At 39.5% G+C, this 65,381-nt stretch overlaps 2 protein-coding genes across 2 annotated transcripts; both read right to left on the reverse strand.

The window, feature by feature from the left end:
* Positions 1 to 1,037: 1,037 nt before the first annotated feature.
* On the reverse strand, positions 1,038 to 21,156 carry LOC132852019 (cytosolic phospholipase A2 zeta-like). The gene is made up of 21 exons (XM_060879024.1): positions 21,028 to 21,156; positions 20,357 to 20,533; positions 19,203 to 19,275; positions 18,703 to 18,839; positions 18,231 to 18,359; positions 16,546 to 16,586; positions 14,866 to 14,908; positions 13,961 to 14,012; positions 13,680 to 13,819; positions 13,179 to 13,271; positions 11,302 to 11,336; positions 11,059 to 11,197; positions 9,013 to 9,149; positions 8,531 to 8,753; positions 7,918 to 8,032; positions 7,655 to 7,792; positions 7,457 to 7,564; positions 6,802 to 6,972; positions 4,331 to 4,500; positions 2,078 to 2,261; positions 1,038 to 1,855 (listed from the first exon to the last, which is right to left on the reverse strand). The coding sequence occupies exons 2-21, from the start codon at positions 20,360 to 20,362 to the stop codon at positions 1,638 to 1,640; spliced, it is 2,352 nt and encodes a 783-aa protein (XP_060735007.1). The 5' UTR covers positions 20,363 to 20,533; positions 21,028 to 21,156; the 3' UTR covers positions 1,038 to 1,637.
* An 11,976-nt stretch (positions 21,157 to 33,132) lies between these two features.
* On the reverse strand, positions 33,133 to 60,371 carry LOC132852018 (cytosolic phospholipase A2 delta-like). Its single transcript, XM_060879023.1, has 20 exons — positions 60,248 to 60,371; positions 56,087 to 56,159; positions 53,532 to 53,668; positions 52,558 to 52,686; positions 49,079 to 49,119; positions 48,409 to 48,451; positions 46,985 to 47,036; positions 46,726 to 46,865; positions 46,501 to 46,581; positions 44,986 to 45,020; positions 42,841 to 42,979; positions 39,434 to 39,570; positions 39,126 to 39,348; positions 38,924 to 39,038; positions 38,701 to 38,838; positions 38,479 to 38,586; positions 37,441 to 37,611; positions 35,653 to 35,822; positions 34,306 to 34,492; positions 33,133 to 34,022 (listed from the first exon to the last, which is right to left on the reverse strand). The coding sequence occupies exons 1-20, from the start codon at positions 60,251 to 60,253 to the stop codon at positions 33,775 to 33,777; spliced, it is 2,373 nt and encodes a 790-aa protein (XP_060735006.1). The 5' UTR covers positions 60,254 to 60,371; the 3' UTR covers positions 33,133 to 33,774.
* Between the last annotated feature and the right edge of the window lie 5,010 nt (positions 60,372 to 65,381).

Raw genomic sequence — 65,381 nt, forward strand, 5'->3', positions numbered from 1 at the left:
TTGCCAACATGTATTCCATTATTCATTTAGAGGCAGACAGGCAGGTAGACAGGAAGACAGACAGACAGACAGACAGACATGCAGACAGGCAGGCAGACAGGCAGGCAGACATGCAGACATGCAGGCAGGTAGGCAGACATGCAGGCAGGCAGGCAGGCAGACATGCAGACATGCAGGCAGGTAGGCAGACATGCAGGCAGGCAGGCAGACATGCAGGCAGGCAGGCAGACATGCAGGCAGGCAGGCAGACATGCAGGCAGGCAGACAGGCAGGCAGGCAGACATGCAGACAGACAGGCAGGCAGACAGGCAGGTAGGCAGACATGCAGACAGGCAGGCAGGTAGGCAGTCATGCAGACAGACAGACAGACAGGCAGGCAGACAGACAGACAGGCAGGCAGACAGACAGACGGGCAGGTAGGCAGACAGACAGGCAGGCAGACAGGTAGGCAGACATGCAGGCAGACAAGCAGATATGCAGACAGGCAGACAAGTAGGCAGACAGACAGACAGGCAGACAAGTAGGCAGACAGGACAGGCGGATGGATAGATAGATAGATGGATAGATGGATGGTTGGATGGACAGATGGACAGACAGCCAGGGTCTCATTAGGTACAATTTGCTATTGAAGTGTGACAGGTCACATGTTCTGGTTGAGATGAGAGCAGGACTGTGGCATTGTGGGTCAAACTAACATGGATGCAGAGAAACGATATACAGCATGTATGAGAAAATGTGATGTTATTAATGCTGTCATTGGATTGGATTTGTCATGCATGTTCACTTGCATATTTTACATGAGAGACTTAAAAGGACACAATGTAAAGACACAAAGGAAACATGAGAAATGTTTATTTGTATCTTATGCCTTTATTTTTTTTTTTAGTTTGCATGCTGAAAAGAGAGAGAAAAATAAACAGTGAAAATACATCTGTATGAAGCGTGGCCATTATTTCATTAGACCAGTTTATATATATATATATATATATATATATATAAAAAAATATAAAACTAATATTAAGCATCACCTTCTGATCGATCAGACTCGGGAATTTCGCCTGGCGTGAAGCAGATGTTTAAATCCAAACAAAGCGAATCGAATCTCAAATACAATACAATACAGCTTAATATAATAGACATGGAATTGAACACAGGATTAAACAAACATGCTTTAAGATCATTTGGTGTTAATTGGAGTTGCAGCTATAGGACTAAAAATCCCATACAGATGCTTTACTTAACTAAGTTCATTTTGGTTATAAAAGTGATGTCATTTCTCACAGAAGGAGACTGAAATGTGTTGGAGAGCTCTTTCTGCACTTCCTTATCAAGCCGTCTGGGTCACATTTCCAGTGTAATTTGATTACAACAGGATAACACACTGAGTGATGTAAAAGACTACAGTAAAAGACTTCTCTTATTATTATCTTATTGAGAGTTTACGTTGAGCTTAGCTACATTTCCGGATCATTCATTTATCCTCCAGTCAATTCCTTAACCGTAAGAGCTCAAGTTGCTGCTACAATTATTATGCTTTGAATATAACATTATGTATCACTGCTATCCTTGATTATTAGCGTTAGAAGGTATAAAATGACGTAACATGCTGAAGTGTTTTTACGGGGGTAAATGTGCTTTTACTTTTCTTTGCCTGCGAGCTCTTTTCTGTTCAGGGCTCTCTCTAGAGCACACACAATGCTCTCTAGATTGTTGGAGACATTATAACAGGTGAGGTCCACCAATCTCTGGAAGTCCTCGGAATTGTATGTGAGGTTTGATGTGGTGTATGGAGAAGATCCAGAGCTCACGTCGACATTTCCGGCTTTTAGTTCCTCCCTTCCCTGTCTTTTCACTCCTGCAGAGGAAACACAGTACACATCAGTATCAGTATCAGTATTATCCAAGTTTATTATCCAAGTTTACTTCATACTGTCCTTGTGTCCAGGAATTTCCCATCGATTAGCATTTCGGAATTTATTCATAGCAAAACATTGTGATTTTTATCCATCTATAGTTACATTTAATGCCAACATTTCTGTAACAAATTGCCTAAATAAATTAATTATTTTATAATTACCAGGTGCTTTAAACTCTTTAAAGGTGATATTGACCAATGGGAAGTGGACCACTATCGGAGCGTCGGGATTCTCGTCCTCAAACACGTACACTTCCTTCGGGGGCTCACCATCAAACTTGCTGAAGTCTATGTTTGGGAAAGGCAGCTCTTGGACGGCACAGTATTGCTGAGTCTTCTTAAGGATCTGTCGCATATGAAAGTGAATACAAAATATGTAGAGGAGACACACAGCACATGCAAAAATACTTCTTTTACTCATGACTTTATAAGTGTTACCTGGTTGAAAGTACCGGAATTGAACGAAAGGAAGGCACAGCGTGTTTATTAATTCAACTCAAAACTATAACTAAAACTTCAGTAACACCTTTATCCAGGAACACTGGTGCGAAAAAGAAATTCACCCTGTAGGATGTTGGTACATCCCAGAACCTTAAACACTCAATCACACATTTACACAGAGTGACAATTTAGAGCCACCAATATTTTTGAATGAAACTCAGAACCACAAGGACCCGAGAAAGCTTGTTACACTTGAAATCATCAGATATTCCGGCTAAACAGAATCCTGGGTTATCTTGTTTGAGGTTTCACACTGCTCTTACTTCACCCGGGATTAACATTTAATCCTGGATCTTCATAATCTGACAATTCACATTGTACTTTGTGAAATCTGGGTTAATGTTCTTATTTGCATATTTGCACCATCAGCAACCATGATTAGATAAATACAGTGTGCGACTGCTATAAATAACGTTTTGTCTCGCAACTTCACATCAGTAAGGAAAAATGCTCGAAGGCAAGTAAACTAATAGCGTAAAACATTCCTCTAACTACTGCATGGTTAAAGATGGGTTTAGAATAATGATAACTCGGCCTTAAGAGCAGTATGAAAAGCACTAGAATTAAACCCTTAAAGGGGGGGTCTCCGATTTTTGAGAAATGCTTCAGAAAACTGAGTCGGGCCGAATACTAAACTAAAATCAAAACAAACGTGTAGCCAATGAGCAGAAAGGGGCGTGTCTTGTCAATATGGGCGGACAGAGTGTCCAGTGCGCATGTGTGACATTAGCAGAAAGCGGTTTTAACATTGACATGGAGGATAAAAACAAAGAAAGAAAGAGAAGAAAGGTTTACGATAAGGTAAGAAGTAGGACGTGTTAATATAGGATCAGCTTTCCAGCGCTGGAGAGAACTGAAGGAGCAGGAAGTTGGTGCATATTCACAGATTGGAGTTTCCCGAGTCAATAACTCCTGAGCTAAACGCTGTTACTACACAAATAACACCTCTTTTCTATCGTAGTTTTGTGTAGTAACAGTGTTTAACTCAGGAGTTATTGACTCAGGAAACTCCAATCTGTGAATATGTGACCAACTTTACTTAAGACGCCGAGGCGCTTTTTTCCTTCTCGATAGGTGAGTAACGTTGGTTTTGCTTTGTTACACAGAACTAATATATGCCTTTGTCCTTTACATGATTATACTTGTGTGTCATTTTTGCTTGTTTGTTTATCTACAATCGTATTGTTCTTCCCTTCAGCTATGATAAAGACACGTTTCTTTCCATTAGTTGCCTGGGTTACGTATGTATGTGTGGGCGGAGCTATCAATACAGGGGGGGGACCCATTTGGGTTAGGGGCGTGTTTGTTTTGGTGATTTTATATGTCAACATTGGCTTTCAAACAACGGAGACCCCACCTTTAAGCTTGAACTTGTGGGGCAGCAGCTCCAGTAAGTGTAGCACTAAAATAATTACTATACGCTATGTTTTAGCTCTGTTATTGCTTTCCCCCCCTTTTTTTCCCCCTAATCTGAAACGTGTGAATGTGAAAAAGTCATAGATATATTTAAATAAAATGAATAAAATGCTCTCTGTATAATATCTATATCATTCTATATCATTTTCTATAATGGTTAAATAATAGAATAAAACGAATAAAAATAAACATTCTATTTAATCTAATATCTACAATCCACTGATTACTGTTTGTATATTTTAATCAACCTTTATGTATATTGTAAATTATGCATAGTTTCATCCACCTCTGTTCAATATACAATGTTTCTGGTATCGCTTTAAACCGGAGACGAATGCATCGTTTACTCAGCCGTTCTCAGAAAATTTGATCTGGTGCAAATGGTGGAAATAAAATGTTACTGTTAAAGCGAAAGACATGTAAATGCTACTATTTATTATAGTGTCCAATAATATATGACTGAATACAAGCATACGAGTTCTGCTCCTTTTTTCTCACATTTAGATGATCCTCATCCCAGGAGAAGCTGAGAGACAGGACGACGTTGACGTTTCGGTGTGGCCTCAGCACAGGAGGGAAGGCGGAGTTGAATTCAAATCCAGCATCTACCAAGTCAAGGGTGCGGTCCATGGGGGTCAGCCTGTTCGGAAACGCGTCCAGGTGTGTCTCTGCAAACAGTACACAATCAGAGCAGACATGATATAATCGTTTGGTGAGAAAAAGTACAATTCAACATCTTACATCCACAAACATGATGCTTTTTCAGACAGGAAATGCTCCTTGTTCCACACACACACCTACACACACACACAAATCATCTGTGTATTTTGCAGTGGAACAAAAATGGCATTAAGCTGATTGCTAGCTCATCGAAAGAGCAAATGTTTACACAATGGCTGCCCACTGCTCCGGGTGTGTGTTCACGGTGTGTGTGTTCACTGCTGTGTGTGTGCACTTTGGATGGGTTAAATGCAGAGAACAAATTCTGAGTATGGGTCATTATACTTAGCCGTATGTCACGTCACTATAGACATAAGGAAAAGTGAAACACAAAGCTGAAGCCCAGTCTTTTCAAAGCCCTGGTTAATTCATTTAGTTTATATATTTATTATTTTGTATAACGATAACTGATGCTCATAATCATGTTCAGTTTTCATAGCAGTTATACCACCTGAGCTTTTATCACGTTTCATTAAGGTTTATAATCACTTTTAGGCCTGATTTTGTTCCCATGTTCAGTACTACATGTCTTTGTCATGCTACACTCCACAGTAATTGTTAGTAGACACTCTGGGCTTTAAGACCGTGTAGGTTTTTTTTATAAGGATTTCTGTTTTTGTCTAGACTATTAGAGGAAATATATTCATTCATTCATTCATTCATTCATTCGTTCATTCATTCATTTTCTACCGCTTATCCGAACTACCTCGGGTCACGGGGAGCCTGTGCCTACTGTATCTCAGGCGTCATCGGGCATCAAGGCAGGATACACCCTGGACGGAGTGCCAACCCATCACAGGGCACACACACACTCTCATTCACTCACGCAATCACACACTACGGACAATTTTCCAGAGATGCCAATCAACCTACCATGCATGTCTTTGGACCGGGGGAGGAAACCGGAGTACCCGGAGGAAACCCCTGAGGCACGGGGAGAACATGCAAACTCCACACACACACACACAAGGTGGAGTCGGGAATCGAACCCCCAACCCTGGAGGTGTGAGGCGAACGTGCTAACCACTAAGCCACCGTGCCCCCCTATATATTCATAGAAGAGTAAAATTATTTTCTTAATGCAATTAAAATTTTTTTAATGCAAATGTTTATTGTCAAAGTTAATGTTGATATCAGACAAATTTCTGCTCTGTGATGCCCCAAGTGCTTGTACATAAGCATCTAAAATTTGAAGGTGTTCTCTTCAACCACTAAAATTCTGTTTAAGGTTATATTAGATTTTTATTTGAGATCAGACTCGCAGTCTGAAAATCATACATTTATTTATACTGCTTAAAAATGACCCATAAGTTGATTAAGTTGAAGAAAAAAAAAAAACATTATAAAGATTATTTCAGGAGCACAAACTAATATGCTAACTAATTCAGCATCTTCCTCCAGAATGAAAATGCCGAAATGACGATGTCTGTCACAAATAACAATGTGCTAAAATGTATGATGTTGAATAACTGACTATCAGCAAATATTCTGCAAAGCAAATCTAATGAATGAATAGACAAAATTTTATGTCTACACTTTTTAGTCTTCGGCCTTCTGTTGAAACCAGTTGAAGCGGCACACTGAAGCCTAACGTTCAGACTGCCCTGTGTTGAGACGTAGGAGAACTAATGCTGTTAAGTCGGGCGTGATCACAATAATCAAACCTAATCATCAATTTCCTATGTTAGGAAATGGTTTACAAGGCAATGGTCATTCAAGGGAACAAAAACCATTTTACTCTGAAAAATGGGATGTTCAAACAAAACAAGGAAAAGAAAACCAAGAACAAAGTACAAAATATATATCATTCATTCATCTTCTACCGCTTATCCGAACTACCTCAGGTCACGGGGAGCCTGTGCCTCTCTCAGGCGTCATCGGGCATCAAGGCAGGATACACTCTGGACGGAGTGCCAACCCATCACAGGGCACACACACACACTCTCATTCACTCACACACTACGGACAATTTTCCAGAGATGCCAATCAACCTACCATGCATGTCTTTGGACCGGGGGAGGAAACCGGAGTACCCGGAGGAAACCCCCGAGGCACGGGGAGAACATGCAAACTCCACACACACAAGGAGGAGGCGGGAATTGAACCCCCAACCCTGGAGGTGTGAGGAGAACGTGCTAACCACTAAGCCACCGTGCCCCCTCAAAATATATATATGACTATTAATAAATTCGTAAATGACCACAAGGATAGGAATATACAGTACATGCTAATAACATGAACATTCTGACCTTTCGTGGTGTTAAAGGTGGAGTGTTCGCTGTACTTGTTGTGTAGGAAGAACCCTCGCAGGAAGTTGTACACTTTGCAGATCATGGGACGCCCGTGCATGAAGTTGCTCATTGTCGAAGCCTGTGAACCGAGCACCACGGTATCCAGGGTTGATTTATCATCATCTGTCTCTACATGCCAGAACACACATCACTAAGGATTAGTTACTCTTTACTTTGCACTTAATACAAAGAGGATGTGATGTGGTAGCCTAGTGCTTAAGGTGTTAGACTATTGATTAGAAGAAGGTCATGAGTTTGAATCCCAGGTCCACCAAGGTACCACTGCTGGGCCCCTGAGTAAGGCCCTTAACCCTCTGAATGAATTGAAATAAAAATGTAAGTCAGTCTGGATAACGGTGTCTGCTGAGTGCCAGAAATGCAAGATGTTATGTCCTGAAGTATGGTGTCATATTCAACTTCTGTATAAATACATTTATTCTGTTGGCTTAAACAGTTATCTGTTATTTGTATAACTGTAAATTACTGTAAATGAGTTATACATGTTGAGCAAAGAAAAAAAAATTATCTTCTCTTCTGTGCAATGTTGCACAGGAAGCACAGGAAGTTGAACAGACTGTGTGCGAGACCTGAGCTCAGCGCTTCTGCTGCTTACCGATGCTAGACGCATCTTCCCCCAGCCATGAAGTCCAGGACGGCATCGATCCAGTCACGTGTTTCCAGAGCAGCATCAGGCTCGCGGAGAAGACACTGCTCCAAGTGCCTGCTTTGTTAAATTAGTATTAGTTAGACACGATGACGCATAATAAGTTAATGAAAATTTACGACGTGTAATGATACAAAAGTGTTTGACCCAAAAGGAACGAGACTCGTATCTCCGGTAGTTTCTTAACCAGATGACCGAGGTAATACTCGCTCCCGAAATGTTCTGAAGGCACAAAGCCTCCGTATTTGGGGAATCCCACCTCATATGGTGTAAATTCACACCACTCTGTAAAAAAAAAAAAGAAAGGAGTTAAAACTATCTAAACTTTATGTACTGTACATGCCTCTGAGGCCAAAACTTTACTCTACTTCAGCCAACTGTAAGTCTCAGGTGTAACTTGTGGTCTTTACCAGACATTAGGGAGCCTCCAGCATCCCTTTTCATGTTGACAGCTGTGTAGATTGGCAGAGGGTTCTGCCCCCCAGAGACCGCCCCCTGCTGGTCAGACAGTGTAGCTGTGTTTTTCTAAAACAAGAACAGGAAATATGGCATTTTGTTATTTAAATAAACTGATAACTCATTACAATAACAGAACATAAATAATCATGCACTAACACCTGAACTAATGCTTACATAAAATATGAACAAATCATGAACTAACCTTAACTAGCGTATACGTAAATCTTATAAATTGATGTGTGATAACCACTACTGTACCTTGATGACATGATAGAATATGTTTGCTAGTTAATGTTTATTAACATGTGGAAATAAACAAACATGGGAAAAAACAAACTTGCTTTATAAGACAATATAACTTAAGCGTGAATATAATATTATTTGCCCTATGACTGAAAAAAAAAAAATTCTAGAAATAGATGAACTAGTTTGGAATCAGTACAACCGTGTTTGTGGGACTGAGGGATGTGTAGTGCATTTGAGACTATTGTGTGTCAAAACTAACAATGCCTATACAATCCAAAAAGAAAGATTGATCACAATTTGATGAACGGAGAACCAGACCTTTCCGTAAATAGCGTTTTCTATGATAAGGCCCCACATGTCGATGGGAGAGATATTATGACCTTCCTTCTGTTTCTGCCGCAGCTCGGAGTAGTAATAGCGCAGACGGGTGGGTCCAAACAGAGTTTTGGTACCCTTAGAGAGTTCCTTCTTCACAGAATTAATTGCCTCATCCAGTTCTTTCTCTGACCAGTGTGGGTCATTGTATAGATACGCATTAGTCCTGAAGCAGAGAAAGAGATGGTTTAGATTCATACACTTGTTTCTATGGCAAACTGGATGTAGACTCAAAACACCACAAAAAAAAAAGAGGAATAACTGTCCGAACATGTGCTACTTAGATTGTTCACATTTTATTCAGCTCCTTTGCTTCACTTTGCATCAATGTCTCCTACTGTGTATTGGTCCTGCACATCTCCTGTATCAAACAGCAAGGTAAATATATAATGTGTATAAGTTACTGTGCTCTATTTAGTACCCACCAGGTGGAGCCAGACAAAGAGGTGATGTAGCTGATGGCATCCAGCAAACCAAGACTCTGCAGTCCTTTCAGAGAGCCAAACATGCCTGTCATGGCCCTGGAGCCACCTCCTGTACACACCACAGCCACTGTTGGCACCTAAACATACACAATCCCACATCCACGGTCATTAAACATCCCTGTACAGAAGAGTACAGTTATTTTATTACGTAGCATTTCTGCCTCATAGCTCCAGGCTCTCACGTTCAGTCCTGAGCTTGGGTTACTGGCTGTGTTTCACATATTCTGCGCATGTCAGCGTAAGTTGTTTTATGGGTTCTCTGGTTTACTTCCATCTCCTAGAAAACATGCTGGTGGGTGAACTGGTTATGTTAAATTGTTTTAGGTCAGACTGGTGTCTAGGTGGATTCCTGTCAAAGATCCCAAGGATTCTGGACCCAATGGTACAATGACCAGGATTAATAGTTTACTAAATATGAACGAATGAATGAATGATTGGATGGGTGGATGGATGGATGGATGCATGGATAAGTGAATGAATATAGTATGGTTTCTGTGCGTGTTTGCACACGTTTCTGTGCGTGTTTGCACACGTTTCTGTGCGTGTTTGCACACGTTTCTGTGCGTGTTTGCACAAGTGAAAGGTGAAAGGATTATTTCTCTATTTCTCTTTTTTCAGACAGATCATGATTTTACTTGAAGAGGTTTAAAACTTTTAAAACTAATAATGTCCAACTTTTGGCAAAGTATGAGCACTTTTTTTAATCTGTTCACGGTTTATTACTTTTAAAGCAAATTAAATTTCCTAATGACTCATTTTGTCAGCATGTTAAAAGTAATTGTATTGATGCTATGACCCGTTTGGATTAATGCTAATCACAGGTGCTAGCAATGTTTTACAAACAGCCTATAAAGCTAACATACTGTATAAACGATCATCAAACTTAAAATATTTGCGCTATAATATCAGTTAAGGCTAAAATTTGCTCTTATGTCAGTAGAATCAATGACATTTAGATAAAAATCATTTATATTTTGCTAAATCCTAAGATGAACTTTCTCTCATGACTATAGCATGTTTTCATTTAACAATATTAGCCTATATTACTGATTCGGTAATATTAATACAGCATGCAGGTTAATAAATAGATGTGCATTTTAAAATTGCATTAGTGTTTGTTTTTTTTAATAAATCGACTAGTGGAAACTTGACTAGTTTTTAAGTGACTCAAAATTCTATTAATAATTGATAAGTTGATCGCTAACGAATCAATTCCTTGAGTCGGTTCTTTGAACCTGCCCTTTTAGTTGAACGTTGAGAGCAGACTCAGATATATGAACATTTTTGGTTACCGTAGCACTTAAGCAGAATTTACTCTGTTCTTTTTGTGTTGGACTCTAATATTTTTGTATACAGCATAAACGCAAGCAGAATCCTCACATTACACTGCTACATTTTTTAAAAATCTGCAATGAGTCATTTAGGAGCAGCTTATTCTGCAATAGAAATAGAAATATTATGATCTGACATTCATTCATTCATTCATTTTATACCGCTTATCCAAACTACCTCGGGTCACAGGGAGCCTGTGCCTATCTCAGGTGTCATCGGGCATCAAGGCAGGTTACACCCTGGACGGAGTGCCAACCCATCGCAGGGCACACACACACACTCATTCATTCACTCACCCAATCACACACTACGGACAATTTTCCAGAGATGCCAATCAACCTACCATGCATGTCTTTGGACCGGGGGCACGGGGAGAACATGCAAACTCCACACACACACACACACAAGGTGGAGGCGGGAATCGAACCCCGACCCTGGAGGTGTGAGGCGAACATGCTAACCACTAAGCCACCGTGCCCCCATGATCTGACATTCTGGCCACAAATTAACTTTATACATATGATTTATTTAACATGTTAAGTAGGCTGTATATTTTCCCCACATGTGTAAATTCGGCTTAAATTCTTCTTTTTAGATTTGCTTGTGCTTATTTCATAATTTGTTCCAATCTCTTTGTGTTTTAAATTGTATTACCTTACTGGGATGGAGGGGAGATTTGAGGTTGAGGATTTTCTGCAGTGCACGAGACACCACCTCTCTCCTCTTCTCCAGAAAGGCCTTCTCCTCTGCAGGTATATCAAAATCCAGACGCACCTTCATGTCCTCCTCGGAGCTACACACATAGGCATGTTATTACATCTAACATTTTATCAAGGAAATCATTACTATATAAACTAATAACTGTTAACACACTAAAATGGTATAAATAATATGTACCTCTCTACTGTGTTCACCTGCAAATTGACTGTATCCTGTAGAGTAAAACAAACAGATTCACCCGGGGATCAAAATGACTGCTTACAAGGAGATTTGAGGGGAAATGTAATGACCTAAAATTATATTACATTTACATTGACACCCCCTTATCCAGAGCGACGTAGAAAAGTGCTTAAGTCTCTTTCATTGGACACATTAGACATGTAACTGGTTCACTAGGTTACATAAGATACCATGAGTCTAAAACACATAAATAATATATATATATATATATATATATATATATATATATATATATATAAATTATAAATATATATATATATATAAATATATATAAATATATATATATATATATATATATATATATATATATATATATATATATATATATATATATATATATATATATATATATATATATAAATTATAAATATATATATAAATTATAAATATATTTATACACATATATATAAATATATAAATAATATATATATATATATATTCATTCTGCTAAAATAGAAATATATATATATATATATATATATATATATATATATATATTCAGCTAAAATATATATTGTGATTAATTTTTTCTTCACTAAGTTATCAAAACAGTGTAGAAATAACTTCGCAATCGAACTCTTCCTGAAAAAAAATTATGTTATGTAAAAATAAAGCTTTATATAAGGATCTTGGATAGTAAGCTGTTCCTTATCGCATACCTGTCTGATGTTCCCATAATTAGATGTCCTATAGATGTCTGGTCTATTGTCATTATCGTTGTTAACCTTCGTGTTATCGTTGTTAGTGGTCATGTTTATGTTGTAGATTTCCAAGTAATGTTATTGCTATGCCAAGCTATGTCTAGATTTCCTGTTTATAGTAAATTTGTATTAGTCTTGTGTTTTGTTTAAATAAAAGGTGTTTGCACTGGAATCCCTGTGTTTGGGTCTAATTGCTGATAGTATAAGTTACAATGACATTTTAAATAATATTAATTGTACGTTGTTTTAGCATTCTAAAGCACAATACAGCATGCTGTCATTTTGGTAAATCTTTATATGTAATGCTAGTATACTGATGAAAAGTAGTTGAGTTGCATGGAGAAAGATAGTCGTGACAGTCGTGATCATTATAAATACAGCTGTTTATACCTTTTAACATGTGTTTTTGTTTTTTTATTTGTTTTTTTTTTTTAAATGGCCATACTCGACATCATATGCTCGTTGCTGATTGGCTACAGCATGCGTCAGTCTTACAGAAAGCTAAAATAAATCGGATTTATTTGTAATTATTTTTAAGGGCATTCGTGTGGTGATGTAAATATGCTGTCACTAAAGATGCAAATTCTGAAACTTCACCTAAATAAAGCCAGGTTATTCATTCATTCACTTTCATTCATTTTCTACTGCTTATCTGAACTACCTCGGGTCACGGGGAGCCTGTGCCTATCTCAGTCGTTATCGGGCATCAAGGCATGGTACACCCTGGACGGAGTGCCAACCCATTGCAGGGCACACACACACACACTCTCATTCACTCACACAATCACACACTACGGACAATTTTCCAGAGATGCCAATCAACCTACCATGCATGTCTTTGGACCGGGGGAGGAAACCAGAGTACCCGGAGGAAACCCCCGAGGCACAGGGAGAACATGCAAACTCCACACACACACACACACACACACACACACAAGGTGGAGGTGGGAATCGAACCCCCAACCCTGGAGGTGTGAGGCGAACGTGCTAACCACTAAGTCACCATGCCCCCCCCACCCCAGGTTATTCAGATGAAAGAATTACCAATTATAATTAGTAAAATCACTTTGATAACAGTTTCCTTTGCTAGAGTGTGTTGATGTCAGTCATTACCTTAACTTTGGGAAACGAGAAGGTGAACTCTGATGCGGAATCAGCGGACAGCGGGGACACCGGGGGTGAAGTGGAACTTGCCTCCTTCCCATCCTATTCCGAAACAAATCACACAATTATAAACGGGCATAAAGTAAATATAAAAATCATCTAGATCTAAGCATGTTTTGTCACTGAAATCAAATAAATGTTATTTCTGTAGGTCTTTTAGGTACAAAGCAGCTTGACAGAAATCCAGAAGCAGGTTTATTAGATGCAGAAGTGATAGTGGCAAGAAAAAAACTTCCCGAGATCTCATGTAATTTCACTAGCAGTGGACTCAGAAATGACTTATAACCCTGTACAATATTTAGGTGTAGAAGACCAGCATTACTTCTAGAAAGGTTCAGAGGTAAAGATCCCACAATGTTGCATTCAGAAACGTCTGCTGCTTTGTTCTACCCTGAAAAGAAATCCATTGTTTAGTATAATTAAGGAGCAAATGTAAGGAAAATCATCTACCGCTTGAAGTTCAATCTTGGGCTCCAGGTCTTTGCTGATGTAGTAACGAAGAGTCTGCATGAGGTTGCTTTTCTCAGCAGTTGAGATGATTTGATCTTCGTTATACGCCCCTCGTAATGTTAACATCATGTTCTTCCCGACTAAAATCCACACAGACACACATTAAAGATGTCAGTGCATCGCTGCCACACACCCTCTACGTCACGTGAGTTTTCACTTGAGCTGTGATGTCAGCGATTAGACTTTATTTTATTATGGACAGACAGTTTTAATCTTCTTACCCTCAGGTGGTAGTTTGTCAATCTTCACCTCCACGATGGAAAGCGGAGCCGCCTAAAATCACAGTAAGAAGATTCTGATGCATCGAAATGTTAGAAATGTCTTTGTCAGTGTCTGTCTGTCTGCCTGCCTGCCTCTCTCTGCCTGCCTGCCTCTCTCTGCCTGCCTGCCTCTCTCTGCCTGCCTGCCTCTCTCTGCCTGCCTGCCTCTCTCTGCCTGCCTGCCTCTCTCTGCCTGCCTGCCTCTCTCTGCCTGCCTGCCTCTCTCTGCCTGCCTGCCTCTCTCTGCCTGCCTGCCTCTCTCTGTCTGCCTGCCTCTCTCTGTCTGCCTGCCTCTCTCTGTCTGCCTGCCTCTCTCTGTCTGCCTGCCTCTCTCTGTGGATCTGTGCTGTATGCAGTGTTTGTCATGACATATTTTTAGGTTAAAAAATCTAAAAAGACAGAAGGTTAAAAGAATAAATGAAAGTAGCTGCTGAACCACATGGAAAGATTGACGTGACGTGTTCTGGTTACCGATTTCTCAATTTAACTCAAAAAGGTGTTTTTTGACTGTTACATGATGACGGATGTCACATCACAGTGTAGCTTATCATACTCAGAGGAAAATGCTATCCACCCTCTTATACATACACAACCCCTTGCGATTGACTGTTGTCCACACTCTATGTTTAAAAGAGACCCAGACAGTATGTTTCTAGATAAAAATGATCTGCGTAATTGTGTGATCAGAACGATAAGCGTGTAGTATACAGTAGGTTGCAGTAAGGATTGGACCTTCTCCCTATCCTCTACGTTTCATTTGTATGGTTGTATGTTGAAATGTGTTTTAAATAATCATTAATAAGAATGTGGAATGTGTGTTGTGTTTTGCATGTTCTTTGCATGGCTTTAATCAAAACTGCACTTACCACAAGAACTCCATTGGAGAGATATTCTCGAGATGCTTCAGGGCTGTAAAACAAGCATAAAAAAAAAAGGTTGTTTATTTACTGGTATTGCAGAGGGTATCATTCCCATCCAGAGTCTGATTACAGAGCTTGTGTTACTCTCTCTGTGGAGGTTATGTTTATGTTTGTCTGTTTCCTCGGGTTTCCTTCCATCTCCCAAAAAATGTACCAGTAAGTATTTGTATTTTGTTGCATTACTCATAGATATGAATGATTGTGTGTTTCTACACTGTAAAAGGTGTGAATGTGATTGTGTGTGTATTCCTACTCTGTAAAAAGTGAGAATGTGATTGTGTGTGTATTCCTACACTGTAAATGGTGTGTGTTCCTACACTGTAAAACACTTCAAGATGGCTAAATGAACATTCACCTGCTGCTTAAAAATATAAAGGCAACTCAACATGAAGATACGCTTTGTTGCAGCTCACAAGAAGCCAAAACAATAACTGACTTTAGGCTTTATCTTTCAAAACTTAACCTGAGTTTCTCAAAGAAAAAAGTTAACATGAATTGATCAGGCTCTCATGGTTTACACGGCGATTCAGGGATAGGTTTCTGATCGACTGCTGTCTCATTATAAAATAAATCTCTCATTCTCACTCATTTTCTACCGCTTATCCGAACTACCTCGGGTCACGGGGAGCCTGTGCCTATCTCAGGCGTCATCGGGCATCAAGGCAGGATACACCCTGGACGGAGTGCCAACCCATCGCAGGGCACACTCACACACTCTCATTCACCGAAATAAATCTATTACTGAAAATGAATGGCTGGATATTTCTGTACTGCAGATCTTCCTGAACTATAGCAACATTTCTTATATCTCTGGTATTCAGAATTTCTTTTTCTTTAATTCACTACATTTACACAATTAAGACTCAATGTTAATGCTTGGTTTTAATTATTTCACTTGACAATAAAAGATTTTTAAATATTTCTCATGCGGTTAATTAACGAATTCTAATTAAGGGAAAGCGTATAATTAAGCTGAAATAAATTCTGCTTAATTACGTGAAACAAATATGTGGAATTCAGCCTCAGATCTGCCTCCTGACCTCAAGACAAGACTATTCATTATATTCCACCTGGTAATTAACATTCTTCTAATGTGTTCAATACGGTTATTGTGAGTGCAGTATTACCAATTAAGTCCAACACAATAAAGTTGGCACCTACAGGACTTTTATTTTATGACATTTTCATTCTGAGATTTATTTTCTTGCCAGTAAAAGTCTTTCAGTTGTGGTTTGTACAACATGATTCTAGTTCATGTGGATAATTAAGTGGTATTCAGCCTCAGGTCTACCCTTTTCTCTCTGACCTTGGACACCATAAAGGTAACATTTATTAATTTTTACGTCTCTCTATCAGTACAGTTTAGTGATTGTATTTGCTAAAAAAAAAATAACTAAGCAAATTAATGTTGAGGTCCTTTATCCCTAAAAGTCTACTCTGAAGCTTGAAAGAAATTGTGAGGAAACTTCTAGGATTTATACCATCTTTAAAAATTATAATAGCTGTAGATGCACAGAGTACAGACACTTAGGAGGAAATAGATTTTTGAGTTTTAAACATGGAGCGAATTTGATTTAAAGTCGTTTTTGGTTAGAAATGTGTCAAAGTGATTCATCTGTCACTTACCACTCTGTGATCTCGAAATCCACCCACAGCTCATCCTTTTTCTGCAAACACAAGCAGAACAGCAGCTTGTTAACAGCTGAGCGCTACAAAAACATCCGTACGGGTCACAGTAGATCGTATTTCACCACATTTCAGACGTAAAAAAAACTCCATTAATTGATTAGTTTGGATTATATTGTCCCTTTATTATAGATTTATTATAGATGATATAATCTGGTGCCTCAGACGGTGAAGGTACTGGGTTGTTGATTGGAGGATTAGGGTTTCGAGCCCCAGTACTGCCACTGTTGGGGCCCTTGAGCAAGGCCCTTATCCCTTTCTGCTCCAGGGGCGCTGCATCACGTCTGACCCTGTGTTCCGTCCCCAACTTCCAAAGTTGGGATATGTGACGAATGAATTTCATTGTGCTGTAATGTTTGTGACAAAAATGAAGGCTTCTGTTCTCACTCACTCATCTTCTACCGCTTATCTGAACTACCTCGGGTCACGGGGAGCCTGTGCCTATCTCAGGCGTCATCGGGCATCAAGGCAGGATACACCCTGGACGGAGTGCCAACCCATCGCAGGGCACACACACACTCATTCACTCACACACTAAGGACAATTTTTCCAGAGATGCCAATCAACCTACCATGCATGTCTTTGGACCGGGGAGGAAACCCCCGAGGCACGGGGAGAACATGCGAACTCCACACACACACAAGGCGGAGGCGGGAATCGAACCCCCAACCCTGGAGGTGTGAGGCGAACTTGCTAACCACTAAGCCACCAGAAGGTGGTGATTAATGTTCCTCTAACAGCAGCTCAGACAGTAAGGTAAATCACTGGTTTATATTAAAGGTGGGGTGCACGATGTTTGAAAAATGCTTCAAAAAACAAACAAAACAAACATGTAGCCAATGAGCAGAAAGGGGCGTGTCTCGTCAATATGCAGCATGTGGTCAGTGCGCATGTGTTACATTAGCATAAAGCGATTGAAACATTGACATGGCGGAAACCTGCCGTTACCTCTGCTTCGGGTTCTAGGTGTTGAATGTCGTCTTCCGTGTGAAGCGGAGCTAAACCTTTCACGGTACAACACAGTACTACAAATACACATTTGTATTACCATAGTATTACTCATTGTGTTCATTTATTGATAATAAAGCAGGTTCTGGCATAATAGTTACCTGGGTTACGTATGTATGAGTGGGGCGGAGCTATCAAAACAGGGGTGACACCCATTTGGCTTAGGAGCGTGTTTGTTTTGGTGATTTCTACTGTCAACATTGGCTTTCAGAGATCGTGCACCCCACCTTTAATATGCTAATTCTAATGATTCTAATAAAGACTTTTAAAAAATGATCTGTGTTACAGAAATCTTGAAGAGAGGGCTTTATTTTCTAAAAAAATGGAAGAAGCTGACTGGTGAGAGAATATACAGTATATTTTGTTGTTTTATGGACGTTAAACAACATTAAATGTTTAAAATGATTAAGTTTTACGTTAATTTCATTCTGAATTGTTATCTTCATGTAAAGCTGAGAGCTTTAGCACTTTTAACACTGGACATTGCAGCTTTAAAGGAATATAACTATTCAGAAAAAAATTATTTGAATTGAAGAATTGATTTGAATAAAAACGTGAGACGTGTCATTTAATAAATGAAAAACGATCTTGTTGGCTAATCAATGTCCTATACTGACCTTTTCATCAGTGATGAAGACCTTGGTCTCCTTCTTTCCCAGTGTGAGGTTGCTGATGTCGAAGAAGAGCCTAACGCAGAGGTCGTCTTTCCTGAGATCCTCATCATATACGTCTAGCTCCAGAATGTTCTAGAGAAAGACATAACAGAAATTTATTTTTTTTTTAGTAAATGATCTTAAAGTTTGTGTTTTACAAATGCAATTAGATATATGATGTAATCCATGATGCTGTCGAGAACCACCTTTGTGAAACCTAGATAAAGAGAAAAGTCTACAACTTTGTGTAGAACTTCAAGGACTCAGAAAGCGTTTTATTTTGTTGTGTGTGTGTGTGTGTCTGTCATGGAGTACATAAAGATAAAGAGCATAACACACTTGAGCTAATTAGAAGTAGCGTATAGAACCGTATCTGAAATATTGTTGTAAGTTTTATTTGATGACATGAGATGATCTCCTCTCCCAGGCGTCTCACCTTGACGTGGCTGTTCACACGGAAGTGGAAGGTCTCGTTCCACTCAGGTGAATTGGAGTTTGGAATGCTTTTAGTTCTCACAGTAGCGACCGAGGCCGTGGGCATTCTCAAGATCACGTAGAGGTCAGACTGAGAAACTGCATTGAGTAGAAAAACATCGTGTAAGCACCTTAGAAAACAACAAAGCTGGATGTTAGGCCTGTTAGTCACATGGTTTCACTCTGTACCCTGTAAAAGTAAAAGCACCCTGTAAAGTTTATGTTGGACAGAAATGGAGAGACTCAATGGTAGCAGCAGGTAAGCTATCAAAATCCTCACACTTCTCTGTATATATAACTACAGTATCTACAGATTTTCTTTATCTACAGTATTGGTGAAAAGCCATCACATGCTGCCTGATGATAGTTTTGGGTAGTTTTTCACATGTTCCTATCATCTCTGATAAACCTTCCTGATACAGGTTTAAAATGTGTGTGCTGTGCACTGAATGACACACATACAGTAGTCAAGCGAAGAGCTGAACTTCGCTCGCAGCACTGTGACCGCGAGGTCCCAACATGGTGCCACTTCTTTCTGTCGGAAAAAAGTGAAAACAAGAAGAAATTTAATACACAAAACTTTAAACATTTCAATGAAACATATTGAACATCTCTGTCTGTCCATCTGTCTGTGAATCTACAGACAAGCAGACAGTCAAGCTGGATTAGTGCTGTCCCTCTCTCTTATGGACAGATATAAAAGAGAAGACTGTCTTGTCTGTCTGTCTGTCTCTCTCTCTGTCTACCTCTTTTTCTCTCTCTGTCTATATATGTAAAGACATACACCATGAAGAAGACCGTCTGTCTGTCTGTCTGTCTGTCTCTCTCTCTGTCTATATATGTTTTCTGAAGTAATGTAAAGATATAAATTATGAAGAAGACTGTCTGTCTGTCTCTTTGTCTCTCTCTATAGGACTACTCAAACTATGTACAAACATGATAGAGAAGATTGACTGTCTGTCTGTTTGTCTCCCTCTTGGACCAGTTCCCTCTTATCACAAAGCCCTTATCACTCCTCATACTGCACCTCACACCCTCAGATCTAGCAGCACTAGGAGAACCCACAGACGAGGAGTTTGACAATATTTTTCTGTGATACATTATTTTTAAATAAATTAGAATAATGTATTTGTGTGTTTTCTCTGCACTATGACTGACTGCCATTAACTGCAGGATTTACAACATACAGCTGAAGTAAGAAGTAGTTTATTCCAGAATCTCATTACAGACACACAGTACCTATTTCCAAATCTTAAATAATTTAAATCTCTTTATATTCTCTCTCTCTCTAGAGACAGGCAAGAGGGACAGATTGAATAGACTAGATGTCCGTCTGTCAATGGCTGCTTATTACACAAAAATACAGATAAAATGACAGATTATTTAGACAGCTTATAACTGATCTGCTTTCACATTGCTTTGTTGTCCAAATTACCAAGAACCCACTAAGGACTACTGTACATGTCGATTCCATAATTGTTAATAATATCAAAACATATCACACGTTTCTACTATTTCTTTTCATATCTTCCTAAATTTTATACCACAACATTCTCATTGCTCACCAAAGACTAGATAAAAAAAATTAAAAAAAAAAACTAGAAAGAAATTAGTACCTTCATTGCTAACAGAAGAATTTTCCTTGACCAAGGAGAAAGGAGAAGCTGTTCGTGTAGCTGATGAGGATCAGATACTCTCGAGCTGTTCGGGCTCTAATTTATATCTCGGAACGACGTGCCAGGGCAGGTAGTGATTGAGAAACGCCCATTTCTGATTGCCAAAGAGACTAAGTTCTGTATGTAAGATGATATTTTAAGAAAATATGATAAAACCTTTAAGATTCCACAAGAGAGCACCTGTAGTAACACTGACCACACTTTGTTTTCAAATATCTTAAACCAGGCATGATGTGTACACAAAATATGAATGGATTGTCAGGGCGGGATGGATGGATAAATAATATCAGCAACCAGAGGAGGGTGCTAGGGAGGAGAACCCAAACGCAGGCCAATTTCCAAAAAAAAAAGGTTTATTGGTATAACAAAATGTATATATATTATGTATATATCAAAATGCACAGGAGATGTAGCCGGGAAAAGTCTATCGCGATCAATCGCGAAACCGGAAGTTCGATACACGAAAAGTAATCCACATAGAAAAAAAAAGGAAGTAATCCAAGCATGGGCAAAAGTAATCCAAACAGAAAAATAAGTAATCCAAACGGCAAAAAGCCGGAGAGCAAAAACCGGAAAAACACCCGGCAGCAAAGAATGAAACAAAAACTCACAATGAAATTCCCAGGGGAAAAGAAATCCGAGCCGGGAAGTCCACACGGATATAAACGGCAACGAGGCGCAGAAACACACACGGACCGGAAGAAGACAGGAGCGACACACAAATCGCGACGTAATGACGAGAGATCATCTGGCGATAATCCAGCGTGAACGGCGCGCTTAAATAGCGCTGCCGAGTACAAGTCATGCGACAGGGGGATGACGTCACAAATGTGCGTCCCACGGCATCTGGAGCGCAGGAGCCGACGGACAGTAAACGCAGGGCCCCCATCAATGACCCGGGCGGGAGGAGGGGGTCTGGCGGAGGGAACCAGCGCACAGGCCTGGACAGGTTTCAGCCTGGAAACGTGAAAAGTGGGGTGGATGCGCAACACACTGGGCAGCTTGAGCCGGACCGCAGCCGGATTGATAACTTTAGATATCGGGAACGGGCCAACGAAACGGGGAGCCAGCTTCCTGCATGCCATCTTCAATGGGAGGTCTTTGGTGGAAAGCCACACCCGCTGCCCGACACGGTAAGGAGGAGCGGGGCGGCGTCTGCGGTTGGCCCAGCGAGCATAGCTCCGCGAAGATCTCAGCAAGGCGAGGCGGGCTCGTCTCCAGACACGACGACAACGTCTCACGAGGGCCAAGGCTGAGGGAACTGAGGCTTCTAGCTCCTGTGTGGAGAATAATGGGGGTTGATAGCCATAGGCAGCCTGAAAAGGGGACAGACCCGTGGCAGCAGAGGGCAGAGTTATGGGCATACTGGACCCAAACAAGGTTGGAGGACCAAGACGAATGATCCGCGGCACAGAGGAGGCGGAGACCCGTCTCCAGCTCTTGGTTGAGCCGTTCCGTCTGCCAATTGGACTGGGGGTGAAACCCAGAGGAGATGCTAATGGAGACGCCTAAGAGCTGGCAGAATTCCTTCCAAAAATTGGAGGTAAACTGGGGTCCTCTGTCAGAGACTATGTTCCGGGGAATACCGTGGAGCCGGAAGACGTGTTGGAGGAGGAGCAACGCTGTTTCCTTGGCCGAAGGGAGTTTGGTCAGGGGGACAAAATGGACGAGCTTAGAGAAGCGATCGACCACAGAGAGGATAGTGGAGTAGCCATCAGAAAGAGGGAGACAGGTAACGAAATCAAGTGAAATGTGAGACCAAGGTCTGTAAGGGATCGGCAGGGGACGCAGGAGGCCGGCTGGGCGAGTTCGGGAACTCTTGTGTTGCGCACATACTGGACAGGCCGTGACAAAGTCCCGTGCGTCACGTCTGAGTGAGGGCCACCAGAAACGTCGCTGGCTTCCCGTTCTTCGTTCCCGGCCGATAAGACAGCACAAAGTTAAACCTGCCAAAGAAGAGTGCCCAACGAGCATGTCTGGGTTTCAGTCTCTTGGCAGTCCGGAGATACTCAAGATTTTTATGGTCGGTCCAGACCAGAAACGGTTGTTCCGCACCCTCCAACCAGTGCCGCCATTCCTCCAGGGCGAGTTTGACTGCCAGTAACTCGCGTCCGCCGATAGTGTAGTTCCGTTCGGACGAGGAGAGACGGCGGGAAAAGAAAGCACACGGGTGAAGTTTATTGTCCTTGATGTCCCTTTGAGACAAAACGGCCCCAACACCGGTATCAGATGCATCAACTTCAACCACAAATTGTTGCGTGGAATCCGGCAAGGAGAGGATGGGGGCAGAGGTAAAAAGCTGCTTCAGCTTCTTGAAGGCTTGCTCGGCTTGAGGCCCCCAAGAGTAGGGTTGAAGGGGAGAAGTTAGCTGGTGCAAGGGTGCAGCGACCGAGCTGTAGCCCCGGATGAAGCGCCGATAGAAATTGGCAAATCCCAAGAACTGCTGGAGCTGCTTACGTGTTCCAGGGCAGGGCCAATTCCTAACAGCCTTGATTCTATCAGGATCCATCCGAACACTCCCTGCTGCCAGAATGAAGCCCAAGAAGGTGGTTTTCGTGACATGGAAATCACATTTCTCTGCCTTCACGTATAACTGGTTCTGCAAAAGCCTCTGGAGCACTGCACGGACGTGACGGGTGTGTTCCACAGGTGTGCGGGAGAAAATGAGGATGTCGTCCAGGTAAACAAACACGAATAGGTTTAACATGTCCCGTAAAACATCATTAACCAGAGCCTGGAACACTGCTGGGGCATTAGTGAGGCCGAACGGCATCACCAGGTACTCGTAATGACCATTGGGAGTGTTGAATGCGGTCTTCCATTCATCACCCTCCCGGATGTGGACTAGGTGATAGGCGTTCCGAAGGTCCAGCTTGGAGAAAATGGTGGCTCCCTGGAGGAGCTCAAAAGCGGAGGCCATGAGTTGCAAAGGGTAGCGATTCTTGATGGTGATGGCATTAAGGCCCCGATAGTCGATACAGGGCCGTAAAGTCCCATCCTTCTTCTCCACAAAGAAAAACCCTGCACCGGCTGGGGATGATGACGGGCGAATAATACCTGACTCCAAGGACTCCTGTATATACCGGGTCATGGCTTCCCTTTCAGGCTTGGATAGGTGGTACAGGCGCCCCCGGGGGGGGCAGTGCCCGGCAGGAGGTCGATAGCACAGTCATAAGGTCTATGCGGTGGCAGGGAAGTGGCACGAGCTCTACTGAACACTTGTCCCAGATCATGGTATTCAGCAGGCACCAGAGAGAGGTCGGATGGCAGGTCCTCCTTGACTGAATACGAGCGGGGTGTCAAGGTGGTCAGGCAATGAGCCTGGCAGTAGATCCCCCAACCAAGGACCCGGCCGCTGGACCAATCCAGGTGAGGGTTATGTTTCTGAAGCCAAGGTAATCCAAACATGACTGGGGTGTGGGGCGAAGGGATAACCAGGAAGGAGATCCACTCCATGTGTTCATTGGTGACAGACACCAGCAGGGGCTTGGTGCGGTAGCGAGCTCGGTGAAGGATATGGCCATTCAGGGCCTGTACCTGGAGGTTAGTGGGTAGAGGTTCAGTCTCGATCTCCAGCTGACGCACTAACTCCTCATCAGCTCCAGAGTCAACAAAGACCACTAGATCATGTTCTTGGCTCTTGATCTGGAAACGTGCTCGGAGAAGTGGCTTAGGGGAGGCTAGACACCAGAGGCTCGCCGCGGGCTCCTCCTTCAACGGCGAGCCCTGTCTTTTGCTGGGCACGCGAAGGCAAAGTGTCCTGCCTTGCCACAGTAAAGACAGAGGTCGTGGGCCCGGCGCCGCTCCTTCTCTGCAGAGGACAGGAGACGCCGTCCTATCTCCATGGGCTGGGGAGGTGGAGGCGAGTGCGATCTGTTAGATTCAGAGCGGGGCTTCACATATGGGTTTCGGGGAGGCAAGTATGATCTGCCTGGTTCGACATGAGGCTTGGCATACGGGGTTCTGGGAGGCCAGGAACGGGTTGGGCATCCCTCCTCTCTTCGTTCCTGGATACGGCGATCGATCCTGGTTGCCAGACAAACCAGGTCGTCAAGCTCGTCGGGGAGTTCTCGGGCCGCGAGTTCATCCTTTACCTGGGGGGCCAAGCCGCGGTAGAACTAGTCATAGAGCGCTGTGGGGTTCCACCCACTGTCCCCAGCTGCCATGCGGAAATCCACAGCATACTCCGCCACGGAGCGAGACCCCTGAGATGATTCGAACAGGGCTCGAGTGGCGTCCAGCTTGGGTAGCGTGGAGTCAAAAACCTTGCGCAGTTCTGCTGAAAAGGCATCAAATGAAGAACAGATGAAAGTCTGACGTTCCCACTCTGCTGTAGCCCAGATCTTGGCCTTGCCAGACAACAAGCAGATGACATACGCTACCTTAGACCGATCCGAAGGGAAGGAGGAGGGTTGGAGCTCAAAATCACTGAGCACTGCATCAGGAACGCGGCAAAGTCCCGCCTCTCCAGAGAAGCGCTCGGGGTGAGGCAGATGTGGCTCTCGCATGGGGTTTTGGTTTTGCTCCACCATGGGTAGGGGGGGCTGGGCCGGTGGCCTCAGAAATGGTGAGGAGGCCTGCGCTGTGGTGAGCATGCTCATGCGCCGAATGAGTTCATTAGTGGACGAGGCTATCTCCTTGAGTTGACGTTCATGAGCAGCGGAGGATTTGGACAAGGAGTCGAGCTGTGACTAACTCCTGAGATCCTGCTGGGTTCATTGTTGGCCAGATGATACTATCAGCAACCAGAGGAGGGTGCTAGGGAGGAGAACCCAAACGCAAGCCAATTTCCAAAAAAAGAGTTTATTGGTATAACAAAAGGTATATATATATATATATTATGTATATATCAAAATGCACAGGAGATGTAGCTGGGAATAGTCTATCGCGATCAATCGCGAAACCGGAAGTTCGATACATGAAAAGTAATCCACATAGAAAAAAAAGGAAGTAATCCAAGCATGGGCAAAAGTAATCCAAACAGAAAAATAAGTAATCCAAACGGCAAAAAGCCGGAGAGCAAAAACTGGAAAAACACCCGGCAGCAAAGAATGAAAACAAAACTCACAATGAAATTCCCAGGGGAAAAGAAATCCGAGCCGGGAAGTCCACACGGATATAAACGGCAACGAGGCGCAGAAACACACACGGACCGGAAGAAGGCAGGAGCGACACACAAATCGCGACGTAATGACGAGAGATCATCTGGCGATAATCCAGCGTGAACGGCGCGCTTAAATAGCGCTGCCGAGTATAAAAGTCATGCGACAGGGGGATGACGTCACAAATGTGCGCCGCGAAGGTGAGCTTCGGAGGAGTACGCTGACAAATAAATAAATAAGACTGGATGGATGGATGAATGTCAATGAATGGGACAGGCAGCATGGAGTGGTGGATGGATGGATGGATGGATGGATGGATAAATGGGACAGGCAGGATGTATAAGATAACTAGGTTGGATAGATGGACTGATAGATGAATGGGACAGGCTGGTTGGATGGATAGATGGATGGGATGGATATTATGGATGGATTGATAGATGGATGAAGATTTATTAATAGATTTATTCATTTATTGTGAATAATTATATACATATATCACACTAGGCATGTTTGCTGGTCATTGATGATATCGTCATCGGCTAAATCACACATCATTGATGATATCGTCATGACTAAATCACACATCATTGATGATATCGTCATGACTAAATCACACATCATTTATGATATCGTCATGACTAAAACACACATCATTGATGATATCGTCATGACTAAATCACACATCATTTATGATATCGTCATGACTAAAACACACATCATTGATGATATCGTCATGACTAAATCACACATCATTTATGATATCGTCATGACTAAAACACACATCATTGATGATATCGTCATGACTAAATCACACATCATTGATGATATCGTCATGACTAAATCACACATCATTTATGATATCGTCATGACTAAATCACACATCATCGATGATATCGTCATGACTAAATTACACATCATTGATGATATCGTCATGACTAAAACACACATCATTGATGATATCGTCATGACTAAATCACACATCATTTATGATATCGTCATGACTAAAACACACATCATTGATGATATCGTCATGACTAAATCACACATCATTGATGATATCGTCATGACTAAATCACACATCATTTATGATATCGTCATGACTAAAACACACATCATTGATGATATCGTCATGACTAAATCACACATCATTGATGATATCGTCATGACTAAATCACACATCATTGATGATATCATCATGAATAAAACACACAACATTGATGAACCCGGGTTCGAGCTGCGTTCGCCGAACTCACACCACCTTTTACAGGTTGTCTCCTGGTCTGTACGTATGCAGACATCCCGAGTCTCCCACATAGTGCTCCAAACCTTGTAGCGCACGCACGGCAGAGAGGGAGGGGGAGCGAGAGACCTTGCGTGTGTGTGCGTGTGACTCATTAAGCGCATGTAAGACAGAGAGCATCCTGATTGCCCTGTTTTGGTAAGTCAACCAATCAATTGTCAGTGTTGGCGGGCTTTTATCTCTTCTCCCGAACCGAATTAATCAGTGTATCTAGAAACAGGAGCGCCATCATGGCCCTTGGCAGAGGTAGAGAGCCCCAAAAAACCACAGTATAAGACACATTTTACACCATCATGGCCCTTGGCAGAGGGAGAGTGCCCCAAAAAACCACAGTATAAGACACATTTTACACCATCATGGCCCATGGCAGAGGCAGAGGGTCCCAAAAAAACCACAGTATAAGACACATTTTACACCATCATGGCCCATGGCAGAGGTAGAGAGCCCCAAAAAACCACAGTATAAGACACATTTTACACCATCATGGCCCATGGCAGAGGCAGAGGGTCCCCAAAAAAACACAGTATAAGACACATTTTACACCATCATGGCCCATGGCAGAGGTAGAGAGCCCCAAAAAAAACCACAGTATAAGACACATTTTACACCATCATGGCCCATGGCAGAGGTAGAGAGCCCCAAAAAAAACCACAGTATAAGACACATTTTACACCATCATGGCCCATGGCAGAGACACATTTTACGCCAGACTACACGACAGTGTCCCCCTGACTTATAAGCGTTAAACATAATGATGCACACTGTACAGTTTGTAACAGTGACTTCAGCATTGCCCATGGCGGGTTAAATGATTGTAAAACACGTGTTGACTTTTTGCAGGTTGGGATGTCTGTATATGACACCTTTAGACATAAAAGTAAGCAGAAATTGTAAGAAATTCAAAAATGTGCTAATGACTAGTAATTTCTGTTTCACTTCATTACAACAATTTTATGTCAGCTCAAGTCAACAAGCGACTCCGTGAAAGACAAAGCCAGATTTATTGGGTGCTTCAGAGTTCAGACCATCAAGATGTTTCAGCACTGTTGTTGTTGCATCCTGATGTCTAGACAAGAAATAATTAGAGTTCGTAATTCAAGAATCAAGGCTATTGGTGAACTTCTGTGCATTTAACCGCATTTGAACCGCTAGACAACGAAACTGTCCCGTCATGTATAAAATGGTGTCTGTGTAATTATATATTGGAATATTTACAATTACAAAACTATTTCTCTTTAGTAAATTAAATATATTAAGAAGTGTTTAGTCTCTCTTCTGACCCCATACAGAAGATCCCACTTAATTATATTTTACTCCTCGAAATGTTTTAAATGCAGTCATTATAATTAAATAAGACATAATCTGTGTATAATTAAGTGGTGTTTTCTCTCAGTCCTGCCTTTTAACCTCAGTGTAGTTTAGGTTTCTTTAACCATAATGAAGATGTTCTAAACAAATCTGTAATACACATCAGAGTAGCCTGACTTATACACTGCCTTCTAGAGTACCAGCATAAAACCATATCTCTGGTGGGGTTTGCAAAAAAATAAAAAATGCTCTATGTATGTTACAATTCTCATTATTACTAAATAAATGTGTTAGCAGAAAATTCTACAGGCTATTATAATAAAAAATATTCCATTTTCATTTCATTCATTCATTCATCTTCTACTGCTTATCCGAACTACCTCGGGTCACGGGGAGCCTGTGCCTATCTCAGGGCGTCATCGGGCATCAAGGCAGGATACACCCTGGACGGAGTGCCAACCCATCGCAGGGCACACACACACGCACACACGCACACACACTTTCATTCACTCACGCAATCACACACTACGGACAATTTTCCAGAGATGCCAATCAACCTACCATGCATGTCTTTGGACTGGGGGAGGAAACCGGAGTACCCGGAGGAAACCCCCGAGGCACAGGGAGAACATGCAAACTCCACACACACAAGGCGGAGGCGGGAATCGAACCCCCAACCCTGGAGGTGTGAGGCGAACGAGCTAACCACTAAGCCACCGTGCCCCCCGGATTTTGACCCGTTTGTTTATTTATTTATTTATTTATTTATTTATTTATTTATTTATTTATTTATCACCTATATATCCCCCTTGCATTTTACTGCCAAACATTGCATAGTGTTGCAATGGATTTCTGAGAAACTGCCAATAAGGACACAATGGATTAGACGTTTATTGACATTATGCTTTTAGTCACATTGGTTTGTTCCTCAATAACAAACCATTTCATTTTTAAAAACTTGGGAATCTTTGAGTTAGTCGCTGAAGGACAGATTGCAGGGCGTCACTCACACTGTTATTTTTGGGCATTTTTCCTTCACGTGATATGGCAAAATATTTAGATATCACAAGCTCATAATTTCATCCAAAATTCAAAATTTAATTTAGAGAACAATTAGAAAGAACAGAAGAAGATTATGACTAAAACATTGTGGTTTTTTCTGCTAGCAGAAATGAGTAGGAAGTGTACAGATGTCTCAGTTTTACACACTCTTGTGTGATCCTGGTCCACTCTTCTTCCAGTCTCTTCCACAGTTCAGTAACTATAGAAGGTTTCTTAGAGATCAGTTTATTGCCAGAGATTTTGAGTTGGTTTCGATTAGGACTCTTGGCTGGCCGTTTCATTATTTTAATTTTCTTCATTAAAATTCACCGAACCGCTTTACCCACTTTGCAGTATGACAGGACATTTACATCACGGCACTGAGCACACACTCTTATCCAGAGCGACATACATTTTTATCTAATTTTATACATAACTGAGCAATTGAGGGTTAAGGGCCTTGCTCAGGGACCTGAGTGATTTAAAGACTTTTAAGACTTTGGCAGGAAGGAATTAGTGTTAGGTCTGTGGTGAAGTCAGAGTTTGTGCTGACCTACTGTATTAGTTCCTCAGGATCTCTCGGTTACACAACTATAAACTGTTGTAGAAAGGACATTATCTACATTCACATTATTTCCTGTCCAGTGTCACACAAACGTGGATGAGGTTCACTTCTGAGTCTGGTTCCTCAAGGGGTTTCTCCTCACTACCGTCACCTCCGGCTTCTCATCAGTGATAGATGTTAGAGATATATACTGTAATAACTTAACTTTAAACTTTAAATGATTGTATTTATTTATATTCTTTTTTAAATTTATTTTTCTGTTTCTATACTGCTGTAAAGATGCTTTGTGTATTATTAAAAGCTATACAAATAAATATAATTGAATTAAACAGTGGCAGCTTGGTAGCCCTGGGATTCGACCTCACAACAGGAGGCATTGCCTTGCATGCTGGAATGGAACCACATGTTGCTAAAGGAGGCTCTGATAAACATTTACATTCACCCTGCATGCCCAACTCGTAAAGATGCCCAACTACTGCACACACACACACACACACACACACACACACACACACACACACACACACACACACACACACACACACACACACACACATCTGTATTTGTCTGCCCCAGTATAAAGGCACTAATATCAAACAGCTATATATAAGAGACGACAGGTTTTCAGTGTCTATGTTTATTGATTAGGATGTTCTCTAAACTCTAGTGAAAATCAGTTTGTGTCACTTTGCAGCCAAGATGTGTAACATAAAGCGAACTATTCTCTCAATCCTTGTTTTAAATAATATCTTACAAATCATCCTGGCTGGCAGTGGAGTTTTCCGTCTCCTCGCATGTGTTTATATCTAGTATTAACAAAGCATTTTCCACATTTAGTATAGTAAACACACAGCTGAGGTTTTGTGCCCTGGTCTATCATTCTGCTTTTTTTTTTTCATATTTTTATAACAGTATAAAGTAATGCTTGGCCTTTCTGTGCTGTATTGTGTGTTAATCACGAGCTCCAATTCACTTGAATAAAAATGTAAGATTTATAGAAAAAGAAAAGAAAGAAAAACGTCTATAACGTCCTTCATTGCAAGGATTTGAAAAACATCTAAATATGGTTTGTTGTCTGCTGCTAACCATGCTAACCCATTTAGCTATTAATGCTCATTAACGAAAAATTACCCAATTAAGTCGATTCAGCAGAAAAACCACCGAAAGTACCTGGCATTTGAGAAGCCTGAGGATTGAAATCTTCATGAAGAGAAAAGTGTGAAATGATCCACTCGATTGAGTTGAACAAGATTCTACTGGAGCAGAAATGACCTCAGCGTTTAAAAAAGAGATTAAAGATGGGAGAGAAATGATTAAATATGACCAGGAGCTTGGTGATCTGTAGTTTAGGCTCTGACTTGTTGACTGGAAGGTCAGGCTTCAAACCCCAGCACCACCAAACTGCCATTGCTAGGTTCTTGACCAATGTTACCTTTCTCTGTTATCAATCTTATCTTTCTCTGCTCATCATAACTGCCCCCTGTGCTCTGACCCCAACTTTGTAAGCTGGGGTATGTGAAGAAAAGAAATCCACTGTGCTGTAATGGAATAAATAAAGGGATGTGGTAGCCTAGTGGTTTAGGTGTTGGCTTACTGACCGGAAGGTCATGAGGTCATGAGTTTGAATCCCAGGTCCACCAAGCTGCCACTGCTGGTCCTGTGAGCAAGGCCTCAATTTATAGAAACGTAGACAAATTGGCATAGAAGCGTTTATTATCAGCACATATACATTAAAGCACAGTGGAATTCTTTTCTTCACATACCCCAACTGAGGAGGTTGGGGTCATGATACAGCCCCTGCAGCAGGAAGGGTTGAGGGCCTTGCTCAGTGACAGCTTAGCTGTGCTGGGCCTTGAACCCCGATCCTCTGATCAACAACCCAGAGCCTTAACCAGTTGAGCCACAACTGCCCCACCAAATGGCTCAGTTGTATAAACTGAAAAAAACTGTACTGTAAGTCACTCTGGATAAGGGTGTCTGCTGATAAGGGTGTACATCACATAAATACCGTATTTGTAATGTAAAGGTTTCTTCTTCTTCAGGTGATATGGAGAAACGGTCTTGTGGAGTCCTGCTAATAAGAAGAACCAGTGCATACGTTACCTTTTATGTCTGTAGTCGTTATCCGTTTGCTCAAAAATGGACACCCGTATGTTTTATTTACCACCACTTTGTTCTTTGGCCTGAACTGTTTGGACTTTTGTACTGTAGTGTGCACAATTTTATGATTTTATGATTAAAGTAAGACTCGAATATTGTCATCCAAATTTGTCCTTTGTTTCTTACACCGCTATTTAATTTACTTTGCAGTTCTTTGCACCTCAAGCTTCATTGATGCTATCAAGTCCTTTATGTACTGTACTGTACATGTTCAGAACATTTTTAGTGCATTTATTTATGACAGTTTCTTTCTCTTGTTCTGTTGACAATGTTGTAGGACCTGGTATAAGATACGGAGAAGATTTAGTGCTCATGCTTTTTTCTTTTAACACACACACACACACGCACGTGCACACACACACGCACGTGCACACACACACACACACACACACACACACACAGTTTGTTGTTCAGTGCTGAAATTCAGAAGTGTTATTATTTATTTATTTATTTTTCAAGTTATTTAGCACAAAATTATCCTCGTAGTTTAAGGTTTCCACATTCAGAAGATAGTTCAAGAGAGAAAAGCTGTTTTATTTGAAATGTGCAAGTATTATATATAAAGATAAGCTGTAATATAAATAACAGGTTTATTCTTTATGTACAGTATGTGCTGAGTCTAAGCTGTTTATGTGCTTAACCACAGCTGTGATGGAGAGAAGACACACAGCTTCTTCTGCTCAGATGCTATTCACACCTTCTTTCAACCATAATGGATCCATAGAGACATGAGAAGGAGAGAAAGGAGCAGTTTTTTACACGAAGGTGCGTGTTGGAGCCCGTGATGCTCTTTCACACCACCAGGTGATGGTATGAAGCAAAATATGATGTGGATGACTGAGAAGCTGCACAAAATCTGTCCTGTGAGGTAAAGTTTTATGACAGAAGCTCATATGAAAGTAGACACTTAGGACTTTAAGAGTTTTTCATCAGTATTTCCGTTAGCCTACTACCCTCCACTAGCTTCCTGTAGCTGTGCGCATAAGATACAAAACACTGATGCTTACCTACAAAGCCATAAATGGACCAGTTCCCTCTTATCACAAAGCCCTTATCACTCCTCATACTGCACCTCACACCCTCAGATCTAGCAGCACTAGGAGAACCCACAGACGAGGAGTTTGACAATATTTTTCTGTGATACATTATTTTTAAATAAATTAGAATAATGTATTTTTGTGTGTTTTCTCTGCACTATGACTGATTGCCATTAACTGCAGGATTTAGAACAACATACAGCTGAAGTAAGAAGTAGTTTATTCCAGAATCTCATTACAGACACACAGTACCTATTTCCAAATCTTAAATAATTTAAATCTCTTTATATTTATATTACACACACACACACACTCTCTCTCTCTCCCTCTCTTTTCTCTCTCTCTCTTTCTCTGTCTCTCTCTCTCTCTCTGTCTCTCTCTCCCATCTCTCTCTCTCTCCCTCTCTTTTCTCTCTCTCTTTCTCTGTCTCGCTCTCTCTCTGTCTCTCTCTCTCCCATCTCTCTCTCTCTCTCTGTCTCTCTCTCTCCCTCTCTTTTCTCTCTCTCTCTTTCTGTCTCGCTCTCTCTCTCTGTCTCTCTCTCCCTCTTTTCTCTCTCTCTCTTTCTCTGTCTCGCTCTCTCTCTCTCTGTCTTTCTCTCTCTCCCTCTCTTTTCTCTCTCTCTCTCTCTCTCTCTGTCTCTTTCTCCCCTCTCTCTCTCCCTCTCTTTTCTCTCTCTTTCTCTGTCTCTCTCTCTCTCTCTCTCTCTCTCTCTCTCTCTCTCTCTCTCCCAACATAGATGCATGATGATTGATCTGATTTTAAGCATATTTTTCATGTAAACCGATTGAAATAAAACACAACACACGGACTGTACACAGATTTCCTTCATGTCTTAGAACACTCTTTATGCTATTACGCAGGAGCTTGTAGTTTCTTCTGAGGGTATATTAGAAAGCCCTTTTTTAATCAAAGCTTTCTTCAGTGAGCTTCTGATGCTAGCTCTGTTGTTCACAATGTTGTAGGAAGTCAAGTCCACGAGTCTTCGGAAGTCTTCAGGCTCAAACGTGATGTTCTGGGTAGCGTATGGAGAAGAGCTGGAGCTCACATCAATATTTCCTTCCTGGAGCTCCGTCTTTCCATTTCTTTTTACTCCTGCAGTGTGAGCACAGACACACACACACACGCACACACGCACACACGCACATACGCACACACACACACGCACACACACATGCGTGCACACACATGCGTGCACACACATATGCGCGCACACACACACACAGGTTCAGTTGTCAAGGTTTTCTTTTTAACATTATTATACATTTAATTATTACATATTTAATTAAATATGATTAGCTTAGCTTTTTCTTTTTTTTTTTAATTTCCTTTCAAATCAAGTATGCAATGAACATAGCACAGAGCACAATGCTGTCACCTGGAGCTTTATACTCTTTGAATGAAATGTTGACCAGTGGAAAATGGATCACGATGGGAGCATCAGGATTCTTCTCATCTTCAAACACGTACACTTCTCTTTTTGGCTGAGATTTGTACTGGCTGAAATCTATCTTTGGGAATGGCAACTTGTGTTCAATGCAGTATTGCTGTGTTTCCTTTAAGGTCTGTTACACACACACATACACACACAAACACACACACACACATACACACACACAAAAACACAGATAAACAATTAGAAAAGCAATACCCCTGATAATAAAATATAATCTTAATTATAGTTATATTACCTAATCTAAATCTGATCTGATGTCTAATGTGTTATTCTCGCAAATTTAGTTTATAAAACATCACTTGATCCTGCACAACCTTTCAGTTTATTTATTTATTTATTTTAATTTTTGCCTGGTTAAAGGTGGGGTCTCTGTTGTTTGAGAAATGCTTCAGAAAACTGAGTCGGGCCGACAAACAAAATAAAAACAAAACAAACGTGTAGCCAATGAGCAGAAAGGGGCGTGTCTAGTCTATATGGGCGGAGAGAGTGTTCAGTGCGCATGTGTGACATTAGCAGATTTTTTTTACGTTAGCGGTTTTAACGTTGACATGGAGGATAAAAACAAAGAAAGATAGCGAAGAAAGGCTTACGATAAGGTAAGAAGTAGGACGTGTTAATATAGGATCAGCTTTCCAGCGCTGGAGAGAACTGAAGGAGCAGGAAGACTCCTGAGCTAAATGCTGTTACTAGCAAAACGCGGCCAACTTTACTTAAGACGCAGAGGCGCTTTTTTCCTTCTCGATAGGTGAGTGACGTTGGTTTTGCTTTGTTACACAGAACTAATATATGCCTTTGTCCTTTACATGATTATGCTTGTGTGTCATTTTTGCTTGTTTGTTTATCTGCAATCGTATTGTTCTTCCCTTCAGCTATGATAAAGACACATTTCTTTTCCATTAGTTGCCTGGGTTACGTATGTATGTGTGGGCGGAGCTATCAATACTGGGGTGGGACCCAATTAGGTTAGGGGCGTGTTTGTTTTGGTGATTTCAAATGTCAACATTGGCTTTCAAACAATGTACACCCCACCTTTAAGTCACACCTCAGCGATTACATTACAATGCATTCATACACTTTGTTTTGAATTAACATTATATATATTTCTTTTATATATATATATATTTATAATATAAATATATTATATATATTTCTTTTATTATATATATATATATAATATTATATATTATATTTCTCTGGACTCAAATAAAAAAGTAAAAACATAATAATACCCTGATTGATAATACTTTTTTGTTTTGGATTTTTCCTCACCATTAATTGATCCTCAGCCCAGCTGTAGTCGAGGCACAGAATGACGTCGGCGCACCTGTGGGCTCGTAGCACAGGAGAGAACGCTGTGTTAATGCCAAACCCAGAATCCACCAACCTGAGAGTGGAGTCCACTGGAGTCAACTTGTTCGGAAAGGCGTCCGGATGTGTGTCTAAAGCAGGACGAATCATAAACCAGGACTCATTCATTCAAAAAAAAACAACAACAAACAAACACAAATCTCTATGTCTTCACAGAGGGATCATACAGGGAATCACACTTAATAAAAAAGGGATTCTGGTGACTGTTGACTATTCTGTTCTTTGTGTTTGTGTGCAGGTCTGATTCCCCCTTCACCTCGATGACATCATTACTGGTCTCCTATTCAAATAGGAAGAAAGGAAGCAAGGTGGAAGGTGGTAGAAGGGGAATATTTGGAGTCTTTGGAATGTTTGGAGTAGATTGGTTGATGGTTGATGGTTGAAATAGTGATTTCTGTGTTAAGTGATTGTTTGGGTTCTGGGTTTGACTTGTTTTCCCTGACTCTGAGCTTGTTTTCTGCATTTGAAGTTGTTCTTCATGTATTTACTCATTGTGTATATATACATGTACATATGTAATGTATATATGTATATGTGTGTGTGTGTGTGTGTGTGTGTGTGTGTGTGTGTGTGTATATGTGTGTGACACAAACAGACGGTACAGTATTTTCTCCCTGCTGTTATTAGACTTTACAATCAGAGCTGCTCCCAGTGAACCAGTCACCATAATACACACTGTTTTTACTGCAATAACACCTTCACTGCAATAATAAACAATTAACAAAGTATTTTAATGTGCAATAACAGAAATTTTGAAAAATGTGCAATATTACCTATTACCTAATATGTCTTCAGTGTAACCACTACTCTTTTTATACATTTTTGTTTTTGTATATACTGTATATTATATTATGTCTTTATTCTTTTATTCTGTTTATATGTTTTTTGCTGCTGTAACAGAGAAATTTCCCCATTGTGGGACGAATAAAGGAATATCTTATCTTATCTTATCTTATCTTATATATGTTGCTGAAGTGTTGCTTTTTGGAGTGGATTCTTTTTTCCCTGTTTATAACCAGTAGCTAGATAAGCCCCACTGTATTTTTCTTTTTATTTCATTTCAAGTAAGGGATTTTCTAACTATTTACACTCTTTTCTATATAATTTAGGCCTGGACCCACCCTGAAGAGAAGCCATTGTGTAGTTGTGTATATATTCACATATTCACAATATTCCAACACTTTTTGTGTAAAGTCTCTTGTATCTGTCATACCTTACCCCAATAATAAAGGTACCAACACACTGAATCCTAGACTGGGTCATAACACCATAATTAACCCATGTACTGTATGGTGTTCGGGTCTGTGGGACCCATATTCATAAACATCAATAGTTTTGAAAAACTTTGCTTCCTCGTTGATTTTTTTCCACTCATCATTAAATTTGATTTTCTTTTTTTTATTACATTTTATTAAAAAACAACAAAAAATGAGTCGCACTTTAATTAAAAAATGTGATGTAATAAAGGTAAAGGGCAAATATTAACCATATATGCTGTTTATATTGCTTGTAATTGGGATGAAGTAAACATTTGTAGAGTATTTTAACATAAAATGTTTGACTGTGCTGAATTAAAATCCCAAAAATGCAGCGGGTCCACCAGACCCACCAACACTGGCTGAGTAACAAAAATACAAACATCATACAAGGGTTAAATGCAGTTAAATGTGTATGATGATGAGTTCTGACCGTTACTGGTGTTGAATTCAGGGCTTTCTCTGTACAAGTTGTGCAGAGCGAATCCTCTCAGGAAGTTAAAGACGCTGCTGATGATGGGGCAGTCATTCAGGAAGCTGTTTAACCTCGAAGCCTCTGGTCTGATGCGCAAAGTATCCAAGTTTGTGGATTTAGTATTTCTCTCTACAGACCAGAAAAATCATCAGACAGACATGATGTTATATGGACAGGCTGCACACATGCTTAAGATGATATCATGAGCTCTACATTTAGACTAGGCAAAAAACAAATTCTGTGTGTAGTTCACAATTTGAGGTTCTTTAACAGCGTCTAGACCACCAATTTTAAACAACACATGCTTACCTTTAAAAACAAGCAAAAATACATACGAATAGAAAATACAGACTAAAGACTTAGATGTCTTTGTTTTCGGATGTAATACAATACAAGCATGACTGAGAAGATTATAATCGCAGCAACAAAAACAAATCTAAATCTAATCTAATGTCTAAAATTGTAATACTCAGATTAATCTCTGCTAACGTAGTGTTATACAGCAATATAAGGAAGAGCGTATTACATCATATGTGCCTTTATATCCCCACATATACATTACAGCACAGTGGAATTCTTTTCTTCACATACCCCAACTGAGGAGGTTGGGGTCAGAGTGCAGGGGCAGTTATGATACAGTACCCCTGGAGCAGGAAGGGCTGAGGGCCTTGCTCAAGGGCCCAGTAGTGGCAGCTTGGCTGTGCTGGGCCTTGAACCCAGATCCGCCGATCAACAACCCAGAGCCTTAACCAGTTGAGCCACCACTGCCCCTAACCACCACTGTTGTGGTGGACTTCACCCTCATTATTAGCCAGCTTTATAATGCTAAAATTAGCTAAAATAGCACTTGATCCAGCGCAGTACTACAAATAATCATACTTATGTCTCTTACACCTTCTACTCAAAAGCTGTGGAAGAATGCCTTTTGTCTTCTGAATGTCTGTACATTCCTGTTAAAAATAAAGATAAAGATGGCTGATACTAAGGTGTTCTGACCGATCGTGTCGACTTTATCTCCGAGCCGTGTAGCCCAGGCTGGTATCCCTCCAGTATAAAGGCTCCAGAGCTTCAAGAGGTTAGCAGAGAAAAAGCTGCTCCACACACCTACACACACACGCACACATACACACACACACACACACACACACACACACAGAGTTAGTCTGATTAGCATTAGTTTAGACAATATACCACCTAATACACATTACTCATGCTGACCCAGGAGGAAGGTGAGGCGTGTTTCCGGTAGCTTCTTCACCACATGACCCAGGTAGAAACCGCTCCCGAAATGTTCTACAGGGACAAAGGCTCCGTATTTGGAGAATCCAACCTCATATGGGGTAAACTCGCACCACTCTGGCAAAAAAATCGACAATGAACAGAAAGAAAGATGATCACCGCAGTCCAACCACAAGTCTAGGGTTTATTGTACGCTTATTACCAGGCACTGAGCAACCAGTGCTGTCCTTCTTCATGTTCACTGCTGTGTAGATGGGGAGCGGGTTCTGGCCCTCAGAGACTGCCTTCTTCTGGTCAGACAGCGTATCTGTGCATTTCTGAGCCACAAATAATATTTTAGAATGTAAAAATTACAAATACAAATGCTTTTGTAAACCTTTGTATATATGTATTATAAAACAGACCTTTCCAAAGATGAGGTGTTCAATGATGAGCCCCCAGGTATCAATAAAGGAGACAGGGTGGCCTTCTTTCTCTCTGTCCTGCAGCTCGGAGCGATAATAATACAGCTGCTTAGGAGAGAAGAGACTGGCTTTGTTCTTCGACAGCTCCTTCTGAGAAGATGCTATCACTTTCGCTAGGCCTTCCTTTGACCAGAATGGCTCAGAGTAGAGACTAGCAGTGGCCCTTATGTAGAAAAAAGAACAAGGATTAATCCCTTTAATAAGCCAACATGGCAAGCAGTGAGTCTGTAGCACACTTTATAACCCACCAGGTGGAGCCAGACACAGCGGTGATGTAGGTGACGGCGTCGAGCAGGTCGAGGCTCTGTAGTCCTTTCAGAAAACCGTATACACCCGTCATGGCTCTGGAGCTGCCTCCTGAACACACAAGAGCCACTGTCGGCACCTTAACACAAACACACACACACACACACACCTCATGTTTCTTTATCTAGCACACAATGTTAGCAGACTCTGTTTGTACACGATGTCACTCCGTTAGCTGTATTAATAACTCTAACTGATATAGACACTATACATTTGCAGCATGTGTGTAATGTGTGTAAAGGTAAACCTAAAATGATATGTTTGTGCCTCACATCCTGGGGAAAAATACACAAATCCTGCTGGAATTTCCAGTTATACAAAAACAACCAAGGTTCCATTCCTAGAGCTCAGTTATAAACTGTCTAACCAGGTCACTTACAGTAACTCAATAATAAATCCAATATTCAATTCAATTCAAGTTTACTTGTATGGCGCTTTTTACAATTGACATTGTCTCAAAGCGGCTTTACAGAACATAAACATAGAACAAAAGGTTAATATAAAGAATAATATAAAGACTAGATTTGTAAAGTTCGTCTTGACAAACTTTGATGTTGGCTTTGACGATGCAAGTATTCGCAAAGGCTGGTGCTTTTTGGAGGCGAGTGGACATAAGGGTCAGTGTTACTTTTGGAAGCAAGTAGACAGAAAACTAGGGTGCCAAAACATTTGGCGGTAAGTGGAGACAAGCATGTGATGTCATCCGAATACTCTGAAGGAAGTTCCCCACATTGGGCTGAGTGTTTTGATATGTCACATGTCCATGTTGTGCTAATTTTTTTTCATGTGACGTCACGTGTTGTGACCAGAACACCCGTGAGGAAGCAGAGGTGGGAGTAAGTCACACATGTGCAAGTCACAAGTAAGTCTCAAGTCTTAACCTTCAAGTCTCAAGCAAGTCCGAGTCATTTTTTTGTAAGAGTCAAGTCAAGTCAAGTCAAGTCACTGCTTTATGTCAAGCAAGTCAAGTTGTAGCTTGAGTAAAGCAAGTCACTGGCAAGTCATACGTATGTTTGATAATTTAACTAAATGTATATATTAAACAAAGTTAAATCTACAGTATTTATGGACTATGAGAGTTTTATTTGCAACAAAAAACGATTATATGCATTTATTTTTAAAAGGTGTCCACATACAGGTGAGTTGTAAATACAATAAAAATCTAAAAATGAATAAAAATCAAAACAACAAAGCCTAAGATGTAAATGTAACTGAAATAAGGCCAACATAAAAGCATGAAAAGTTTCAATATGCCTCAAACATGGCAGAAGACCATGGAAAAGTATATATATAAAAAAAAGTACAATGGTTTCTATGCAACCAAATGGCATTTTTTGAACAGACATTCCCTTTTAATGGGACATGAACACATCCTTAAATTAGATCCTTTTTAACAACAGAATGACAACAACAATCAATCACATCAATCAAAAAATGTAAATTATTGAATCACACAAACCTTGAAGTGAATTAACTATTGGGGGAGAGAGAGAGAGAGAGAGAGAGAGAGAGAGAGAGAGAGAGAGAGAGAGAGAGATGATTGGAGTGAAATTGGATTGGAGTATTAATTAAAGGGATTGTTCACCTAAAAATGAAAATTCTATCATCTTTTTCTCACCCTCATGATGTTACAAACCTGTATAAATTTCTTTGTTTTGATGAACACACATGTAGATATTTTAAGGAATGTTTGTAACCAAACCTTTCATGAGCCCCATTCACTTCCATAGTGGGAAAAAATAATACTATGGAAGTGAATGGGGCTCATGAATGGTTTGGTTACAAACATTCCTTAAAATATCTTCCACCGTATTCATCAAAACAAAGAAATTTATACAGGTTTTTTATAACATCATGAGGGTGAGAAAATGATGACAGAATGTTTTTTATTTTGGGTGAACTGTCCCTTTAAATTGAATGTGTGTGCGTGTGCATGCGAGACAAGAATATGACTCTGCTTGCAACTCTGAAGTTTTTTATTTTTATATTTATATTTATGTTTTTTATATATATATGTGCACCCATAAACGATCCATACGCTTTTCACTCAAAGCCTACAGTAACACTGAAGACCAATTATAAGTGTTATTGCAAAACAGCTGACATTTCAACATAAACAGTGACCAACCATTTACACTACATTGCGCTTGCAAAAAATTAAATTTGATAAAAAAAATAGAACTTTGTCACTCAATTGTGAGCGATGTGGTCGCATACTGCTATTCTTCTCTTCTCATCTTGCACAATAATTATTTTTGGTGTACTGTAGCGCCTTCCATGTTTCGTCACGACTGTTAAGGTTTATTAGTTAGTGCGCGCGCTCCCTCTGCTTGCCTGCTGCGTCACGTGATTAGATTACGCTCTTGCGTGCGTTTAAAAACAGATTTAAAAAAATAAACAAAAAAACAAGTTATTTCGAGTCATTTAACTCAAGTCCGAGTCAAGTCTCAAGTCATGTATGTCAAGTCAAAGTCAAGTCGAGTCTTTTTTTAATATTTGTCAAGCAAGTCTCAAGTCTCAACTGTGCGACTTAAGTCCGACTCGAGTCAAGTCATATGACTCGAGTCCCCCATCTCTGTGAGGAAGTTCCCCTCATTGTTCTGAGTGTTTTGATATGTCACATGTCCATGTTGTAAAAGGTTTTTTGTTTTTGCATATTTTGGGGGCAGGGCAGTGGGAGAACCGAAAAGCCAGTCGGTACACCAATTTAAAAGTTTGTTCAGAGTATCACCCTAAAGGAGCTGGCCGAGTTTGGTGTAGATAGTTAGAAAGCTTGCCGAGTTATAAACCTCCAAATTTATACTTTATACTTTGAGACCCGGTACCGGAAGTATCGGTACTCGGATCGCTTAGAAAAGTAAGACCAGGGTCTACAACATATCTGAATTTGGTGCATGTGGCTCGAAAGCCCTAGGAGGAGTTACTCTTGATATATTTTTGTCTAAGCTTAAATAGGAAAACAGAATGTTGGCTTCTACAAAGCCAACATAATTAATACAGTATAATGCAAAATTCAGGATTAATATTAGATAGATTTAGTTCACAATGTGTATGTATTTATCCCCAATGAGCAAGTCTGAGGTGACTCAGGTGACTGTGGCAAGCAAAAACTCCCTTAGATGGTAAGGAAGAAACCCTGAGAGGAACCAGACTCAAGGAAACCCATCCTCATCTGGGTGACACTGCAGATGTTGTATAGATGCAATAGTGTTGGAGGAACTAATAACTCGATAAATGAATTACTCAGACAGATATGTTAGTTATGGTTGTAATGAATGTATATCTCTGTAATTATTAATGATGTGTGTGTGTGTGTGTGTGTGTGTGTTGTTAGATATTAGTCTCATACCTGTGTGGGTTCCAGAGGAGTTTCAAGATTAAAATACTTCTGCAGTGCACGAGACACCACCTCTCTCCTCTTCACCAGAAACGCCTTCTCTTCTGCAGGTATATCAAAATCCAGACGCACCTTCATGTCCTCCTCGGAGCTACACACACACACACACAAACACACACACACACACACACACACACACACACACACACACACAGACATGCTTATAATGACAGTCATGAAATTATTAGACAGTAAAAAATAAACTTGATTGGTAAAGTCAGTCAAGTTCGAAACTGTTACGCAAGGAAGAAGAAAGAAAAAAAGAAAGAAAGAAAGAAAGAAAGAAAGAAAGAAAGAAAGAAAGAAAGATTGATTGAAAGAAATGTGGAGAGATTTAGTTTGTGTGTTTGTTACTTGTGTGTGTCTGATAGAGAGATAGATGAAGGGAGAGTCTCAGTTACAGCTATCCAACATTCCGAGCCAGACTCTGATTATGTCATTAAAAGTCTATGGGAGTTTTCAGGATATTTGATCGTCCAGTATCAGTTCAGTTAAATCTGTTAATTCAATTCAATTCAATTCAGTTTTATTTGTATACAGCTTTTAACAATGGACATTGTCTCAAAGCAGCTTTAGAGAACACAAGAAATATAGTACAAAAAGTTCAATATTAATATTAGACATATTTATTTGTGTTTGTATTTATCCCCAATGAACAAGCCTGAGGTGACTGAGGTGACTGTGGTGAGGAAAAACTCCCTTAGATGGAAGAGGAAGAAACCTTGAGAGGAACCAGACACAAAAGTGAACCTCTTCCTCATTTGGGTAACAGGAGGGTGTGATTAATTGTGTTAAGAAAAATTCAGCTTGATAAGATTGCTGAGGTCGGTGGAAGTAGCTTTAAAGGTTTAGGAGTTATAACTGTCCATCATTTACAATGGAAGTCAATGGGAATTTTGGTTCATTTGAACTTGTGTAACTGTAATAAAGTTAAACTTAAAAGCTATAAAAGGATGCGTAGTTTTACAGTTTTACAAAATTTCCAGACTAATAATAATAATAATAATAATAATAATAATAATAATAATAATAATAATAACTAGATTTGTAAAGTTCGTCACGACAAACTTTGATGTTGGCTTTGACGGTGCAAGTATTTGCAAAGGCCGGTACTTTTTGGAGGCGAGTGGACTTAAGGGGCAGTGTTACTTTTGGAGGCAAGTGGACAGAAAGCTAGGGTTCCAAAACATTTGGAGGTAAGTGGAGACGAGCATGTGACATCATCAGAATACTCTTGAGGAAGTTCCCCACATTGGGCTGAGTGTTTTGATATGTCACATGTCCATGTTGTACAATTTTTTTATTTTCACGTGACATCACATGACATCATCAGAATACACGTGAGGAAGTTCCCCTCATTGTTCTGAGTGTTTTGATATTGTAACATGTCCATTTTGTAAAAAGTTTTTCTGTTTTTGCATATTTTGGGGGCGGGGCTGTGGGACAACCGAAAGGCCAGTCAGTACACCAATTTAAACGTTTGTTCAGAGTATCACCCTAAAGGAGCTGGCCGAGTTTGGTGTAGATAGTTCGAAAGCTTGCAGAGTTATAAACCTCCAAATTTTATAATGGGAGTCTATGGGGAAAAAAGGCCAGTTTGAGACCCGGTACCGGAAGTACTGGTACTCGGATCGCTTAGAAAAGTCGACAAACTTCAGCCTTCAGAAAAGCAACAAACTTCAGACCAGCGTCTACAACATATCCGAATTTGGTGCATGTGGCTCGAAAGCCCTAGGAGGAGTTACTCTTGATAATTTTTTTGTCTAAGCTTAAATAGGAAAACAGAATGTTGGCTTCTACAAAGCGACATAATCATAAACAGCAGAACAGAATAGATTATTTTAGAATAATTATTTTACCAGGAATGAATGAGAAAGTGAAATAATCCCTTATTACCTTTTACAGAAAAACTTTTCTGTCTTGTAGCTGACAGTCCTGATGACTGACCTTCAGTCCTAACGATTGTCATTTTTCATTTAGTTAATCAATATTTATTTCCATTTTTTTCCACCATACTGTTAACCTAAAACATTTCAGCATGATTTCAAATCCCCACACCTTGTACATATAATAATAATACTAATGTTTTATCTGTACCTGTCAACTGTGTTCAAATGTAAATTCACTTTGTCCTGTGGAGGAAAACAAACATTTTCAGCACGTTATTAGAATGCATAATGCCAAAACAACAATAATAAAAGATTACATTAAATTTAATATTTAAATTGAAATCTGCATGTATAACTGCAATGGTTTTATTGTCTCTCTGAGCAGTAAAGGGCTTAGAGTATAGAATAAGAGCAACAAGAAATAAAAAGAACAGTTTCTCAAGTTGTTTTACTTCAGAAAGCTCTTTTGGAGAATGACTGAGTGAAATCTCATGTACTGTATTGCAAGATTTTATCACGTTGTTCTTGAGAATAAGGAAACAAAAATCTTTCATTCATTAATTCATTTTCTACCGCTTATCCGAACTACCTCGGGTCACGGGGAGCCTGTGCCTATCTCAGGCGTCATCGGGCATCAAGGCAGGATACACCCTGGACGGAGTGCCAACCCATCACAGGGCACACACACACATATGCAATCACACACTAGGGACAATTTTCCAGAGATGCCAATCAACCTACCATGCATGTCTTTGGACCGGGGGAGGAAACCGGAGTACCGGAAGGAAACCCCCGAGGCACAGGGAGAACATTCAAACTCCACACACACAAGGTGGAGGCAGGAATCGAACCCCGACCCTGGAGGTGTGAGGCGAACGTGCTAACCACTAAGCCACCGTGCCCCCTAAACAAAAATCTTGCTTTGGTTTAGTTCTAAAGTGGTAGCTCAGAGGTTGTTGGATTATTGATCTGAAGGTTGTGAGTTCAAATCCCAAGTCTACCAAGCTGCCTCTGCTGGGCCCCTGAGCAAGGCTCTTAACTCTCAACTGCTCAGTTGTATAAAAAATATAATTCTAAGTGTGGAATGGAATGGAAATGGACTTACAGTATTAATGGATATTTTCAGTCAGTATAAACAAATAAATGATTTTCTGGCCACAAGTCTGATCTAAAATAAGTCAGGACTCTGTTGGCTTTCAGTGTGAGACGTGCGTTGTTTCCTTCTGTGGATAACCTTACACAGAATTCTAGTGGTTAAAGATAACAAATTTAAATTTAAAATGCTTATAAACAAGCACTTGGTGTGTCTCAACGAATAGAAACCTTTTTTTTTTTTTTTTTTCTTATTATACAGTATTGTCCCTAGATCGGTCCTTAGTGTCTACTTTCATCTGAGCTTCATATTAACCACCAGTGTGGAGTGGGTCATGAAAAAAGACATTCATTGCTCAACATGGACACAACAAAACAGGAGCAAATTCCAATTTTTGGGACTCTGAGTAAATCATTTTATACAACTGAGTAATTAGAACAACCATCAATCAGCCTTACACAGGGACCCAGCGTTGTCAGCTTGGTGGACCTGGGATTTGAACTCACAACCTTCCAAACTATAGTCCAATGCCTTAACAACTAAGCTACAACTAAGCTACCGCTTCCCCATGTAAGCGAGAACATTCGTGAAAATTAAAGCTCATCAGTTAAAAATCTTCAGTCTTCTTACCTCTGCAACAGGAAGAGAGAGTGTAATTTCACTGGTGGATGCAAATGGAGTTACAGAAGCTTCTGTTGTGCTTTCCGAATCCTTTTTTTGCCATGCAAAACAGATCAATTAGGTCAAAACAAAGAAACAAACCAGATAGTAAGCCAGATCTGATTAGAAAGTCATCAGTGCTTCTTTAAGTTCAATGTATTAACTATGTGTCTTCTGATTAAACATGTAACATACTGTCTGGAGTTCAATCTTGGTCTCCAGGCTTTTGTTGATGTGGTATCGAAGAACCTGCATGAAGCTGCTGTTCTTCGACAGAGAGATCACTTGCTTTTCGTTATACGCTCCTTGTAATTTTAACAGCATGTCTTTTTGAACTAAAACAATTACACACATAACACACAGGTAAAACATACAGCCATAAATACAATGTTTATACCACACAGGATAATTTAAACCGTGAAGTGATTTACATGTTCATGTTTTTTTTTCTTACAGTTAACAGGCAGTTTGTCCAACTTCACCTCCAGAGTGGACAACGGGGAGGCCTGAAATCACAGAGAAATAAAAATGCATTATACACTGTAGACCAGCGGTGTCCAATCTTATCCAGGTTTTCATTCCAACCAAGCTGAAGCCACACCTGATTCCACCTGTTTAATCAGTTGTTCTTGGTTTTTAGTAGACTCTGGTGTGGCTTCTGCTTGGTTGGAATGAAAACCTGCACCCACACACACCGGCCCTTTCCGGATAAGATTGGACACCGCTGCTGTAGACTCTATGTAGCACCTGTACTGTGTATACTGTAGCACCTCTTCCAGTTCTGCCTCCAGAAGAAACATTAAAGTTTTAATTTAACCCATTTCACTGGCAGAACGGAAATCAACTTATGCGACATATTCAGTCCGCAATTTTCAGGCCGCATCCCTGATATAAAATGAGTCTGGACTCATTGTTGGCTTTCAGTGTGAGAGAACCTACAGAACTTACTTGTTTCATGGCATTCCCACATCATTAAATGTGTAACTATAACTATAAACGGATAAACGGATAAAAGTACGACGTGTTCTTTAAATTTTACAACAGCACACCCTGTCATGGTTTACTGCTTTCTTGAACAACATATACAAAATGGCTATAGAGTGTGTGTTCATTTCAATTCGATTCGGTTTATTCGTAACGCACTTTTAACAATTGACATTGTCTCAAAACACCTTTACAGAAGCCTAGGAGCAGAATAAAAAATGTAAAATTAAATTAATGTTTATTTCTCACATCTATCGATCTAAGCTAGAGATGAAGGTGGTAAGAAAAAACTCCCTGAGATGATATGAGGAAGAAACCTTGAGAGGAATCAGATTCAGAAGAGAACCTCATCCTCATTTGGGTGACACTGAACACAAAATAAGGGGGCACGGTGGCTTAGAGGTTAGCATGTTCGCCTCACACCTCCAGGGTCGGGGTTCAATTCCCGCCTCCACCTTGTGTGTGTGGAGTTTGCATGTTCTCCCCGTGCCTCGGGGGTTTCCTCCGGGTACTCCGGTTTCCTCCCCCGGTCCAAAGACATGCATGGTAGGTTGATTGGCATCTCTGGAAAAATTGTCCGTAGTGTGTGATTGCGTGAGTGAATGAGAGTGTGTGTGTGTGTGCCCTGTGTTGGGTTGGCAGTCCGTCCAGGGTGTATCCTGCCTTGATGCCCGATGACGCCTGAGATAGGCACAGGCTCCCCGTGACCCGAGGTAGTTCGGATAAGCGGTAGAAAATGAGTGAGTGTGAGTGAACACAAAATAATGTAAATGTAAATAATGTCCTTTCTACAACAGTTTGTAGTCAAGTGGAATTGTGTAACTGAGAGCTCCTGAAGAAGTAACATGTCAGAGTCACTTCTAATAATCATCATCACATGATCATGGCTCTTACCAACAGGACTCCGTTAGAGATGTACTGAGCAGGTGCTTCAGAACTGTGAGACAAACACAGGGATATAAAGATCAGAAAACTTCATCTTAAACTTCATTCTAGCCCGAAAAGTCACAAACAACTCAATCAGACGATCACAAAAAAAAGTTTCAAATTCGATTAATGTATAAATCTTATAAAAATATGCAAACAATAGAAATATTTAGAATAAATGTTTGATTTATTTGTCATTTCTAAATAAAACCTGCAGTCTGATGATATTTACTGTATATTTTCTCTTCTTATCTTCTCTGAGAATCCAAATTCAATTATTCAGTAAGTAATAAATAGAATATTAATAGAAATAGAAATAAATTAATAGAAGTGGCCGACGTTGTAAATATAGATATAACCTTTATGGATTAACAAACATAGTTTGTATTGACATTAAACAAGAGGGTTTAATGGGTTTATTTATTTATTTGTTTATTACCATTTTAAATAATATTCTTATTTAATTGAAGGAATATAATGAATATAAACATTTTCTTGTGCTGTTTTGACGATATGCGAAAACCTTTCTATTGCACCATTAAGGATTTCAGTGACATTATTGAAAGCTAAAATCAAATGTGCTTGTAAAAACAGAGCATTTTAAGCCTCTGTACTTATTATTTACTGTGTCTGTTACCTCTCTGTCAGCTCAAACTCCACCCACAGCTTGTCCTTCTTCTGGAAATCAAACCAACAATCATTCATTAGCTTCAACTTCATGCTGTTGTCTCCACATCCATATTTTATAAATGCCAACAAATCCTGCATGTACAACATGCCATCCATATCAGGACAGATATCTCCAGTACTCAGAATCCCCCCCCAATTTTAATGCTGAATTCTAGGCTTAAAAATCATTCATTCATTCATTTTATACCGCTTATCCGAACTACCTCGGGTCACAGGGAGCCTGTGTGTCTCAGGTGTCATTGGGCATCAAGGCAGGATACACCCTGGACGGAGTGCCAACCCATCACAGGGCACACACACTCGCTCATTCACTCACGCAATCACACACTACGGACAATTTTCCAGAGATGCCAATCAACCTACCATGCATGTCTTTGGACTGGGGGAGGAAACCAGAGTACCCGGAGGAAACCCCCGAGACACGGGGAGAACATGCAAACTCCACACACACAAGGCGGAGGCGGGAATTGAACCCCCAACCCTGGAGGTGTGAGGCGAACGTGCTAACCACTAAGCCACCGTGCCCCCCAGCTTAAAAATCAAACAAATCTAAATTATATATAAAGAGGAGATTATTCCATGATTTAGGAGCAAAAATATCTGAACAACCCTTTAACTTTTAATTAGAATGAGGGGCAACCAACAACATCTGATTTTAATACTGCATGTGGAATTATTTCTCATTTCTTCATGGGTATGTGATGATGATGATGATGATGATGATGATGATGATGATGATATAAATGGGATTTTTGCATTTATATCAACACATATCTATTTTTCAGGGTTTTTCACTTGTTTAATCTCTTACTCTGTTTCTTAACCAGTCATCTTCTGATATTTTTTTATCTTCCAGAAAGATTTATAACATAAATATAAATAAGACAATTAACATTGCCTAACTGCTCTACTAAATTTCTAGTCCTTGCTGCAAGGAGGGATGAAGACAGTGGCCATTAGGTCATAACTTGGTCATTGGTGAACCAAATTCATCCCACTATTGGTGGAAAAATGAAAAAACGTCTTATTTTGCCTTCGTAATGTCCAGGCCAGGTTAAAGAAGTGTCTGAGAAACCTTTTTCCCATCCCATCTCTTACTTCTCCAGAATCTGATCTTGGATCAGTTTAATTTGGCTGACAAGATGGAAAAGTGTCTTATTTTATTTTCTGTTCTGCTCAGCTCTGTTCTATTCTTTTATAATATTTTCCCTTTTTATTCCTTCCCATTCTATTCTATTTTACACTATTCTTTTATTTTCTGTTCTTTTCTGTTATTTTATTTTATTTTTTGTTCCATTCTATTATATTCTGCTTCATTTCTGTTTTATTCTATTTTATTCTATTCTATTTTCTGGTCTGTTCTGTTCTGGTTTATTCTATTATTTTATTTTCTATTTTGTACCATTCTTTTATTATCTGCTCTACTTTGTATTATTTTATTTTTTTATTCTATTTCATTGTGTTTTATTTTCTGGTCTGTTGTGTTTATTATTTTCTTTTCTGCTGTATTATTTTCTATTCTATTCGATTCTATTCTATTCTGTTTTATTCTGTTATATTTTCAGTTCTGTTCTGTTCTTTTTGTTATTTCTTTTATTTTTTTTCTTATTTGTTTCTATAATCGTGACTTACTACTTACTTTTTAAATAAACACTTTAAAAATCCATACTTAAAAAATACCACACCAGCAAATTTGAACCATTTACATTTTTCCCACTTGGACACTACAATGCACTTTGGGATCATTGGTTACAGTAAATACATCACTGTTCCAAGCTTTATCACAGTAAAATAGAGAAGGCATGTGTATACTGTGCCCTGTGATGGGTTGGCACTCCGTCCAGGGTGTATCCTGCATTGATGCCCAATGACGCCTGAGATAGGCACAAGCAACCCGTGACCCGAGGTAGTTCGGATAAGCAGTAGAAAATGAATGAATGAATGAATGAATGAATGAATGAATGTGTATACTGTTTGTATGCTGTGTACAGTATTATACACTGCTGTTGCTTAAATGATTAAATGCACCGTAACACCATTGTCCGTAATCCCGTTGAGGTTAAAAGTGGGGTGCACAATGTTTGAAAATGCTTCAGAAAACTGAGTCGGGCCGACAAACAAAACAAACGTGTAGCCAATGAGCAGAAAGGGGCGTGTCTTGTCAATAAGCGGCGGAGAGAGTGGTCAGTGCGCGTGTGTGACATTAGCATAAAGCGATTGAAACATTGACATGGCGGATACCTGCCGTTACCTCCGCCTCGGGTTCTAGATGTTGAACGTCGTCTTCCGCGTGAAACGGAGCTAAACCTTTCACGGTACAACACACAGTTCTACAAAAACACATTTGTATTAACATAGTATTACTCATTGAGTTCATTTATTGATAAAAATATCCCCTCGGCCAGCTGCCCCAACAGGTTCCGCCATAATAGTTTCCTGGGTTACGTATGTATGTGTGGGGTGGAGCTATCAAAACAGGGTGACACCCATTTGGGTTAGTGGCGTGTTTGTTTTGGTGATTTCAAATGTCAAAATTGGCTTTCAGAGATCGTGCACCGCACCTTTAAGAGTTAAAAGTGTAACTGGACGATGTAGTTTTCAATCTTCTTTGAAGTTACTATCAAGTTAATTCTGTATTTCTGCTGCTTACTGCAAGGATTCTGCAAGTTTTTTAGTCTCTAGATTTCTGTAAAGGATAAACTGAGAGCTCGTCTCGGAGCCACTAACATCTTATCAGCGATGCCCTCATACCTACCTCACGGATGGTTCTGATCTGATGTGTGCTATGATAATAAACACTCAGGAAAAAATCTCACTCTGCTGGTATTATAATGCATTATTACATTTTTTCTTTCTTGATTTCTGAAGTTCCTCAACTTTTGTTATGTCGAGATCACGAGAAAATTTTGTCCTGATCAAGAGAAAACAAGAACGAAAAAAAAATATATAATAATATATAATAATGCACGGCTTCTCTCTCTCACTCACTCACTCATTTTCTACCGCTTATCCGAACTATCTCGGGTCACGGGGAGCCTGTGCCTATCTCAGGCGCCTATCTGCCATCACAGGGCACACACACACACAACGGACAATTTTCCAGAGATGCCAATCAACCTACCATGCATGTCTTTGGACCGGGGACGAAACCGGAGTACCCGGAGGAAACCCCCACAGGGAGAACATGCAAACTCCACACACACAAGGCGGAGGCGGGAATTGAACCCCCAACCCTGGAGGTGTGAGGCGAATGTGCTAACCACTAAGCCACCGTGCCCCCTTGCACGGCTTTTAATTTTATTTATTTATATTTGTTTTTATTTTTATACAGTGCACTTTGGGATCAGTGTTAATTTTCCTCATGATGCTAATATCACCTGCTTAAAGCTTAACTGGTTTCTGAGCTTATGCATGTCCTGCTCTTACCGCGTCATTCGTGATGAAGACTTTGGTCTCCTTCTGACCCAGTTGGAGGGTGCTGATGTCGAACAGAATTCTGGCACATTCTTCATCCCACACTATGTCCCCGTCATACAGGTCTAACTCCAGAATGTTCTAGCAGAAAAAACAAAAGGCCTCTTATACACACTGAAGTGTTATTTATAATATTTACATACTGTATTGTTTGGATTGTATATAGTATCTATTTCATTATGCCAACACAAAGATTCCAGTGGAGTAGAACTGATAAAACAGGTTTGTGTGCGTCATTGATAAATGAAACGAAATGTTACATGCTGTTGCCTGCTCTAAGGTGTTACTCTTTATGAATGACCTTAACTATAAACCATGGGTTAGGAACAGACAACCACAGGCTCGGGATTGAGATGTGTGCATGAATAATATTTCAGGATAATAGGACAGGGTGTGAAGATGATTATTTTCCTATAACAGCACACCTCAAAGAGTTTTATTCCTCTTACGTCACAGTAATTCACCATCGATTAGAATGTATATGAAATAAAACATGATCCGTCATATTTTTTATTTATTTCTAGTCTATTAAATAATATGGAAACAGACTAGAAGTCGAATTTAAATCTCCAGCCTCTCTTAGAAGTTGATCATTCTATAATGATTAATATCAATAATTAATAACCTCTGACCGTTATAAAGCACTGACACCGGAGATGCAATACAAAAAAGGATTTTTCTGTCTACTGACTGAAAACATTTCCATATAAATGATTGCACAAAAGATCTACGAACGAAAATGACTTCCAGTTCAGATTAGATTTGCGAATTTAGCAGCACTGTGGTGGTAGAAGATAACGCAGGAGTACATGAATATGGGTGTAATGATTTACATGCACACACACACAGATTTTTAGATCTGGCTCACAGCTAAAATCAACAGGATAGAAAATAACCAGGATTAAACTGGAACCCTGCTGACTCACCTTCACCTGGCTGTTGGTGCGGAAGGTAAAGGTCTCGTTCCACTCAGGTGAAATGGAGTTATTGATTATCTTGGTTCTCAGGGTACAAGCCGAGGCTGTGGGCAGGCGCAGGGTCACGTAGAGGTCAGGCGGTGAAACTGTCGAGATATATGACGCAGATTAAAGACAGGGTGGGTAAAATGTGGAACAGGTTAATCAGGCAACATTGCGAGTCCTACAGTTAAGGCCAAACGTTTACATCCAGCTTGACTACAGGATGAAGGTATTTCATGTGAGCATACACTTTCTGTATTAGCTCAGTTATTGGTTTGTGATGGCTTTAGACAAGCTTCTTATAAAAGGTTGATAATCGTTCCTCCTCAAATGTATGACAAAAGCTGGGTTTTCTTGCTCAGACAGTCTACGATTCACGTCCAAGTTTCAGTCGTGTTCTGGAGGCTGCCAGAAATCCCCCAGAAAGCTTCAATTCTCTGGATGGTGTCACTTAAAAAATCTGTGTAACTGTGATGCTGCTTCATTCTTTCAAAATAATATTTCTTCTCCATCTATTATCAGCAACAGTCTTCTTCCTAGGAAAACGCCTTCACAACAGGATCCTCCATAATAACTCACATAAAAGCCTTTATACACATCCTCCATATACATATAAAAGCCTTCATACACGTGTAGCTCCTTAATGAATTTGTCAAAAGAAATGTACGGTAGCCTGAAAAGTGTGGAGTTGTGAGAAATGAATAAATGAAGGAATTAATGAATGAATGGATGACTGAATGAATGAATAAATGAATGAATGCCTTTATCCTAGTGTATGTAAACACTTGGCCTCTTTTATTCCCACTGTAGACATGCAGGCGTTTTGTTTTACAAACTGGTCTATCTACAGACATCTAACCTGTTTGCTGCTAGTTACATCAAATATTAAATTTCAAATTCAAATTGTATTTGTCACACATATAAACAAAGGTGCTACGACATGTGTTTTACCTTATAGTGAGAAGTAAATACAAATAAAAAATGAAAACTTGGGTTAAATAAGAAAGATCAATAAAGAGAAAAATAAACCTAGGTCTATGAATCTAGATATAAAGGATACATAAAACAGATCTGTAGTGAATGGGATGGAATGCGGATGAGTTTGTTATATATCATTTAGATCTGTGGCATATACATGATAATGAGATAATGTGACCAGTGTGAGAAGAGTTCCGAAGTGATGTGTGCAGTGTGCAAAACGTGTGCAAAGGTATGCAAAAGGTGTGCAAAAGGTGTGCCAATGTTATGCAAAAGGTGTGCAAAAGGTGTGCGAATGTTATGCAAAAGGTATGCAAAAGGTGTGCAAAAGGTGTGCGAATGTTATGCAAAAGGTGTGCAAAAGGTGTGCGAATGTTATGCAAAAGGTGTGCAAAAGGTGTGCGAATGTTATGCAAAAGGTGTGCAAAATGTGTGCGAATGTTATGCAAAAGGTGTGCAAAAGGTATGCAAAAGGTGTGCAAAATGTATGCAAAAGGTGTGCAAAAGGTGTGCAAAAGGTATGCAAAAGGTGTGCAAAATGTATGCAAAAGGTGTGCAAAAGGTGTGCAAAAGGTATGCAAAAGGTGTGCAAAATGTATGCAAAAGGTGTGCAAAAGGTGTGCAAAAGGTGTGCAAAAGGTGCTAATAGCAGAAGCCAACATTTACAGTGTGCTGTGCATGTTTCAGTTGTAGCAGCCTGGCTGGTTAACTCACCTAACTGTTCAATTCTATTCTTTTATTAGTATTTTTTTCTGATCTGTTCTGTTCTATTCCTTTTTGTTCTATTCAATTTTTTCTCTATTTTGTTTTGTTCTATTCTATTCTTTTTAAATTTATTATTTTCTTTTTATTTGTATTTACTTTTCTATTCTAATCTGCTGCATTTTATTTTATTTTGTCATCTGTCCTGTTCAGCTCTGTTGTATATTTGTCTATTCTATTCTATTCTATTCTATTCTATTCTATTCTATTCTATTCTATTCTCTGTTTTGTTATATTCAACTATTTTCTATTGTATTCTGTTCTACTCTACTCTATTCTATTCTATTTTCTGGTCTGTTCTGTTCCTTTTCCCTTTTCTTTTCTTTTTTTCTTTTCTTTTTTCTTCTTTTCTTTTCTTTTCTCTTCTCTTCTCTTCTCTTCTCTTCTCTTCTCTTCTCTTCTCTTCTCTTCTCTTCTCTTTTACCTTTTCTTTTCTTTTCTTTTCTTTTCTATAACCAGACCATTGTTTTTTTACGTTTTACTATTTTATTAAATAAGTGTTTGATGAATTAATAACTCAATAAATGAAAAAGTCAGACAGGTGTGTTAATTTATGGTATGGTATTAATGAAACCATTAAAGTGGGTGAGAATGGGTGTTGTGTGTTTGTGTGTGTGTGTGTGTGTGAGAATAGGTGTAGTGTGCGTGTGAGAGAGAGAAGAATGGTTGTAGAGTGTGTGTGTGTGTGTGTGTGTGTGTGTGTGTGTGTATGAGAATAGGTGTAGTGGGTGTGTGTGAGAAGGATGGGTGTAGAGTGTGTGTGTGATGAATAAAGGACATACGGTAATCATATGAATGCTCAAAATGTCCTCGTAGCACGGTGACAGAGAGGTTCCAGTGTGGTGCCAGTTCCTTCTGTAACAGACAGGTAACAGGTATGTACAGGTAACTGAACACATGAAATTTCAATACAGTAGAATTAAAGTTGCCTGTTTATCTATTTTATCTTAAAAAAGTGTGACTGTGACTTTGGGTTAGGGTTAGGGTTAGGTTGTTGTTGGGTTAGGTATACATATTTAAAGTATATGTATACTCGGCTCAATGGCTCGATTGTTCACATCACCACACGATTCCTTCTTACTCTGATTTAATGATATGATGCATGATGCCAAAAAATCCTTTCATGTAAAAGATTAAAGTCGTCGATCCCTGTAACGGCTTCCGTAATGTTATTGCTGGAATTGTATTACAAAATGAACGTTATCCCTGACGTATCAGTGGTCTTATAGGTTGTGAACGCTTAACCATTTAAAATCTTAACAACATCAACACTAGCTCACTTAACCTTTCACTATTTTTTGTTTGTCAGGATCGAAGTGGCATAAACAGGATATGAAGTGTGATGTGTTTACGTCGTTCATTACTTCACTAACTGCTTCTCAGGATCATAGTGAATAAGTTACTCATATTAATGTTACATTTTGGGAAATAGGATCAACTTAGCACAAGTGCACACTAAAGTAATAAGTTCAGGAGTATTCTGGGTTAGTGGGAATGTGTACAGGAAATGTTTAGAGTTCATAGTACTGGAACGCTCACTATCTTCATCAGGATGGTACAGGACATGAGCTAGGTATTCACAGGCATCTTCATGATCTTTCTGATAGCAGTATGTGATTGCATGGCTCACTAACTTGGAATTATTTCTATTTGATATACAAAACTCGTTTCAAAAACCGGTTTTAACGTCTACATCTTCTACTATAGCTGCCATACAGGGTGATCCTAGAGATCCACCAAGGCCCTGACTAGGATAAAGTGCCTACAGACAATTAGTCAGAGATTTGTACGATACAACCCTTTGGCATAAACTACAATGGGAAAACCGTGAGAAGGATCCCATTAGTTCTATTATGCTTTAAGTGCCACTTTTGCTCCAACTGTGTGTTTTATTAACCAAACGCTGCCTACACTCGCTCAATAAAGTAACTCCCAGTTTCTGAACTTTCTGCATTGACTGTGTGAAGAAAAGATAACAAGAAAAAAAAATTAAAAATGAAATCCCCAATCTAAAAAAAAGTAGCTGTAAAAGTCTAGTCCATGCAAGTAAGTGACTTTCCCCAAGTAAGATAACAATTACAGCTATACACAAAAAATATTACTGAAAAGAAAACTAACTATAAATATTATAAATATTATTAGTAAATATTTATTATAAGCAATTACTATACATCTGAGTTATTTATAATAATAATAATAATAATAATATTAATAATAATATTAATGGGGGGGCACGGTGGCTTAGTGGTTAGCACGTTCGCCTCACACCTCCAGGGTCGGGGTTCGATTCCCGCCTCCACCTTGTGTGTGTGGAGTTTGCATGTTCTCCCCGTGCCTCGGGGGTTTCCTCCGGGTACTCCGGTTTCCTCCCCCGGTCCAAAGACATGCATGGTAGGTTGATTGGCATCTCTGGAAAATTGTCCGTAGTTTGTGATTGCGTGAGTGAATGAGAGTGTGTGTGTGCCCTGCGATGGGTTGGCGCTCCGTCCGGGGTGTGTCCTGCCTTGATGCCCAATGGCGCCTGAGATAGGCACAGGCTCCCCGTGACCCGAGGTAGTTCGGATAAGCGGTAGAAGATGAATGAATGAATAATATTAATAATAGTAATAATAATAATAACTAGAACGTACATTTCCTGAAGAAAATGTGAATGGTGCTTGCACGTGGCAAATCCCGGAGGCTAGTCGAGATGAGCATGTGACATCATCTGAATACTCCTGAGGAAGTTTTCCTCATTGTGCTGAGTGTTTTGATATGTCACATGTCCATGTTGTGCTAATCTTTTATTTTCACGTGACATCACGTGACGTTATCAGAATACATGTGAGGAAGTTCCCCTCATTGTTCTGAGTGTTTTGATATGTCACATGTCCATGTTGTAAAATGTTTTTTGATTTTGCATATTTTGGGGGCGGGGCTGTGGCACAACCGAAAGGCCAGTCGGTACACTAATAAAAGTTTAAAAGGAGCTGGCTGAGTTTGGTGTAGATAGTTTGAAAGCTTGCCGAGTTATAAACCTCCAAAGTTTATAATGGGAGTCTATGGGAAAAAAGGCCAATTTTGAGACCCGGTACCAGAGGTACCGGTACTCGGATCGCTTATAAAAGTCATAGCACACCTCTCCTCAATGAACCGGTCGATTTGACACGTCATTCATGGGTCTAGGACAAAAGCTGCGGGACAAGTTACGCGCCGAAATTTTGTCTGGCACAATAGTAATAATGTTGCTTTGCAAGCAGCATTAATAATACTTCTTAAGCATTACTTATCACAGTCACAAATTTTATTTTTACTAAGATTTGGGTCAAGCAGCTTCGTGTGATTTCATTTACAACTGAAACGCATTCATCCTTCTTCAGTTCATGTGTATAACTATCAGAGAAAGTAATTACATGTGTGTCTTCAATTCAGTTTAAAAAGAGCGCGATGCTTGCAGTTTTGCACAAAAAAAAAGCACAAAAAAAGCACAAAAGTAATTGAAGGAATATCAAGAATTTTGCCTACAACAATTACAAAGAAAACTCCATGAATCAGACCTGCAGGGACTGATGATCAGTATATCCATGTATTGTTCATTTCGATATCATTGAGGTGTAAATTATGATCTAGTACGATTTACTGATCCTCTATTTGACCTTGACATTGAATCAGATGTGATATGATTCTCTTTAGTATCCTCCGATCCAAAAGTGACCATCTTTGATCAGAATCTGATGTAGCTACGGTTAGACATGACGACAGTCTTTTAAGAAAGACTATTTTAAATATTAGTGTTTAAATGGTTAAAGAATCCCACTGGTATTGTTTTTTACATTTCAGTTAAAAAATATGAATTCTTGCTTCCACGAAAGATACTAAACGAATTATAATCAACTCTATAATAATTCTATAAAATTTCATTTATTGATTGTTGCCTCAGTGATTTCATTCATTCATCTTCTACCGCTTATCCGAACTACCTCGGGTCACGGGGAGCCTGTGCCTATCTCAGGCGTCATCGGGCATCAAGGCAGGATACACCCTGGACGGAGTGCCAACCCATCGCAGGGCACACACACACACACACACACACACACTCTCATTCACTCACGCAATCACACACTAGGGACAATTTTCCAGAGATGCCAATCAACTTACCATGCATGTCTTTGGACCGGGGGAGGAAACCGGAGTACCCAGAGGAAACCCCCGAGGCACGGGGAGAACATGCAAACTCCACACACACAAGGTGGAGGCGGGAATCGAACCCCCAACCCTGGAGGTGTGAGGCGAACGTGCTAACCACTAAGCCACCATGCCCCCCTCAGTGATTTCAATCACTGTTTATTTTTTAATCCAAGATTCTTGGATGTATGTTCACTATTGTTGCTTTTCTTTCTCGTTACTCGTTTCTTCCTACCACAAATGTTGTGCTTGAACTCAACAAGTTGTGCTTTGTTGTGCTTTAATCAAACAAAAAACAAACATCAACAACAAAAAAAAAATGCTCATCTGTACAGATTATCATATGTGAAGACATTTTCCAACAGCCAACAGAGTTGAACAACCTTCCTGAAACCAATGCCCAAGCATTTAAATCTGAGCTGTCAGTCAACTCGGACCACACCCACCCAGTTTAAAACTGAGCTTCTGTTTGCTTATATAAAAATCTTTTTTTAAATAAAAGTGCTGCAAATATATTCAACGCATTAAACGTCTTATATTTACATTGATATACGTATTTGAAGATGTTAGAGCAGACTTACTTAACACCTGGAGTTTAAAAATGAAAGAAATGGCAACCTTCAATCTACCTTCAGGCTCTTGGAGATTTCTGTCTGTTATTGAGCTTTAAATCTCTATGTAAACATACAGGCACACATGCACATACATGCCTGGTTTACCCTTTATATATTACCAGTAGTATCAAAACCTCAGGTTAAAAGTAAAGACGTGAACTGTACCTTCATTTGTACCTGTTGCCGAAGAGAAAAGTGAAGACTAAGTCGTCCAACCAAGAAACCCGCATAAGAAGACAATAGCAAGTTAACGTCAAGTCAATGTCACAGAGATTCCTGAGGACTGTTTGCTTTATGTTTTACTGATATGACTCATGGCAGAATGCAGTGAAAACACGCCCCAAGCTGCAACACTTCTAGAATTACATAAGGCAAAAAAAAAATAAATAAGTATTTTCTTTGCTTGTTGCAGAAGTTATTCTTATTCTGTTTTTCCATTGCTGTATATTCACATTCTTCATATTGTTTAGCATCATATACTGTAGGATTGCATGGTATTAAATAATATAGTACTGTATAATGAGATGTATCATACAGCATTGTACAGTATGCAATAGTATTATTTAGTATTATATAGTATTATAGGCCTCCTGGTGACCCAGCAGCCGGATCCAGTGCTCTCATTACTGTGGCCCGGGTTCGATTCCCATATAATATGGTATAATACTGCATGGTATTATATAGTATGACGTATTGTATAATATTGTATTGTATCCTATCATATAGCATCTATTTTAAACTCCAGAGTAACAGGGTTTTTTCTTGATGCTATTTTCAGATTCTTTTTTTGTTTTGATGTGAAATTAGGTTTTGTTTTGTGTGTGTATTTTTTTTAGATTTTCTATTTTTATTTACTTTTTTGCTGTTGTTTTCTTCACTTTAATACTCCATAAAGGTCTAGCTGTATATTTTGACAGGATATAAACTTTATAATGTCTTAGAGTAATAGTGGTTGAATGTCTGTAGGGTTTAACAGATAATAAGGTCACAGTAAGGTTATGTGTCACAGAGTCTTAGACTTTTTGTTGGTAGAGCAAGAAGTTTAACTTGTTTGATTTGCCTGAAAGTTTTTGTGCCTTGTTCTGGCACATGTTTCACACCTTAGAAGATTCCGTCACTCGGCTTGTCGCTCGACCAGACAGGAGTGTACAGGAAATGTAAATGATACTTTAGTTACTATAATTAACACAAGGTCATTCTCTGAAATGTGTTGTATTTATTATGTGTTTAATTTGAATTATTAATTTACAAACAGGTTTAACTGGTGCCATTTATGGCCCTACTGTTAGTTCTTTAGTCTGCAGCCTGAATAAAATAATAATTCAGCCAGATAATAATAATAATAATAATAATAATAATAATAATAATAATAAGAAGAAGAAGAAGAAGAAGAAGAAGAAGAAGAAAAAAAAACAACAACAACAACAACAACAATAATAATAATAATATCAACAACATTGTTAATAATAAAAAGAAGAAGAGGAGGAGGAGAAGAAGAAGAAGAAGAAGAAGAAGAAGAAGAAGAAGAAGAAGAAGAATATTAAAAACAACTACAACAACAAAAACAAGAAGAAGAAGAAGAAGAAGAAGAAGAAGAAGAAGAAGAAGAAGAAGAAGAAGAAAAACAACAACAACAACATTAATAATAATAATAATAATAATAATAATTATTATTATTATTATTATTATTATTATAATTATAATAATAATAATAAACCAAATGATTATATTTCTTTGTTATATCGTATCTATTTTGTGCCTTACTTGTATTCCTTTAATTCTTCATTTTTATTCTTTTTTTCTCTACTAATCAGCTATTTTTACATCAATGACAGTCATAAAGTTTCACTACATGTCCTACTTTTTATGATTGTGTATGAGACAAATAAGATTTTAATTTAAATTTGCTTAGGTATTTGTTTAGTTAAAGCTTAAATTACTCTAAATTTAAAGTAAGGTGTCATGTCAGTATATGACCATGTGATGGTGCTGTAACATAAGCTGCAAGATGCTGAGATTTTTATTTATTTCATTTTTTTTCCAGAATAATGGCCTGTCAGATTGAATAGGAACTTCTAACACACTGCAAGTGATCCAAGTCCAGAAAGTTACTATAGAATTAATTGTAGAATTGTGAATGCAATCTCTAACTGAAAGGGTTCCTTACATCTATCTATCTATCTATCTATCTATCTATCTATCTATCTATCTATCTATCTATCTATCTATCTATCTATCTATCTATCTATCTATCTATCTACTGAATAGATGCTTTTCTTGAATGTATATGTTTTTGCATATTTAAGTTGTGCAGCAATTTTTCAATCTGTGCTTTGTTGTTCTAATCGATGTCTCTCATTTAGGAAATGATTTTAATTCATCTCTAACAGGGATTTATCTTAGATTTATTTCTCAGCTTTTTTAAATATATTCCTTTTTTCCCCTCTTGCTCTTACTTTACTTTCTTGTTTGATTCGTAATGCGCTAAATGCTGTACATGAAAATATATTTTTTAGGATCTGACTGAAAAGTGCTTTCTTTACTACACCAGTGCAATTTTCTCCTCCTTTCTGAATTTTAGTCTATAGGGCAATGACCTCGACTTCATCCATCTTAGTGCTCGAGATGCTCTTTATAATAAGAGATGCGTTTAAGGTCAAATCCTGGAATGACATTCCTCAAGCAAAATATCAAAAGCCACAAACACACACACACACGCACACACACACACATGGTCATGGTACCATGTTTGAGGAGCACTGACACTTCTCCTGCAGGTATTTGGCCCTCTGTTTTGAGTAGCAGAAGGTGTCGAGCCACAGAGAGGAGAGATGATGTGTCTGTATTGATTTTCCAATGAGTGTGTGCAGCAAGAAAATGAAGGGCTGCCGATAGGGCCTGTGTGTGTGTGTGTGTGTGTGTGTGTGTGTGAAGGTCAGAAGGAGTGGGAATACAGACGTATGCCCTCTATTCAAAAAGAAAATCATTTCCGTCTGAAAATGGCCAGAGATCCTTTTATTACTCACAAACAATCTGTCAGAGATTGTCAGAGAGCAGTAAACGGAGTTGCACCATATCATGATGATAAAACCAGAGCAAACATTTCATTATGTTCAACATGGCAAGATGGCAATCTGGTATTTTTTTTTTTTTTTTTTTTTTTGTATTCATTGTTGAGTGTGTGAGTAACACTCTTGTTTTGATAGGCCATTCAGCTCAGGTGCAGGAATGGGGTGGACGCAAGCCTGAGTGTTTTTCCAGGCGAGGCCAACCATGTCTTTATGTTTCTTCATTTTAGAAACGTAGTGCAAATGAGGGGATTTTTTTTTTTCTAAAAATATTTATTTGAGAAAATCTGTCATGTCCTTATCTCCGTCAGGACCCGCTTGTAAAATCTAAACCAGAACAAGATTAAGATTACAAATGCAGCACAGTGTCTTCTACTTTCTTTTACACCACCAGCTGTGTGTTTAGTCTCTCATGTGCACTTCTACAGCAGGTCTATACAGCTTGATTATCATCCACACTGAACTTTCAAAACAAAACAGAGTTAAATTCAGTTGTAGTTTTTATTTTATTTTTTTTAGCTTAGTTTTAATATGAATACTGCCTAATACATTCTAATAGACACTAAATGTAAGTGTTTGGTTATATTTTATATATTTTATATATGTTTTATATTAAATATAACATTTTATGGTTTTGCTTTGTTTGTGTGACAGTTTGTGTAGTAGATGCAATGAAGTGTATGAATTGTGTTTGTACGGTGTTTTTTGGCTACTGTAAATCCTACATTTCATCTGTCTCTCTCTTTGCTTTTCCGTCAGCCTCTTTCTTTCTTTTTGCCTCTCTGTCTTTCTCTTTCTCTTTCTGTCTCATTAACTTTTTCTGTTTCTTTATCTAACTGTTTTTGTGTTTATCTGTCTATTTGGCTTTCCGTTTTTATGTCTCTTTATGTGTCTATCTGTCTGTCTGTCTTTCTGTCTTTGTCTGTGCGTTTCTCACACTGTCTGTCTTACTTTGTCCTTCTGTCTTTTTGTCTCTTTCTCTGTCCGTCTATCTCTCCATCATTATGTCTGTCAGTCTCTTTCTTTCTCTGTCTGTCTCTATCCTGTCTGTCTGTCTGTCTGTTTGTCTGTGTCTGTGCCTCTTTGTCTTTCTGTCTGCCCCTTTGTCTCTCTTCCCCATCCATACAGAGCATTTAGAAAAACATTGAAACACTTATACTATAAAATCATCACAAAATATCAAATAATATGAAATATAGGATGGAAATCCTTGGGATAGTATAGTATAGCATAGCGTAGCGTAGCTTAGCATAGCATAGCATAGCATAGTACAGTATAGTATAGTGTAGTATAGTGTAGTATAGTGTAGTGTAGTGTAGTGTAGTGCCGTGTAGTGTACTACAGAGTGGTGTAGTGTAGTGTAGTGTAGTATAGTGTAGTGTAGTATAGTGTAGTGTAGTGTAGTATAGTGTAGTGTAATGTAGTGTAGTGTAGTGCCGTGTAGTGTAGTGCCGTGTAGTGTACTATAGAGTGGTGTAGTGTAGTGTAGTGTAGCATAGTATAATATAGTATAGTATAGTATAGTGTAGCATAGCGTAGCGTAGCATAGCATAGAATAATATAGTGTAGTATAGTGTAGTGTAGTGTAGTGTAGTGTAGTGTAGTGTAGTATAGTGTAGTGTAATGTAGTGTAGTGTAGTGTAGTGTAGTGTAGTGTAGTGTAGTATAGTGTAGTGTAGTATAGTGTAGTGTAGTGTAGTATAGTGTAGTGTAGTATAGTATAGTGTAGTGTAGTGTAGTATAGTGTAGTGTAATGTAGTGTAGTGTAGTGCCGTGTAGTGTACTATAGAGTGGTGTAGTGTAGTGTAGTGTAGTGTAGCATAGTATAGTATAGTATAGTGTAGCATAGCGTAGCGTAGCATAGCATAGAATAATATAGTGTAGTATAGTGTAGTATAGTGTAGTGTAGTGTAGTGTAGTGCCGTGTAGTGTACTATAGAGTGGTGTAGTGTAGTATAGTGTAGTGTAGTGTAGTGCCATGTAGTGTACTATAGAGTGGTGTAGTGTAGTGTAGTGTATTGCCGTGTAGTGTACTATAGTGGTGTAGTGTAGTGTAGTGTAGTATAGTGTAGTGTAGTGCCGTGTAGTGTACTATAGAGTGGTGTAGTGTAGTGTAGTGTAGTGTACTATAGTGTTGTGTAGTGTAGTGCCGTGTAGTGTAGTGTAGTGTAGTGTAGTGCCGTGTAGTGTACTATAGAGTGGTGTAGTGTAGTGTAGTGTACTATAGTGTA

Source organism: Tachysurus vachellii, chromosome 10 (genome assembly GCF_030014155.1).
Source record: "Tachysurus vachellii isolate PV-2020 chromosome 10, HZAU_Pvac_v1, whole genome shotgun sequence".
Taxonomy (NCBI): Eukaryota; Metazoa; Chordata; class Actinopteri; order Siluriformes; family Bagridae; genus Tachysurus; species Tachysurus vachellii.

Coding starts and splice junctions, on each gene's coding strand:
- LOC132852019 (XM_060879024.1), bottom strand. Junction 13,272..13,679: donor CCAAGATTGAACTTCAAGCG/GTAGATGATTTT, acceptor GTTTCGGAATAG/GATGGGAAGGAGGCAAGTTC. Junction 7,565..7,654: donor ACGAGTCTCGTTCCTTTTGG/GTCAAACACTTT, acceptor TTAACAAAGCAG/GCACTTGGAGCAGTGTCTTC.
- LOC132852018 (XM_060879023.1), bottom strand. Junction 46,582..46,725: donor CCAAGATTGAACTCCAGACA/GTATGTTACATG, acceptor TGGCAAAAAAAG/GATTCGGAAAGCACAACAGA. Junction 38,839..38,923: donor CACTGGTTGCTCAGTGCCTG/GTAATAAGCGTA, acceptor TTTTTTTGCCAG/AGTGGTGCGAGTTTACCCCA.